This window comes from Somniosus microcephalus, chromosome 1 (assembly GCF_052327205.1).
Source record: "Somniosus microcephalus isolate GS21.2 chromosome 1, FLI_Smic_1.0, whole genome shotgun sequence".
Taxonomy (NCBI): domain Eukaryota; kingdom Metazoa; phylum Chordata; class Chondrichthyes; order Squaliformes; family Somniosidae; genus Somniosus; species Somniosus microcephalus.
The window spans coordinates 353,194,080-353,266,168 of record NC_140987.1 but is presented as its reverse complement, the minus strand read 5'-3'; the positions used below and the strand labels follow the sequence as shown (position 1 = coordinate 353,266,168).

The following is a 72,089-nucleotide window of genomic DNA, read 5'->3' as shown; positions in this document are numbered from 1 at the left end:
CTCTCAAACGTCACGTTGCATTTAGGTATGCAGTAGGCCTCAAACCGTTCCATTATTTTATCTAGCTTCATTTTGTCTCCATCAACAGCGAATGTGAAATTATTATACACCTCCAGCGCTTCATCACCCACGACATGTAAGAACAGTGACGATTTCTGTTTATTACTTTTCTCGTCAGCTCCGAGTGCTGATAAATACAACCCCACATGTTGTTTGAACCTCCTCCAATTTTCAGCCACATTACCTGTCAATTGAAGCGTCGCCGGTGGGTGTAAACCTTCCATTCTTTCACTTCGTTAGCTATTCTCTAATGGTAAGCAACGATGTTCTCTTTTGGCTTGCTAATATGTGGAGAGCTGATTTAACTTCAGTTTTTTTTTCTCTTCATCTCTTTCAGCCACTTCTGATACCATGTATCGATTTCTTTGTGGGTTCAATGATGAGACATTTATGAAAGAGAATGAGTTTTAATCTAAAGTCTGTTCAACTCTTTATACAGCATTCAGGAGACACCATTATGCTAGTGATGCATCTAGAACGAAACTGAAACTAAACTAACTGCTTGTCTCTCACATGACCTCTGCTGGTCAGGCATAATAATCAATACATGCAACTATGCTAGTAAGGCATGATAATCAAACAGGCAAATAACATCACTATTTGCTGATATCATTACAGGGGCTACACTGCTGGCATTGACCACGGTGGCTATCTGCTCCCACTGCACTTTGGTCTGTTGCCTGGAGGGCCTCCTGGCCCCCTGTGGATAGAAGACCTCTCTTTTCCTATTGACCCCCTGCAACTAGGCCTCCAGCGCTGCATCAGAGAGCCTTGGTGCATGCTCTCTCCCCTGTTCTGCCATCATTAATTGACTTTTTGCACGGTCTTCCTCAGCCAGTTGAATGATGATCTGCAGGCAGAATGCATCTCCCCTTTGAAGGTGCAGATTGCCTTTAACTAGTGCAGGCTGGCTTTAATTGGTGCTAGCCTCACACAAACTTGGCCCCCCTGCTGAGCGTTCAGCCACTCAGCAGCTCGTTCAGCGCTGGGCTGAATGCCACAATCATGCTAATGAGCAGGCAGCATGAAGTTCGCGTGCTGCCATCAACAGGTGCGGTTTGCTGGCGCATTGCGATTTCCACACCCGCTTTTGGGGGAAAACGAATTTCTAGGCGAATACCTTTTTAATGCTGGACCATAGAACGGTTTCAGGACGGGAGGGAAAGATGAAGAAAGGTCTCGGGTATATTACTTAGAATTATTGGTAGTTTACAAGCAGATTTAGAGCAACTTTTATAACTTGGGTGTAAAGGGGTTAATTTCAAAGTCTGCAGATGATAGGAAATTCTGAAATGTAGTAAGCAATGAGGAGGCAAGTAACAGACTTGAGGACGACATGGACAGACTGGTGAGCTGGGCAGGCACATGTGAAATTTAACGCAGAAAAGTGTGACGTGTTGCATTTTGGTAGGAAACATAGAAACATAGAAACATAGAAGATAGGAGCAGGAGTAGGCCATTCGGCCTCTCAAGCCTGTTCCGCCATTCAATGAGATCATGGCTGATCATCCAAAATCAGTACCCTGTCCCTGCCTTCTCCCCATATCCCTTGATTCCTTTAGCCTTAAGAAATATATCCAACTCCATCTTGAATATATTTAATGAACTGGCCTCCACCGCCCTCTGTGGCAGAGAATTCCACAGGTTCACCACTCTCTGGGTGAAGAAATTCCTCCTCATCACAGTCCTAAATGGCTTACCCCTTATCCTTAGACTATGACCCCTGGTTCTGGACTCCCCGGCCCTCGGGAACATCCTTCCTGCATCTAGTCTGTCCAGGCCTGACAGAATTTTATAGGTTTCGATAAGATCCCCTCTCAATCTTCTAAACTCCAGTGAGTATAAGCCCAATCGACACACTCTCTCCTAATACGTCATTCCTGCCATCCCAGGTATCAGCCTGTTGAATCTTCGCTGCACTCCTTCCATAGCAAGAACGTCCTTCCTCAGATAAGGCGACCAAAACTGCACACAATACTCAAGGTGCGGTCTCACCAATGCCCTGTACAACTGCAGCAAGACATCCTTGTTCCTGTAATCGAACCCTCTTGCTACAAAGGCCAACATACCATTTGCCTTCTTAGCTGCCTGCTGCACCTGCATGCTTACCTTCAGTGACTGGTGCACAAGAACACCCAGGTCTCTTTGCACTTCCCCTTCTCCCAATCTATTGCCATTCAAATAATAATCTGTCTTCCTGTTTTTGCCACCAAAGTGGATAACCTCACATTTATCCACATTATAGTGCATTTGCCATGTTTCTGCCCAATCACCCAACCTGTCCAAATCGTACTGGAGTTTCACGACATCCTCCTCACAGCATACCCTCCCACCCAGCTTTGCGTCGTCTGCAAATTTGGAGATATTACATCCAATTCCCTCGTCCAAATCATTAATATATATTGTGAACAGCTGGGGTCCTAGGACCGATCCTTGCGGTACCCCACTAGTCACTGCCTGCCACTCGGAAAACAACCCGTTTATTCCAACTCTTTGCTTTCTATCTGCCAACCAGTTCTCTATCCAAGTCAATACCTTGCCCCCAATCCCATGTGCCTTAATTTTGCATGCTAATCTCTTATGCGGAACCTTATCGAAAGCCTGCTGAAAGTCCAAATATACCACATCCACTGGTTCTCCCTTATCTATTTTACCAGTTACATCCTCAAAAAATTCCACTGGATTAGTCAAGCACGATTTACCTTTTGTAAATCCATGTTGACTTTGTCCGATCCTGTCACTGCTTTCCAAGTGCTCTGCTATTACATCTTTTATAATGGACTCTAGCATTTACCCCACTACTGATGTCAGGCTTACCGGTCTATAATTCCCCGCTTTCTCTCTACCACCTTTTTTGAATAGTGGGGTAACATTAGCTACCCTCCAATCCATGGGTACTGTTCCAGAGTCTATTGAGTTCTGGAAGATGACCAGCAATGCATCTACTATCTCCAGGGCCACTTCCTTAAGTACCCTCGGATGTAGATTATCAGGTCCTGGGGATTTATCGGCCTTCAATCCCGTCAACTTCCCCAACACCATTTCCCTAAAAATACTGATTTCTTTCAGTTCCTCCCTCTCATTAGTCCCTATGCTCCCCGACATCTCTGGGAGGTTATTTGTGTCCTCCTTTGTGAAGACAGAACCAAAATATATATTTAATTGGTCTGCCATTTCTTTGTTCCCCATTATAAATTCCCCTGGTTCTGACTGTAAGGGACCTACGCTTGACTTCACCAATCTTTTTCTCTTCACATATCTATAAAAGCTTTCACAGTCAGTTTTTATCTTCCCTGAAAGCTTACTTTCATAATCTATTTTCCCCCTCTTAATTAATCCCTTTGTCCTCCTTTGGAGAATCCTAAACTGCTCCTAATCCTCAGGTTTGCTGCTTTTTTTGGCCAATTTATATGTCCTCTCTTTGGATCTTATGTTATCCCTAATTTCCCTTGTTAGCCACGGTTGAGTCACCTTTTTTGATTTATTTTTATGCCAAACTGGAATAAACAAATTCTGTAGTTCATCCATGCGCCATGTTTGTCATTGCCAACCACCGTCAACCCTTTGAGTGACATTATCCAATCAATCCTACCCAACTTGCGTCTCATACCATCATAGTTCCCTTTATTTAAATTCAGGACCTTAGTCTCTGAGTCAACTACTTCACTCTCCATCTTAATGAAGAATTCTATCATATTATGATCGCTCCGACCCAAGGGGCCTTGCACAACAAGATTGCTAATTAATCCTTTCTCATTGCATAATACCCAGTCTAAGATGACCTGATCCCTAGTTGGTTCCTCAACATATTGGTCCAGAAAACCATCCCGTATACATTCCAGGAATTCCTCCTCCACAGTTTGTTTCTAATTTGGTTAGCCCAATCTATATTTAGATGAAAGTCCCCCATGATGACTGCTGTGCCCTTATTGCACACTTCTCTAATTTCCCTTTTAATGCCATCCCCAACCTCTGCATTACTGTTTGGGGGTCTATATACCACTCCCACTAACGTTTTCTGCCCTTTGGTATTTCTCAGTTCTACCCATACAGATTCCACATCATCAGAGCTAATATCTTTCCTTACAATTGTGTTAATCCCCTCTTTAACCAGCAATGCTACCCCACCTCCTTTTCCTTTTTGCCTATCTTTCCTGAATATTGAATACCCCGTTGATTTCCCAGCCTTGGTCCCCCTGGAGCCATGTTTCCGTAATTCCAATCATATCATATTCATTTACCTCTATTTGCGCTGCTAATTCATCCACCTTATTACGAATGCTCCTTACATTAAGACACAAAGCCTTCAGGCTTGTTTTTTTAACACTCTTAGACCTTTTAGAATTATTATTTACTGTGGCCATGTTTGTTTTAATCCCTTGATTTCTCTGATTGCCACCTTTGTTTTTCTCCTTCCTGTCTTTTGCTTCTATCCTTATTTCCCTTTCCTTTGTCTCCCTGCTCAGGTTCCCAACCCCCTGCCATTTTAGTTTAAACCCTCCCCCACAGCACTAGCAAACACTCCCCCAAGGACATCGGTCCCGGTCCCATCCAGGTGCAAACCGTCCAGTTTGTACTGGTCCCACCTCCCCCAGAACCGGTTCCAATGTCCTAGGAATTTGAATCCCTCCACCTTGCACCATTCCTCTAGCCACGTATTCATTTGAAGTATCCTTCTATTTCTACTTTGACTAGCATGTGGCACTGGTAGCAATCCTGAGATTACTACCTTTGAGGTCCTATTTTTTAATTTACCTCCTAACTCCCTATATTCAGCTTTTAGGACCACATCCCGTTCTTTACCTATATCGTTGGTACCTATATGCACCATGACAACTGGCTGTTCACCCTCCCTTTCCAAAATTTTCTGCAGCTTCTCCAAGACATCCTTGACCCTTGCACCAGGGAGGCAACACACCATCCTGGAGTCTCGTTTGCTGCTGCAGAAACAGCTATCTATTCCCCTTACAATAGAATCCCCTATCACTATAGCTCTACCCCTCTTTTTCCTCCTGTCCTGTGCAGCAGAACCACCCCTGGTGCCAGGAGGTTGGCTGCTGCTGCCTTCCCCTGTTAAGCCATCCCCCCCAACAGTATCCAAAACGGTATAACTGTTCGAGAGGGGGATGACCCCAGGGGATTCTTGCACTACCTGCCTGTGCCTACTATTCTGCCTGATGGTCACCCATTCCCTTTCTACCTGTGCAACCTTTACCTACGGTGTGACCACCTCCCTAAACGTGCTATCCACGGCTTCCTCAGCCTCGTGAATGCTCCAATATCTATCCATCCACTGCTCCAGTGCTGCAATGCGGTCTGTCAGTAGCTTCAGCTGGACACACTTCCCGCACACATGGTTGTCAGGGACACAGAAAGTGTCCCTGATTTCCCACATAGTGCAGGAGGAGCAAACTGTGGGGCTGAGCTGTCCTGACATGACTTACCCTTTACTTCCTTTAAATTAAGTTAAATTTTTGGTTACCAGCAGCCCCCACTACACCTCAGAACTTAGAAACTATAAACCACAGTGTTTAAGTTTGGAAAAAAAGGAGAAAGAGAGAAATACTCACCAACCAATCACTTACCTGCTTTCTGGTGATGTCACACTTTGATTACTTTTTTTGAGGAGAGGCAATATAAACTAAATGGTACAATTTTAAAGGGGGGAACAGGAACAGAGAGACCTGGGGGTGTATGTACACAAATCTTTTTAAAGTGGCAGGGCAAATTGAGAAGGCTGCTAAAACAAAAAACAGGATTCTTGGCTTTATTAATAAAAGAATAGAGTACAAAAGCAAGGAAGTTATGCTAAACTTTTATAAATCACTGTTTAGGCCCCAGCTGGAGTATAGTTTTCAATTCTGGAAACTTTAGGAAGGATGTCATGGCCTTGGAGAGGGAGGAGAGAAGATTTACTAGAATGGCACCAGGGATGAGGGACTTCTGTTGCGTGGAGACTAGAGAAGCTGGGATTGATCTCCTCAGAGCAGAGAAAATTTAATATTGGTGTTCAAAATCATGAAGGATTTTGATAGAGTAAATAAGGAGAAACTTTCCAGTGGCAGAAGGGTCAGTTACAGAGGACACAGATTTAAGGTGATTGTCAAAAAACCAGAGGGGAGATGAGGAGACATTTTTTCATGCAGCAAATTGTTATGATTTGGGATGAAGTGTCTGAAAGAGTGGTGGAAGCAGATTCAATAATAACTTTCAAAGGGGAAACATTTGTAGGGGGAGTGGGGCTAATTGGATAGATCTTTCAGAGAGCCAGCACAGGCATGATGGGCTGAATGTATCATTCTATGAATCTATAACTTTTGTTAAAAATCACAGAATCTTGTGATGTAAGCAGATTTTTATACCCACAAGTCGGGGTTAAAAGCCAGATACAGCAGAGAGATAAAATTATCCACTGCTGCTTTCAGGTGATATGTGCTCGCCATGGGAATCCACGGTCAAATACAGACACTTTCAGAACGTGCGTCAACATGGAGCGACTTGCTTGGAGCAGGGGAGCATGTGGCGAGGGCACCAAAAATGTTCTCCAGCACCTCTACCCTTATTCAACGCAGGGTCCTCAGAGTTTCTAGGAATCTACGCACAGTGCTTGTGTATAAGTGCAGGTTGGCCTGGTAATGAGAAGGCAGCGTGGGATACATTTTGTGGGGACAAATTGTCTGCAGCTGTACCGCCCCTGACGGGAATAGAAAGATCTAACACGACACTCTGCAACCATCTGCAAATTATTCACATGCGAGAAACTGTATCCCAAACCTCTCCTCAGTAAATTGAAAGGCTCTCTTTATACAGTAGCTATTGATCGGAGTGGAATAGCTGCAGTATCATTTGCAGTACCTCATTTATAGTGGCCCAGCTTTAATTGGGATTTGCTTGCCCAGGAGAGGCTTGTGCCACACATCCTTAGACGCATCCACACAGCACCTGTCCCAGTGCATAAGATTTAAGAGATTAGAATGTCAGTCAAAGAGCTGCATTCCCTCAATGTAAAAGGATTAAGAAATGTCCAAGGGACCTCCAGAGCACTTCTTAAACCCACTTTCATTCTGAGTAGGAGTCATACTGCAAGTAGTGTCAAACCCAGCAGGTGCGAGACTATCACTTCTGGGATATGGAGGGGTGACTGGCACTGCTTCTTTCCAGAGCGATGTCTGGTCCCTGACTCGAGAGAGAGGGGAAATTTTAACTCTTGGGTGGCAGGGAGGGGGATGGGCAAAGATACCACTGGGACGCCCCAGAGCTGCAGTGGGAGGCCAAGTCCATTTTTAACAGCCGGGCCTCATTGACATCACAGCGGCCAGCTGCCTGCCTGAAACCGGCATCCAGAGGCAGCTCGCTGGATTCAGGCCTATGAAAATCGGGTGGCCCAGAGGCAGCAGTCGGGTATGTCATGGGGGGCAGGGAGCGGGGTGGGTGAGTGGGTGGGTACGGGAGGGGGGCTCCTGGCAGCAGTGGCCAGAACTTTCTTACTGTTGTGTATGTACCTTTAAGAGAATAACTGGTCTCAGACTGCAGTACCGGCAGTGACCACCCCTGTATAAAAGGCGCTATTGAGCCTCTGTGTTTTTAGTTTCACTATTGACTTCCACCAGTAAAGACTTACTTTGTTCACTCCTGCTGTCCGTGTCTCAATTATTCATGGACGTAACACTGGCGACGAGTAAGAAACAAACTTACCTGCAACTCGGCAGCACCTCAGACGACGTTATTGAAGGTCGAAGCCAGAAGAAAGAAAAAAAAAATAAAATCCAAAGAAACTCGAGAAACGGGCGTCGACCGTGGGCAACCGCCCTCCAAATCGTTGGATTGGAAACTTGCAGGAGAGACTGTCCAGAGCCAGGCTTGGTTCCTCGGTCTGTGGTTTCCCAGCTAATCGGGCTGGTGGCAGGTAGTGCACTGATCCTTCCTGGGCTGCGGCGGGCTGAAGCTCGATCGGGTGGCTTTTCAACGGGGCCGGGCAGCGAGTCAGGAAGCAAAGAGAGAGAGAGAGGGTGGAGCACACAGGGCGCGGCCGGTGCTTCGGAGCTGGGCAGCGTTCGGACCTAAGAAGAGGGAGGGAAGTGTCCCAGAGGGTCCGCTCCATGACGGGAAAATAATAAAAGAAAAGAAAATCAATATTAAACGCGCAAGAAACCGTGGAAAGCAGCGCTAACAACAGCGGGGAAGAAGGCAAAGCACGGGAGGCGCCATTTTGTTAAATCGGGGAAGAAGGCAAAGCGCGGGAGGCGCCATTTTAGATTTGCAAGATGCCGAAGACTGGCTGTATCACTGCTTTTGATAATACAATAGAGGACTGGACCACGTATGTGGAAAGAGTCGAGGTATATTTCGAGGCAAACGAAATAGCGGAGGGGAAAAAGGCATCGATATTGCTAAACTTAATGGGTGCTAGAACATACGGCCTATTGCGGGACCTGATTACTCCAGCCAAACCGAAGGCGAAGAGTTTTAATGAAATTGTTGCTGTCCTACAGGAACACTTAAACCCTGCACCGCTGTTGATAGCAGAAAGATTTAAATTCCACAGGAGAACTCAGCACAAAGATGAGAGCAATGCTGAGTATCTTACGGAACTACGCAAGCTATCAAAGCACTGCCAGTTCGGAGCAGGACTGGCAGATACCCTACGGGACAAATTTGTCTGTGGACTCCTGAGCGAAGGAACACAGAAGAAGTTACTCTCAGAGAAAGAGCTGACGCTAGATAAGGCTTTCAGCGTGGCAGTATCGTATGAAGCAGCAGCCAGGGGAGCTGCAGAAATTCAACAAAAACCACAGGAATACGGCACCCACGGAATGTCACGGGGATTTGCAAAATGTTATCGCTGCGGCAGAGCTAACCATGACCAGAAGGACTGCTGGTCCAAAGACAAAATATGCAGGCAATGCGGGAAGATGGGACACATTGCACGAGTTTGCAGGTCTGGGAAGAAGACCAGCGACAACAAAAAGGCTACTAAGGAACCGTACAAGAAAGTACAAAAGATGACGGACAGTAGTTCCGAAGACCAGATGAGCGATAGTGAATCCGGGAACAGGAGATTAAGCTGTCTCAAACTTCACAATGTAATCGCAAAAGAGGATCACCGAACCATTTGGGTCACCCTCACGATAGCAGGGTCCCAAGTTAAAATGGAATTGGATACAGGATCAGCGCTAACCGTCATGAATCGACGAGACTATGAGCGGCTATTTTCACACATACCCTTGAGAGAGACATCCATTGTCTTGACGACGTATACGGGGCAAAAAGTATACCCCAGAGGAAAAATAAGGGTGCCTGTTGAATACAACGGCAAGAAAATACGGAAATTGTATCTCTACATACTGCCAAATGGTGGACCACCGTTATTGGGACGGGAATGGATCAGGAAGATAAACTTAGATTGGCACTCCATTCATGCAATGACAGTGGACGGTAAAAAAGATGAAGACGTCACTCCTGGATGATTGTCAACAATCTTAGCTAATGCCAAAGAGGTATTTCAACAAGAACTGGGCACGCTTAAAGGCGTAACCGCCTCGATAAAAATAGAAGAGACTGCAGTTCCCAAGTTTTTCAAAGCAAGACTGGTACCATATGCAATTCACCCAGCCGTCGAGGCAGAGCTGGAGAATCTGGAGAAGGCGGGCGTATTGTCTAAGGTCGACTGGAGCGAGTGGGCGACACCCATCATTCCTGTCATGAAGAAAACGTTAAGCAATAAGTCCGGGGAGCCAAGGAAGATTCGCATCTGTGGGGATTTCAAGGTGACGGTGAACCCGGTCCTTCACACAGTACAATATCCTCTTCCAAGGATAGAAGACATATTCGCCTCACTGTCTGGAGGGAAGCGTTTTACAAAAATTGACCTAGCACAAGCATATTTGCAGATGGAGGTTGAGGAGACCTCTAGGAAGAATCTCACGATAAACACTCACAAAGGTCTTTACCAGTATTATCGATTGGTATTCGGAGTAGCATTGGCTCCGGCGATATGGCAAAGAGCGATGGAACAAGTCCTGCAAGGGATTCCGGGGACTCAGTGTTACTTGGACGACATCCTTGTAACAGGTGAAGATGACAGTGAACACCTTAACAACCTAGAACAGGTGCTCACTAGACTACGGGAACATGGGCTGCGAGCCAACCGCCCCAAGTGCGAATTTTTTAAGAAACAGATATCGTATTGTGGCCATGTGATTGATGAAGAGGGGTTACATAAGTCCCCTGACAAAATTGAAGCGGTTGTTAAGGCCCCAGCACCTGAAAATGTGTCGCAACTGAGGTCATTCCTCAGGTTGGTGAATTACTATCATAAGATTTTGCCGAATTTGTCGACAATTCTGCACCCACTGAACGCCCTGCTACGAACGGGGGTAGCATGGAAATGGAGCGATGATTGTAAGCGTGCTTTTCAGAAGAGTAAGGACTTAATCACTTCAAGGGAAGTATTGGCTCACTACAACCCAGCACTGCCAATCAGGCTGGCGTGTGATGCGTCTCCCTACGGCATTGGGGCGGTACTGTCACATAAATTCCTTGATGGTTTAGAGAGGCCGATAGCTTTTGCGTCACGCTCGTTAACTTCTGCCGAGCGTAGCTACGCCCAGATTGACAGAGAGGCCCTCAGCCTAGTGTGGGGGGTGAAGAAGTTCAATCACTACCTGCACGGTCAAAAATTTATTCTACTAACCGATCATCAACCTCTTGTCTCCATTTTCAACCCTCAGAAGGGCGTACCGATAATGACAGCACAGCGGCTGCAGAGATGGTCGCTTTTCCTAGGGGCACACCAATATGACATCGAGTACAAAGGAACTAAACAGCATGGAAATGCTGATGGATTGTCACATCTACCGTTGCCGACGGTGGAAGAAGAAGACCTTGCAGTGGATCCAATGGAGTTATTCCACTCGACCATCGTCGAATGTCTCCCTGTGACGAATGCAAACATAGAAAAGGAAACACGGAATGACCCGACACTATCACGGGTCTATGATTTAACGGTGAAGGGATGGCCAGCACATGGCGAACCACTGCTGCCAGCATTCTCGCTGAGAAGAGAACAGCTGTCAGTGTGCAGAGGAACCTTGATGTGTGGATCCAGAGTAGTAATTCCACCTAAGTTGACGGATAGAGTGCTCAATGAGCTTCATGAGGGTCATTTGGTTGGGGTAAAAATGAAGAGCTTAGCGAGAGCATTTGTGTGGTGGCCGGGAATCGATAGAGAAATCGAAGAGATGACCAAGAGCTGTGCAGGATGCCAGAAGGTCTAAAACGGCCCACCACAAGCTCCTCTGCATCCATGGGAGTGGCCCTCATCTCCATGGCAAAGGGTGCACATTGATTTTGCTGGTCCCTTCATGGACTCGATGTTTTTAATTGCGGTGGATGCACATTCAAAGTGGCCAGAGGTAATAAAAATGTCCTCAACCACCACGGAAAAAACTATCACAGTTTTACGAACCATATTCGCCAGGCATGGGCTGCCTGAACAGATTTGCTCTGACAATGGGCCACAGTTTGTGTCTGAAGAGTTCCGGAGGTTCTTAAAGAACAATGGTGTTAAGCATTACACATCTGCCCCATATCATCCAGCCACTAATGGATTGGCCGAGAGGTTTGTCCAAACATTCAAGAAGGCTATCAAGGCAATGTGTAATGAAGATATACCCCTACAGCACAAGGTGGACAACTTCTTGTTTGCCTACCGGAATGCGACACATGCAGTTACCAACCAAACTCCAGCCATGATGTTCTTTAATCGAAGACTACGATGCCGCTTGGATTTGGTTAAGCCAAACATCCGAAGAGATGTGGAGAACAGGCAGTTTCAGAATATGAATGAAAGGCCGACCAGGAGTTTTAAGATAGGTCAACCAGTTTTGGCCCGGGACTACCGCACTGAGAAATGGCAGCCAGGAACGATTTGTACATGACAAGGACCTCTCATGTATAACGTGGACGTTGGGGAGAGCATTGTAAGACGCCATGCTGACCAGATTCTAGAGTCACGGGAAAACGTCAACTCTACACCACGATCTGATACACCTGGTAATGAAATCGACGTTCCAATTGCAGCTACCGCAGAACCGGTAATATTGGAAGCAGGTGAACCAAACAACGACATTGATCCCGACTCAACATTGCCAGAAGAACCTGATACCCCAAAGAGGCGTTATCCAGACAGAATCAGGAAGCCTCCTCAAAGACTGAACTTATAATTGCTTAAACTTAACCAATGTATCTAGCAACAGTAATTGTGATTGTAACTAGTTATCATTTAGTTGTTAAATGAATGTTATGTACTGTTTATCTAAAAGGGGAGGAATTGTTGTGTATGTACCTTTAAGAGAATAACTGGTCTCAGACTGCAGTACCGGCAGTGAGCACCCCTGTATAAAAGGCGCTATTGAGCCTCTGTGTTTTTAGTTTCACTATTGACTTCCACCAGTAAAGATAGGTGCACATTGATTTTGCTCCTGCTGTCCGTGTCTCAATTATTCACGGACGTAACACTTACTGGGGTCTGGAGGAGCACTCTACACTTCTAGGCCCCACAATGGTAAGTTTTAATCTTACCTGACAGGGCCTCCTCCGCTGGGCGCCTCGCTCAGTTGGCAGTTAAAATAGCGTCGGGGTCCTTCCCCAGATTTGCATATATCAATGACGCTCCCGCCTGAGTCAGCCGCCCAAGAAAACAGCAGTGCTAAAATAGCCACCAGGCAAAGAAAGAGCGGTATGTGTTGGATCTTAACTCCCGTTCCGCCCAGTTTCCGCCATGCGGAGCCAGTTGAAATTCCCCCTCAGATTTGTGCAGGAACTGGATACATAATTTGATGCCAATGCCATTGAATTGGCATTCTGCTGTGACCATGCACTTCCCACAGAGGGAGGGAATAGTCACAGTGAGAGTCACTCCCAGATTGTTGCTGCATATCTTCTGGCTCAGAGCACAGACGCTTCGGATCAAGTATGACTCTATGACATCCCTACAAAGCGCAAATCACTTTGCCAGGACTCGGAAGTTGTGTGCAAATAAACCATAAAACAATGATTTTTATCTTTGGCTGCACATTTGGGAAAGATAGCTCTGGCTGGTTGGGCAGTGGCTTAGAAGATTGTAAGATCCACCCCCTCCCCTTAAGTACAATAAATAAAACGCATCTGCTGTGGCGCAAACATGTCCCAGCAGTACATTTTAAATCAGGAGAACGAACTCCTCAAGGGTCCAGACAAAAGACGAAAGGCTTCATAAATGGAAACCATCTGATGGGCGGGGGGGGAATTTGTGTCTGGCCAATCATCGTGTGGTGCAGTGGAAGTGCAGTGCTTGAGTGGACGGGGATTGAGTTACAGGGAGGGAGGGAGGGAGGGGGTTGAGCTGTACACTGCCTCTCGGGGGCTGGCTGTGCAGGCATTCAAGATCTTTGCTCACAGTTCGCCGGGCGGTGCTGAAAACTTTCGCAGGTTGAGAGCCTGTTTTGAAAATGTCACAAGGCAGCACCGCGATTCCACACAAAGCGGCAAGGTGGAGCAATCGGAGCCAGGAGGAAACAAAAGGGGGAACCCTGGCAATCTGAAGCCATCCATCAACTTCGCTTATCAGTTGACATGCACTGAGAGTGGTGGCGCTGAGCTACACCAAGACAGGCTCCAATTTACCGGAGATAAACAGCACACCGAGCGCCTTGGTAAGTTCCTTTCCCCAGCTATTAACCCGTCGGAGGAAATCCCCACTCTTTTCTTTCTATTCAGGGTTTACGAAGGGAGGGTTGTCGTGTGTCTTCTCGGGCATTTCCTTAGTGCTGGGCAGTCTAAAGCCGAGGTTTTGCTGGGTTTGGAGTGAGTGGGTAGCTCTTTTGATCCACATGCTGTCCGGTTACTGATTTATACCAACAATCTGGCACTGATGTCAACGCAGCAAGGACCCAGTAGCTCGAGCTGGCTCAAAGTTCCCTCCAACTCCCTGAGCTCCCTCCACTTTTTGCACAATTGCAAACAATAGGTTGAAAAACACTGGTTTCGTTCTCCCACCAGAATACACAGCTCAGGATTTTATTCCCAGTGGGGAATAAAACTCTGTTAGGTTTGTGTGAGGATGCATTTTCATATATAACGGTATTGAGCTGAAACTCTTGTGCTCACACACTCTCTTACCGCTGTGGACAGTCACACAGTGAGATATGTACTGGAAATGCTCAGCCGGTCTGTCAGCATCTGAAAGGTGGATTCAAATCTGGGTGCAAAAACCTTCCTCAGACCCTTACTGATCCGCTGTGTATTTTCAGCATTTTCTGTTTTCGGGTCAGATTTCCAACATTTGTACAATTTTTTTTTAACCTGGGCAGCTCACTTTCTCCCTTTTTTTTGAAGTGTTACAAGTGTTTTCAGTCAGTTAGTGTTATCATCATACAGAATAATGGAGTAGAGGCTGCTTTGCAGGTTGCACAGTACATTGACAGACCGACACAACTCCACAGATCAGTACACTTGCAGTGGATTGCTATAAAATGTAATGCCATTTGATCATGTTACAGCACTACCTTCTTTCGGGTGAGATGTTAAACTGAGGCCCCGTCTGCCCTCTCAGGTGCACGTAAAAGATCCCATGGCACAATTTCGAAGTCCTCCCCGGTGTCCTGGCCAATATTTATCCCTCAATTGCCATCAGTAAAACAGATTATCTGGTCATTATCACATTATTGTTTGTGGGAGCTTGCTGTGCACAAATTGGCTGTCACATTTCCTACATTACAACAGTGACTACCCCCCACAGCTACCTGGACTTCCTCGCACCCCGTCTCCTGTAAGGACTCTATTCCATTCTCCCAGTTTCTCCGTCTCTGCCGCATCTGCTCCGACGATGCCACCTTCCATACCAGTGCTTCCGACATGTCTTCCTTTTTCCTCAACCAAGGATTCCCCTCTACCGTGGTTGACACGGCCCTTGACTGTGTCCGTTCTATCTCCCACACTTCTACCCTCACCCCTGCCCCTCTCTCCCGGAACCACGATAGGGTTCCCCTTGTCCTCACCTTTCACCGCACCAGCCTCCACATTCAACGGATCATCCTCCGCCATTTCCGCCACTTCCAATGTGATCCCACCACCAAACGCATCTTCCCCTCCCCTTTCAGCATTCCCTAGGGACCGCTCCCTCCGAGACACCCTAGTCCATTCCTCTATTACCCCAGCACAGCTTCCCCTTCGCCCGGCACCTTCCCGTGCAAGCGCAGGAGATGCAACACCTGCCCTTATACCACCCCCCTTCCCACTGTCCAGGGCCCCAAACAACCCTTCCAGGCGAAACAGCGATTTACTTGTACTTCTTGCAATTTAGTATACTGTATTCACTGCTCACGATGTGGTCTCCTCTACATTGGGGAGACCAAACGCAAATTGGGTGACCGCTTTGCGGAACACCTCCGTTCAGTCTGTAAGGGTGACCCCGAGCTTCCGGTCGCCTGTCATTTTAATTCACCGCCCCATTCCCACTCAGACCTCACTGTCCTTGGGCTCTTGCATTGTTCCACGGAAACCCAGCGTAAGCTCGAGGAACAGCACCTCATCTTCTGATTAGGCACTTTACAGCCTTCCGGACTCAATATCGAGTTCAACAATTCCAGATCATAACCTCGGCCCCTATTAAATTTTTATATATTTTTTTTATCCACACCTTTGTTTTGTGCCCTTCCCCCTTTTTTTCTCTCCCACATGGCAGCTGTCTCCCATTCTGCCAGCGTATTTCACACCTAATCTAGAGCCGTCTTTTGTCTCTTTACTAGTCCTATCACCATCTCGTCTCGTTTTGAATACCTCTTAATGCCTCTTCACTTCTCTTTTGTTCTTTCATCCCCATTTCCCAGCCCCCAAACTGGCCTTTTAATCTGTTTCATTTCCCGAAACATTGACTCTCTTTCTCTCTTCACGGATGTTGCCTGGCCTGCTGAGTATTTCCAGCATTTTCTGTTGTTACTTCAAAAGTACTTTGTTGGCTGTAAAGCGCTTTGGAATGTCCTGAGGTCGTGAAAGGCACTATATAAATGCTAGTTCTTTCATTTCATTTTACCTACTGCAATATCCCACTGGCTGCACATTATAATTGGGACTGGTAGCAAGTATTAACTGGAAGGAGAGATAATGGGATGGATTGTTGTTTACACCGCCAGAGTGATAATCTGGAGGAGCGGATCGCCCGCCTCTTTATAGAAGCCACCTGATTTTCATTCGATTGGCTCAACTTTAACCACCCCCCCGCCCCCGGTGGAAACCAAGCCGTGACATACCCACTCCTTCCGGGAGTCGGAGCCTGAGTATGGAAATGAGGCCCAGAAGTTTAAAAAACAACTTGTTTGTCGCTCGCCCTGGCCCCCACAACAACCCCCCCTCTCCCCTTCACACACGTACCGATCCCAATGGAATGAAAATGGGATGGGTTCAATAAAGGAAGGTTGATCAACTCATTTGGATTACTGCCCAGTTAGGGAAGAAGGAAATCTACCCAATGTTTTTCCAAGAGGATTTATCTCATTTATTTAAACGACCTACCTGCATTTTTAAACAAAAACTACCAAAATTTATTTTTCCAGAACAGGTCCAGCCCACTTTGCCTGCCTCTTTTAAATGAGAGCCCCCCACAATTAAATTTGCTTCGCACTGAGGCTGCAAATCAAAACATCCACGTTTTCCTTGCCCCATTTGATTAGGGTATTTTGATGTGCTCCCATTCCTGATGTCCATTTTCTACTCCAGATTAATTGTAAAGCTAGAAATCTGCAGCCAGGAGCAGCCATTTGTGGCTCGAGTGTCTGAACAGTGTGTTACTGATATCAACCCCTGCATGAAAACTGAGAAGGGAGCTCTCATTCTTTTTAGCCCAAAAACCAGAGATGAACAGTTTTTCTCAATAATGAATGACCCGCTAACAAAATCGTGGGAAGGTGCAGAATGTGCGATTTCTGCGAATGAAGCATCATCTGTAGCTTTATTCATTGCTGAAAATATTGGGTGTTCTCCATTTTGTTTAAAGAGGAATTTCACCCCGTAAATATCTTTAAAAACGAGTGCCTCAAGGAATGCAATTTTTGCACACATAAACCTAAGGATAAAGTATATGATTTTAACAGGCCTGTGTGCTAACTAAAGCAGAGTTTGTTGGACCTGGTCTGGGTTAAGTAAATTTATTTAAATTCATATCACAATAATCTATAAACAAATGGATTTATTTCTGAGTTGTACCTCGTACACAGGTTGCTACTTCACTGATTTTTGAATATGTGAACGTGCTGATAGAAAGTGTCTTTTTTTAAAAGTACTTAAAACCCACTGACCATTTCACAATATATACTTTAAATGCTTTACATCTACTACTCTGGGCTGATCTGTAAACTCACTTTCTGTGTGATCAATGCACAAATTATCACCTAAAATGGTTTGCAACAGTGGGAACCGTTCAAGAATGGATTTAAAGAACCACTTTAGTTTTTTTTATTAGTAGCAGGGCATCAAGAGGATAAACTGACCACCTCAGCAGTAAGTGATGAACAGTTCCAAGCATACTTTAAAGTATTCACAAGTTGTGGGGTTTTCATGTTTGTGAAGTAGTTCACCATCAGCCAGTGATTGACAAATTAGGCCTGAGAAAAGTGTAAAACTTGGATGCAGGTTCTGTATTTATGCTGGACTTGTGTCGGAGCAATAAATGGCCCTTTTCATCATGACTTTGGATTAGTGTAGGAGGCCTCTAATGCTAGCTGTAAGCCAAATAAAAATTGCAGGGTGTCTTGCATCTAGGAGGATCGGCAATGGGAACAGCTGCCAAGACTTCTTTCTGGACTTTAATCATTTGCTGTAAATCTTATCATCGACGGGATTTCACTCCCTCCACATTTTTCCCCTGACTGATTACTTGGCTGTGCAAGGTTTTTTGATTGAAAAATGGGAATAATCGGTGGAAATTATAAGATGATCAGGAGAAGACTACGGGGCACAACACAGGAAAGGGATCTGCGGGTGCTGCTGCTACATAAGTTATTGAAACTATCAGTGCAGTACGCAACTGCAGTAAGGAAGATCTTAGGGTGCATAGCCAGAGAGATGGAACGTAGGGCCCAAGAGATAATAAGGATCTTGTATAGGGCACTGGTTTAGCACCATCTGGGATACAGTGTACAGCTTTGGTCATTGTACTACAGTTGCTTTGAAGAGGGTATGGCTGAAGTCAACTAATGTGATGCTGGGGATTAGGCACTGCGCTGTGAGGAGAGACCTTATTGAAGGTTTTGAGATTCCAACTGAACCCAAATAAATGCTGTAGCCATGGACATAAGCTCAAAAGAAGGAAGGTGAACAGACAGCTTTATTTAGCCAATGGATGCTGTATGTACAGAACAGATTGCTCAGGGAGATTGTTGAGGTGGATAGTATCGGCAAATTTAAGAGGGTGATGGACCGGTTTTTGAGGAGAACATAGAGATAGAAGCAGCCAGATGGAACTCGGTGGTCTTTCCACCCCATTGTATTCCAACCCTCTTGAGATAAAGGCCAACATTCCATTTGCCTTTTTAATTATTTTTTGTACCTACTTGCTGGCTTTTAATGATTTCTGCACTTGGACCCCAAGATCTCTCCATTCCTCTATAGTTCCTGCCTTCATGCCATTTATAATATACTCTGATCTATCTTTCTTGGGTCCAAAGTGGATGACCTCACAATTTCCAACATTGAACTCTATCCGCCACAATTTTTCCCACCAAGATACTACACCAAACTGGGGTTCTCCACAAGATAGAAATATGGAAACATTTTACAAATGTGACTGACTGAGATTGTCCAGCCATGCTGAGATTCGGACCATTTTATTTATTATTTTGTACCCTTCTCTTGAAGGGGCACCTGCTGGGTATAGTTAGTTCCACAAGTTCTGGTAACTCTCCAGTATGTCACCCAATTGGTCATTCTTCACATTGCAGGTTTAAATAATGAACTTTGGTAAAGGACATTACAACTGAGCTCAATCCTGTCCACACTTATGTACTTCCCTGATTATAATCGCTCAACCTTTGGTGGCCGTGCCTTCTGTTGCCTAGGCCCTAAGCTCTGGAATTCCCTGCCTAAACCTCACCGCCTCGCAACCTCTCTTTCCTCCTTTAAGACGTTCCTTAAAACCTACCTCTTTGACCAAGCTTTTGGTCACCTGCCCTAATTTATCTTTATGTGGCTCGGTGTCAAATTTTTTGTCTTAAAATACTCCTGTGAAAGGCCTTGGGACATTTTGCTACGTTAAAGGCACGATATAAATACAAGTTGTTGTTGTTGCTGTTTCCAATAGGGATCACTAGACAGTGATCAGGAACGGGAACCACAGCTGGCTCCTCCTTCCCCTCACAACCCTCACTCCCCGACTGCACCACCCGAGACCAGCTAACTCCGCACGTGCGAAGGATTGAACCCGAGACCTTTTAGGTTGTGTAGCTCGGTACCACACCATGCGCTGTTTTTACACAGTAGGGCAAGGAGGAATGCTCTGAAACCTGGGCAGAGCTTTCAACTTCGGCAGATGTGTAAAACAGGTGATATCGGATCGGACGCCCATTATACGCCCCGCCTGATTTTCCTTTTCATTGAAGTCAAGGTGTAAGCCTAGATGAGCTGCTGAAGAATGGGGTTTGTACCCACAACCTTCTGCTCACAGGCAACCAGGCTCTTGAATAATCTCCATTGGTGAACATATACCCCTCTGCGAAAATGTACTCTGCTTTTTCTTACAGATATATATGAATGTCTGTGCAGTATACTCCTCTTAATTCAATGTGGCTCCATTCAATTATTGGATAATTCAATTTTGTGCACTAAATTGCTGTGTTGTTTGTATCCAAGAATTCAATTTAAGTGCAAAAATTCATTCTGAACTAAAAAGGGTAGAGTGAATACAGAAAATTTACAATGAGGTAGGGAATTTATTTATTGCACAATAAGGAGTTTTCATATTGCCACCTCTGTAAGGTCAAACAGATAATTCAAAAGAACTAATTAAACACTCCAGTGCAGTACTGAGGGAGTGCTGCATTGTCGGAGTCTTTCGGATGAGGCATTAAACCAAGGCCCCATCTGCCCTCTTAGGTGGACATAAATAATCCCATAACACTATTTGAAGAAGAGCAGGGAAGTTCTCCCCAGTGCCCTGGCCAACATTTATCCATCACCCCACATCACTAAAACAGATTATCTGGTCATTATCACATTGCTGTTTGTGGGACTTTGCTGTGCACAGGCCGGGCAATGATCCTTGCGTGTTCAGATGGGAGCTGGAGTCTGAATATGGACATTTTGGCAGGATCTGGTTTGGTACAGATATCTTTTTATAGGGGCAGTGTCACCTTGAAAAAACTGTATGGTAAACTTTTCCTTTGCCAGGGGAGAGATAATAACCAAAAGAGCGATGCATCAAGTGAGAGGATGGCAGTGCCCCTTGAATTTTACTGTGGGGTGTGCAAATTGTGTTAAGGAGGGAGATCCAATAAGTAAAGCTTTCTGTGTCCCTTTGGGCAAAAAAGTGGTTTTGTGTGACCAGCAGTACACACAGCGCCCCTGTACATGTGTACACCAGTGTTATATGTACTCCCTGTTCTAATAGTGGGTGCTGAGCAAGAAGCCACCAACTATGAGAGGAGTCATTGAACCAAAGGTATTTTTAACATTTCTTTTTAAAATAATTTGTACTTATGGTTGGTGGTAATTTAGTGGCAGAAATTCAACTCCCGATAGTCCAGCAGTGAAGGTGGTACAATCCATAGAATATAAATCGAAAGGGATAATGGTGTCGGATTCATATTTTGTATCAGATACTCAAACTTTGAATCTTTGGACTCAAATATGATCCAGAATAAAACTAACTTCTGTCCCCTGGTTATTTGCCAGCAATCCCAGGGTTAAAGGGAAGGCTGATGTTGCAACTGGCTATTTTATTTGAATAAGTGGAATGTGCCTAATTCCATGATGTTGAGTACAGAATGGCCTGTAAATCACTCAACAAATTAAAACAATACATTTCCCATATGTATTACAAGGAAAAATGGAGCAGCTTGCCATCTGTCCCTTGGAAAAAGTGGGGTTTGAGGTCGAAATTATATTGTGGGTGGTCCATCTAGGGAGCAAGATACCAATTAATATAATTGAGGTTCTATTCCTCAGTCAGTTTGCAAATAGTACTTGCTCTATGCGTTGATAATTTACTACATTAAACATTGAAATGTATAGTGCAGAGATCTGTACAGCAATTGTCGATAGGCAGTAATTGCAGAATTTCCTGCTCACTTTTTAAGTATAGACAAAATTTGGCACAGAGACTGTGTAGTGTTTCCATGGTCGGAATAAACAATATGACTTTTGAAAAGCATTTCACAGAAAGCACCCCATAACTGACAGCAATTAATGATGTGCTTTTTGTACACGTTCCCTTGGTGGATATGTTCTTGCCTGACTGACAGGTTCTGCAGACCTCTCTGCATTGAGAGACTGGGCACTTTAGGTGACCAAGGGACAGTAGGCAGCCTTTCAAACTAATTACATCATTTTGTTTTTTTGTTTGTGTTGGAGCTTTGGCACAAATTGGTGATAGGGATCTCGCAGAGGCTTGTATTCCCATGACTATTGGAGATTGAGGGGTGATCTGATCAAAGTGCTTAAAATGTTTAAAGGATCTGATGAGGTGGATACGGAGAAGCTATTTCCACAGGAAGCACTTTTTTGTTACCTCCAGACTCGTCTATTCCAATGCTCTCCTGGCCAACCTCCCATCTTCCAACCTCCATAACTTGAGTTTATCCAAAACTCTGCTGCCCGTATCTTAACTCGCACCAAGTCTCACTCACCCATTAACCTTGTGCTCACTGGCCTACATTGGCTCCTGGTCCACCAACACTTCAATTTTAAAATTCTCATCCACGTGTTCAAATCCCTCCATGGCTTTGCCCCTCCATATCTCTGTAACCTCCTCCAGCCCTACAACCCTTTCGAGAACTCTACATTCTTCCAACTCTGGCCTCTTGTCCATCGCCCACTTTCTTCACCGCCTCACATAGGCGGCTATGCCATCAGCTGTCTAGGCCCTAAGCTCTTGAATTCCTTCTTCAAACCTCTCTACCTCTCTCTCCTTTAAGACCCTCCTTTAAACCTACTTCTTTGGCCAAGCTTTTGGCCACTTGTCTTAATGTCTCCTTCTTTGGCTCATGTCAATTTTTATCTGATTAAGCTCCTGTGATGCGCCTTGGGGCATTTTATTACATTAAAGGCGCTATATGAATGCAATTTGTTGTTGTTTACAGGAATGCAGAGGAATTAAAATATGGGAGAGAGTTAAGAGGTTGCGCTACCACTTTTGAATCAATGCAATCCAATTTTGGCTGTGCGTCAACATGAAAATGATAGCATAACTCCTGAGTCAGGTCCAGTTCAGATTGTTGGATAACCCGGCCACTTGATAAACAAAACACAAAGGGTTAGGTTTTCAAATTGCAGTCTGGGTGGAAAACTTCAGTTGGAAAAAAAATTGGGTGTTTTTTATAATGAGAGGCCGATCCTCAGCACCAGTTTTACACCCGGGTGGCCGGTTGAAAATCTATCCCATAGATTTTTTTGAGTCAGGAGGTGATCACTTCGTCTGCACTCTGGAAACGTTTAACATGTGTGGCCTCGGGAGCATGTTTGCTCTCCTGGTGGGTGGTGTACAATTCGTAACCTATGGTTTAACAGGGGCCATTGCTGATTGCACTTTTTATTTAATTCATTTTGATGATGTGGCCGTTGCTGGCAAGGCCGGCCTGTTATTGGTCATCCCTAGTTGCTCTGAGAAGCTGGTGGTGGGACTTCTTCTATTTGATACAATTGGGGGGTGGGTGGGCTTGATAGGCCACTTCAGCGGGCAGTTAAGAGTCAACTATGTTGGTGTGGGATGGGAGTCACATATAGGCCGGACCGAGTAAGGACAGCAGGCCTTCCGCCCTGAAGGACATTAGCGAACCAGTTCATGCTCTTTCAGCTGCCAGTCTCAGATTCTTGTACCTCTTAACTGCGGCCCTAGAAGATTCTAATTTAATCCAATTGAGGAAGCTTCCGATTGTTTTAAATTACAGGGGTAAAACTTCACCAACTAGTGATTGTTTTACTGACAAAAATCTCTATTTATATATTCCACATATAGAATACATAGCCTGGTAATTATTGTTGGTGATAGTAGCAGGTAAATGTTTATCATTATCATTGTTCATTATTTTAGCAGAGGCTTTAACCCATTTTAAAATAGACAGGTTAATTTCTTGGCCCATATATATATTAAATAATCAGAATCCCAAATAATAGTTTTTAATCCTGTTTTTTGAAAAAAGGTTTATGAGACTGAGGTGGTATAATGTTGAACAGAGAGTGGGTTTTATTGGATGGGTACAGCATCACATGATAGGGTGGATTGTCCTCTTCCCTTTGCCTAGGGAACGTTTATTCCCTAGCAGAGAGCTGTTACCGCAAGTAACCTAGCATTTCCTGGGGCCTATCAAGCCCCCCGCACCCCACCCCCACCACCCACAGTATATCACTACGCCTGTGCCTGTAGTAAGCCCGGCTTTGCAACGGTAATGTGATGTGAGGGGGCGATCCTGGCCTTCGGCCTCGCTTTCCTCATTGGCTGACCATTAAGCACCCTGGCAGTGGGGCTTGCCCCAGGGACACCCAGGAACCAGAGAGTCTGTGGGGGTCTCAGGACAGTCTGAAGATTTAAAATAAAGACATCAGTAAAATCTTTGATGGTATTTTTCTACCTTACATTCAACAGGACGGTTTTCAGGCCTCAAAGCCGGCGATTAAGGGCGCAGCTATAGATGGGCCTCTCAGAACTGCAGCTGTACTTCTGTTTCCTGCCCTGTTTTCCAGCATAAGGCTCAGTGTTGGGAGAGTAGATGGGGGGACAGGCCTGTGCTGGGAGTGCACCTAGGCCCAGGATAGAAGTTCAAGGGCACCTCTCCTCTGACAGTTACAGCACGCCCCAGGTACGTGCTGCCTCTTGGGAGCCCACCAAAGGGCCAGAGGGATAGTTCATGCACCAATCGGCAAATATTCTAATCACATTTACTCCATTGATATAAATATTTTCATATTCATGCCTCACTATTCCATTTTCCATCATTCCATTGCACTTAATTCCATGATATTTGCAACCAGAAGAAATACAGAACCAAAGTAGCTTGTCACCTTCTCCATAGAGACTTCAAAATGTAAATAGTTCACTAAAAGAGATGGAATGTTTCTTTCCACAATATAGAATATCACACTGGTGGCAGTGTCAGCTTTATTTTGTAAGTAGTAACCTTAGATATAACAGAAGAAAATACAAACGTGCATTTATACAATGCCTTTCATATCCTCAGGGCATCCCAACGCGCTTCAGAGCCAAGCAAGTACTGTTGAAGTATAGTCACTGTTCTATTGTAGGAAACGCAGCAGCCAATTTGCGCACAGCAAGGTCCCACAAGCAGCAGTGAGATAAATGACCAGATCATGAGGGTGAATGCCTGCAGGCGATCTTCCACTCGTCTGTCGTAACTTCAACGGAAGCGACAAAGAAACACAGCGTAAAGGCTGTATACACCATTTTGCCAGGGTTTCCGCTCTCTTCCACCGCAGTTACAGTGAGAGAACCTCGCCCACAGAAATTCACCCCCAATCTGTTTAGATGATGTTGGTTGGGATCCCTGTTCTTTGAATAATGTCGTGGGATCTTTCACGTCCACTTGAGAGGGCAGACAGAGCCTCAGTTTAATGTCGAAAGACGGCATCTCCGACAGTGCAGAACTCACTTAGTACTGTACTGGAGCATCAGCCTAGCTTATGTAGTTAAGGCACAGGAATGGAGCTTGAATCCACAACCATCTCACTCAGGGGCAAAATAGCTAGCACTGAGCCACAGCTGATACTAACAAACAAAATAAACCCAGTTATGAACAGCTTCTGGAGTGATATCGTATAAATTCCTCCCTTATTAAACGTGTTGGGCACTTGAAGTCCTCTGTGTTGCTCGGGTTCACACTGACGTGAGACGCAAGCTGTAAAATTAACCTGATGTAAATAAGTGTTCAGTCGATTTTGTAATGTATATACCTTTAAGGGGGGGAACTATGTTTTACAGCTCATGTATACTGCAGTACCGGCAGTGACCACACCTGTATATAACGCTGAGTAGTAATCTGTACAGATCAGTTGCAGTGTGAGCCACGTTGAGTAAACACCTGTTGTACCGTTCTCCGCAGTCTGTGTCTTATTATACACGGACGCAACATTGGCGACGAGGATGGGATGGCCAGCATATGGCGACTCACTGTTGCAACATTCTCGACAAGGAGAGAACAGCTGTCAGTGTGCCGGGGGACCTTGATATTTGGATCCCGAGTGGTAATTCCACCCAAGTTAAGGGATAGAGTGCTCAATGAGCTTCATGAGGGTCATCTGGGAGGGGTAAAAATGAAAAGCCTAGCCAGGGCTTATGTGTGGTGGCCAGGAATCGATAAACAAATCGAGGACCTGACCAAGAGCTGCTCAGGATGCCAGAAAGTCCAAAATGCACCACCACAGGCCCCTCTACACCCATGGGAGTGGCCCCTCATCTCCATGGCAACGGGTGCATATTGATTTTGCTGGTCCATTCATGGACTCAATGTTTTTAATAGCTGTGGATGCGCACTCGAAATGGCCTGAGGTCATCAAAATATCCTCCACCACCACGGAGAAAACTATTGCAGTCCTATGGACCATTTTTGCCAGGAATGGCTTGCCAGAACAGATTTGCTCCGACAACGGACCACAGTTTGTGTCCGAAGAGTTCCGGAGGTTCTTGAAAAAGAATGGGGTAAGGCATTACACATCCGCCCCGTATCATCCAGCCACAAATGGATTGGCTGAGAGGTTCGTACAAACCTTTAAGAAGGCAATGAAGGCTATGTACAATGACAACATTCCGCTGCAGCACAAGGTGGACAATTTCCTGTTCACCTATCGGAATGCGACACATGCAGTCACCAACCAGGCCCCAGCCATGATGTTCTTTAACCGAAGGTTAAGATCTCACCTGGATTTGCTCAGACCAAACATACGAAGAGATGTTGAGAGTAAGCAATTCCAGCACATCCATGAGAAGCCAACAAGGAGCTTCAATGTAGGGCAACCAGTCTTGGCCCGCGACTACCGAACAGAAAAATGGCAACCAGGAACGATATGCACACGACAGGGGCCACTAATGTACACAGTGGACGTTGGGGAGACCATCGTGAGATGCCATGCTGACCAGATCCTAGAGTCACAGGAACAAGTCAACCCCATGCCTCGCCCATACGTACCTGGTGATGAACCCGACGTACAGGTTGCATCTACCCTAGAAACAGTAGCATCGGAAGCTGATGAACCAACCGACGACAGGGGGCCAGAATCGCCTCTGCACCAAGAGCAAGACACTCGGGAAAGGCGCTATCCAGATAGGATCAGGAAGCCTCCCCAAAGACTGAATATATAAATAGACTATTTTCAGCTAATGTTGCATGTTAAAAGTGTTAATTGTAATTAGTTTGATATTTAATTGTTAAATGAGTGTTATGGTACTGTTAATCTAAAAGGGGAGGAATTGTAATGTACATACCTTTAAGGGGGGGGAACTATGTTTTACAGCTCATGTATACTGCAGTACCGGCAGTGACCACACCTGTATATAACACTGAGTAGTAATCTGTACAGATCAGTTGCATTGTGAGCCACGTTGAGTAAACACCTGTTGTACCGTTCTCCGCAGTCTGTGTCTTATTATACACGGACGCAACAGATTTTACTGCAAGTTTTATTTAAACCTGAAGCATGTACTAATTTTGCAAATTGAATGACGTAGAAAAATAAGCCTGTACGTTCTAGAATATAATTGTTGTGCTTCCAAGAAATCCATGCCTGAAACTACACCAGCACCACCAAAAATAGAAACCTAAAATAATTTTTGACTCTTCCTCATCTGACTTCCATGTATTGACTGCAAAGAAGTGGTATTTTCATGCAGTATCTGAAAGAAGACTGCAACAATCTGTTGAGGTTTTGCTGATTCTCATAAGGAACATTCGTGGCTGCTTCATTTTGTGGCTGTTTGCTCTGGAAACTGGCTTTCTTTTATGTCTAGTCTTCGTTAATCCTCATTATGCTACAACTCTTGGCCAATTGGGAATGACGCAAAGGCGGCGGGATTAAAGTGTGGATAGTGCAGGAAACTGGTATCCAAGCAGAAGTCATCTGGTAACTATGGCAACATGGAATGTTGGGTGTGATATCGATTTGAAAATAAATTACCAGGACTCCCCCTTTCAATTACCTTTCACCAATCAGGAGCACAATAGAGGCCATTAAGTGGGGCCGGTTAACAGTGCAACTGAAATGTTTGACAAAGAGCCTCCTTACTTGGGGGAAGGGGGCAAGAAAGGGAAGAGAGAGAGGAAACAGCAACGTTCTACCTGAACACAGCCTCAGAGCAAAGCCTTTAACAACAACTTGCATTTATATAGCACCTTGACCTTAGTAAAATGTGCCAAGTCGCTTCACAGGAGCATTATCAAACAAAGATTTGATACCGAACCACAAAAGGAGGTTTCAGGATGGGTGACCAAAAGCATGGTCAAAGAGGTAGGTTTTAAGGAACGTCTCAAAGGAGGAAAGAGAGGTAGAGAGGTTTAGGGAGGGCATTCCTGAGCTTAGGGCCTTGGCACCTGAAAGCATGGCCAACAATGGCTGAACAAAGAAAACCGAGGATGCGCAAGAGGCCAGAATTGGAGGAGCGCAGAGATCTGTGAGGGTTGTGGGGCTGGTTGAGGTTACAGAGATAGGGAGGGGCGTGGCCATGGAGTGATTTGAAAACAAGGATGAAAATTTTAAAATTGAGGTGTTGCTGGACCGGGAGCCAATGTAGGTCAGCGAGCACAGGGGTGATGGGTGAACGGCACTCGGTGCGAGTTCGGATACAGGCAGCAAATTAATTTTTTATAAATGTTAAAAGAATGTAACCTTTTGATTTTGGTGTGAACTCTTCCATTGACATCATCAATTTTCATTGACATCATCAGTTTCCATGCTAACAGGGTTTCCCAGCCTCCGCAGTGTATTTCCATCGGCGGCTCATTTCCAAATGAGTACGTAAATAAAAGGGGCAGAGACGTACTTAAACAGTGGGGACGACTTGAAAACAAATTTGCATTTGCGTCGTTGACTTGTATTTTCTTTTAAATATTTAAAAGAATATACAACACCAAGCTGGAGGAACAAAGCTGGGTATGGCAGCGTCATGGTTATCTCACTGGACCAATAATCCAGAGATTAGAAAGCTCAAATCTCACCATGGTAGTTTGAAAATTTGAATTCAGTTTTAATTTTTTATAAATCTGGAAATAAAAAGCTGGGGCTGAAACTTAAAAACAACAACAACTTGTATTTATATATCACCTTTAACATAGTAAAACATCCCCAAGGCGCTACACAGGAGCATTATCAAACAAAATTTGACACCGAGCCACATAAGGAGATGTTAGGGCAGATGACTAAAAGCTTGTTCAAAGAGGTAGGTTTTAAGGAGCGTTTTAAAGGAGGATAGAGAGGGAGAGAGGCTTAGAGAGGTTTAGGGAGGGAATTTCAGAGCTTAGGACCTTGGCAGCTGAAGGCACGGCCACCAATGGTGGCGCGATTAAAATCGGGGATGCTCAAGTGGCCAGAATTGGAGGAGCGTAGACCTCGGGGGGGAGGGGTTTGTGGGGCTGAAGGAGGTTACAGAGATAGGGAGCGCCGAGGCCATGGAGGGATTTGACAACAAGGATGAAAATTTTAAAATCGAGGTATTGCTTAACCGGGAGCCAATGTAGGTCAGTGAGCACAGGGGTGATGGGTGAACGGGATTAGTTGCGAGTTAGCACACGGGCAGCCGAGTTTTGGATGACCTCAAGTTTACAGAGGGTAGAATGTGGGGGGCCAGCCAGGAGTGCATTGGAATAGTCAAGTCTAGAGGTAACAAAGGCATGGATGAGGGTTTCAGCAGCAGATGAGCTGAGGCAAGGGCGGAGTTGGGTGATGTCACAGAGGTGGAAATAGGCGGTCTCAGTGATAGCGCGGATGTGTGGTTGGAAGCTCATCTAAAAATGGGTGGGCTGGGGGGCGGATGACATATTAAAACTTTAACTCCTAGGAGGCTGGGAGCCTCAGATTTAAACTGCTTTGCTGGTTTAACCCTGGCCAGCAGGGTTTACTTGGCCTCAGGAAACCCAGCAGCTGAAGGAAGGCGAGGACAGCTTTGGGGGATGGGTAAGTGCCCTTACAACGCTGCTTGTGAACCATGAGAAGCAGTAGTGGTTTCCCCCCCACCCCCGCACACCGTCTCCCCAAGCACCCCCTCCATCAGACCCATCCCCATACAAAGACCCACGGGGCCTGGGATCGGAATCCCCCCCAACCCTCGGGTCGGGGACTGGACCCCACACACTTCAAGTAGCAGCTGCAGGCTCCTTACCTGGGGCTGTGCCTAGGGCTGCAGCCTTCTCCAGAGTGTTCCCCGCCTGACTGGAAGTCAAGCCTGTCAATCAGGCCGACTTCCAGACGGAGAACCTACAGAAAAAAAAACTTTGCATGCCGTGGAGACAAAACTCCACCACATGCGGGGAAACCGCTGGGTTTCCCGACCGATACTCCACCCCTCCCCACCTATGCACCTACCTGTCAAGATCGGGGCCTAGGTATCAGTAATAGTGACCATGAAGCTGTTGGGTTGTAATAAAAGCCTAACTGGTTCACTAATCACCTTTAGTGAAGGAAACCTGCCGTCCTTACCAGGTCCGGCCTGTATGTGACTCCAATCCCACACCAATGTGGTGGACTCATAACTGTCCTTTGAAGTGGCCCAGCAAACCATTCGGTTCTCTCAAACCGCTACATGCAGCGGTTCAAGAAGGCGGCCCATCAGCAACTTCTCAGCGCAACTAGGGGTTAGCACGCTGCATACAAATGCTAAATGTTATTTCCAACTCCGATTTTGTGCCCTATCTTCTGCACTATTATCTTGTATTAAACAGAAGGCAAACACATGCCTGGTGTATGTGCAATGACAAATTAGCACTGAAGGGTTGAGAGTACGGTGATATCATGGATTTTACATTAATGGCTCTCTTCCTGACAGCTGTTTCTATTTTCAGCAGCTTACAGCCAAGCTACAACTTCCTAAACGTGCTGCTATTAAAATTAATTAATTGAGCAACATACTTCCCCTTGATCAGACTGTGCAATGTATTTTCCTCTGAGCTTGTAACCGGCTTTCCTGACTGAAGGTTTGAGAAAGCAAAACAAAATAACAAACAATGGTGCTGACTAACCAGAAAGATCCAGTTTAGGGGACTGCACAGGTCATTCAACTGAGAATAACAAGCCCCCACCCAACAACTCAGCTGCCCTATGGAAAGCATTTCCTATTGAGAACTCCACAGGTTCCCAAAGCCTTTAGATCTCGGAAGGCAGGGTCCAGTTCTCTTCCTGCAACCCTCTGACCTGTTATAATACTCAGTGCCTGGCTTCCTGCTTTAAAGGAGTTTGACAGCAGTGATGCTGGAGTACTGGATGTTGATGCAAGGTGAATTGCTGTGCGCTACCACATACTGTCACCGCTTATTTGTGGAGGCATCGAAAGAAACTGGAAAATGCACCTTGCAGTGTGTGGAGGGAGGTGCTGGATTGTTGCTGGTTCAGTGTGAGTAAAGATGCTCTGTGTGATTACCATCCAATGAGTACGACCTAGATTTTCAGTGTGCCGTGAGGCGGGCTTTTAGGCGTGCGGGGGGCAAAAATCCCAAATTCGGGGGTCCCGACACCATCCCGCCCAAAACCCACCTCCACTTAAGTTTCAAAGGAGGTGGGTACCCGCCCCGCACTGGGACCCGCTGACCCGAGGCGGGAAGGGATTAGTGCCAATTAACTGCCTGTTAACAGGTAGTTAACAGGCAGTTTTTAGCCTAATCCCTATTTTGAAGGGTGTTGTGTGGGATTCCCGATGGCGCCAAACCACGCCAGGTTAGAGGAGTCGGGCCGTCGGGTTGAAGGACTTGGAGGGGTCGAGATGTCAGTGTACAGGTGAGTGATGGGTGCATGAGTGCAAAGGTAAGTGTGTTTGGTGTGTCTAAAGTGTGTAAAGAAGTTTAAATTACCTGTACTTACCTTAACAGCCTTTCTTCCTCTAGGTGTCGGGAGTCCATCATTCAGCCGGCACTGAAAGCAGAATGGCTGCGATCTGTCAAAAGTGACAGCCTGCAGCTTTCAGTGCCGGTGAGAGTTCTAACTGAGTCTGCGTAGAAGGACTCAAGTTAGAAGTCAGACTGTCAGTGTTTGACAGCTTCAAACAGCTGTGAAACACTGATATTTCATCTGTCAGCACGTCTTGACAGATGAAATTTCAGTCTGTGACGTCACCTGTTGCCGGGTGGCCCTTAATTGGCCCGCTGAGGCCGCTGGGCGGGCTCAACAAGGTCAATCAAGGGAAAATCGCAGGGATTGGCCGGACGTCGATGGAGGCGGGACTAAAACCCGAAAGTTGTAGTCCCGCCTCCTTCCCGACTGCTGAATGAAAATCCAGCCCTACATCTTTATACTTTTTATCTGGTAGAGAGTTAGGGGGAGAAATTCGGTATCGCCCCGTTTGGGGCGCAATTGTTGGCCGGGCGCAAAGTTTAGCGCCTAGGGCTAATTATCACCTCCGACTGCAAACTTGGCTTCTATAGCCCCTGGAGCTGATTGGAGCACTAAATCAGGCGTTACACACCTCTCTTAAGGCGCTAACACCGAGGAGTGAGGCGTTACTTCAGAGCGCTGGCGAAGCTCATGTGATGTCCGTCAGCAATGGAACACAGACACACTGGCACTGGCCAGTTCTTAAAGGGGAGCGTCGATCTTGCTCTCCATCCACACCCTGCTCATTGCAGCCTTGAATCTCGGCCTGGAGAGACCTGTACATCAAATCTATTGGGAAGAACAATGAAGAGGCCCAGGGAAAGAGCTCAGAGTGCAGCCCCCACAGTCTCTTCTAAATCGATGCAAGGAAGGTCAAATCAAAATGAACCTGCAAAGTGCTGTTCAGTACCCAAAACTCCTTCACACAGCGTTGAATCTCTCCAGAAATCTCTCTCTCTCAGAATGCGTGGTGCAAAAATGTCGCTGACAAAAAAAGGCAGGAATGGTCACCTTTAAATACCCCCAGTCCCTTCCTGACTGCAAAACGCTCCCATCAACCTGTCATTGCTAGCGGCAGGCGGTAAGGCAGGGGGGCGCCACTCAATATCCGGTCTGGTGCGCAACCAGGGTGTTGTACACTCGACTAATGTCGTGATCTGCGGGCACAGGAGATCAGGGCGGTAGTGTTTAGCGCCGCCGCAAAATGTCTTGTCAATTTCGCGAGTGGCGCAAGCATCGCCTCGACTGGGCGCTAGTTGCTTTGTGCCCGATTAGCGCCCTCTTAGGGCTAACGGGAGGCGCAAAGCAACCAAATTTTTCCCCCTTAAGGTTTTCTTTCTGTAAACTAAAAGCTATAAAAAGGGCCGTGCTCAGGTTCACGTGTCCTTTAACACATTCAATTGCATTACCATTGCCAAATCCCCCACCATCAAGATCCTGGGGTCGCCATTGACCAGACACTCAACTGGACCAGTCACATAGATGCTGTGGCTACTAGAGCAGGTCAGAGGCTGGGTATTCTGCGGTGAGTGGCTCACCTCCTGACGTGAGATGGAATACTCACCACTTGCCCGAATGGTTGCAGCTGCAACAGCACTCAAGATGCTCGACACCATCCAGGACAAAGCAATCCTTGATCGGCACCCCATCCACCACCTTAAGCATCTACTCCCTCCATCACCGGCACACCTTGGCTGCAGTGTGTACCATGTACAAGATGCACTGCAGCAACTCGCCAAGGCTTACTCGACAGCACCTCTCAAACCCTCAACCTCCACCACCTAGAAGGACAAGGGCTGCAGGTGCATGGGAACACCAACGCCTCCAAGTTCTGTTTCAAATCACACACCATCCTGACTTGGACATATATCACCATTCTATCATGGTCACTGTAACATTTGCATATTGAATTATCATTGGCCCACAGGCATCTGTAAGGAATACCTATTATATACACGTGATCACATGCTGATTTGTCATTGGCCTGCAGGCATCTGTAAGGACTGCTATTGTTTGGAAGACCCAGGCTAGGGGTCCCAATGCCATCTTGTCCCCACTGCTGTATGATTGAGATCACAGACCTGATGCTTTGTAAAAGAGTTAAACTGTAATACTCTGTTGTCCTGCAATTTATTATTTTTGTACAAAGTCTGCAAAACAAGACATGGTGTCAGAACAGGGATTTAAAATGGACATCGTTGGAGCTCCCTTACCTCGAATGAATTGGGAATCTTTGAACTTACATAGAGAATGGCGCAAGTTCAAGCAACACGTGCAGTTGATGTTTTTGGGTCTGCTGAAAAGCGAAAGGGAGGAAGAAAGATGCAGCTACCTACTCCTGTGGATCGGAGAAAAAGGGAGAGACATTTTTAACACATGGTCTCTCACTGCGGATGAAGCAAAGTTACTGAAAAGTTATTTTGACCATTTTGAATCATATGCGATGCCCAAGACAAATACAATATTCGCTAGGTACAAGTTTCAGGAGAAAGTACAAGGAGCTAGTGAGTCGTTTGAACAGTTCGTGACTGAGTTAAAACTGCTGGTAAAAGACTGTGAATATGCCGATAAAGATGAGATGGTCAGAGACCGCATCGTGTTTGGAATACATTCAGCTAAAGTGAGAGAGAAACTTTTGAATGTTGGGTCCGTGCTAATGCTGGACAAATCTATGGATATAGCTAGATCGCACGAGATAGCCCAAGCACATTTGAAAACCATAACTGGTGTCACGAGCAGCTCGTGTGAACAGACAGTGCACGAAGTTAATAGACACACACCAAAGAACACCGCCCAGAGAGCGTGTTTCAGAACAGAAAGAACAGAGAGAGTTCTAAAAATGGGCAACACAGACATAAAACTCTTCAAAAACTGTGGATATTGTGGAAACAACTGGCATGGAGAAAAGGAGTACTGCCCTGCCAAAGGAAGGCAATGTGCTAAATGTGGTAAACGGAACCACTTTGCTAAAGTTTGCAGGACTGTTTTTGGAGCAACAGTACACACAGTGAGTGACAGCCAAACGCCAGATAGAGAGCCAAATGCAGAGGAACTGTTTATTGATTCTGTGTCACAAAAAAAACAGATTTCAGAGACTGAGCAAGCCTTTGCCGATATTGAGATAGGAAAACAGGGCACAGAGCTTAGGTTTAAACTAGACACTGGAGCTCAGGTTAATGTAATTCCTCTGAGTGAGTATCACAGCTTGAAGGATGAGTGTGAGCTACAGCCCACCTCACGCAGACTGACCAGCTATGGGGGTGAGCAGCTCATTGTAAAAGGCACATGCGTGATGAAATGCAAGTACAAAGAAAGCAACATGATGTTGGACTTTTACATTGTTGACACTCGAGCACCTTCAGTGCTAGGTCTAATGGCATGTTTAGACATGGACCTCATCAAGCTAGTGCTATCATTGACAGCACCAGTTGACAAGCAGACAGTCATGGAGGAGTTTGCTGATGTTTTCAAAGGAATCAGACTATTCCCAGGTGAATGCACTATTCACCTTGACCCAGCAGCAACCCCTGTGGTTTGCCCACCGAGAAGGATACCCCTTGCTCTACGTAGTCACCTGAAGGAGGAGCTGCAGAGCATGGAGAATACAGAAATCATCGTCCAGGAAACAGAACCAACAGAGTGGGTCAACGTGTTAGTAGTGGTTGAGAAACCACGTACAAGCAAGCTCAGAGTCTGTCTCGACCCCAGAGATTTGAACAAGGCTATCAAACGCCCTCACTACCCTCTACCAACGCTAGATGATATCACACCCAAGCTAGTGGGAGCACGTTACTTCAGTGTAATGGACGCACAATCAGGATACTGGAATATCAAGCTCACGGAAGAGTCATCTAAGCTAACAACGTTCAACACACCATTTGGACACTACCAATTTCTGCGTTTACCATTTGGTCTTATCTCAGCTCAGGATGAATTCCAGTGGAAGATCGACAAAAACTATGAAGGCCTCGACGGAGTAGTCGCAATCGTAGACAACATCCTCATCTATGGCAGGAATAGAAAGGAACATGACAGGAACCTTTGTGCGATGCTACAAAGATCACAGGAGAAAGGTATCCGGCTCAACCCCGAGAAAAGCATAATCGGATCCACCAAGATGAGTTATTTCGGGCATCGCCTCTTAACTGATGGCATTAAGCCGGATCCAGAGAAAATCTCTGCCATCAAGAAGATGGAGCTGCCGAAGAACCGCGCAGAGCTAGAGACAGTACTAGGCATGGTTAACTACTTAGCCGAGTTTGCCCCGAGCCTCTCCGAAATCAACGCACCCATGCGTCAGTTGCTCAAACAATCCAATGAGTTCCTGTGGGACAAACAACATGACACAGCATTTCAGAAAATGAAAGACCTAATCACCAGAGAACCAGGACCAGTTCTTGCCTACTTCGACCCCAACAAAGAGCTCAGACTACAAGTGGACGCGTCAAAGTACGGACTAGGTGCAGTATTACTGCAAGAAGGAAAGCCCATCGGCTACGCTTCCAGATCTCTCTCAGACAGTGAAATCAAATATGCTCAAATCGAGAAAGAGCTATATGCAATTCTGTTTGGATGTAAGCGTTTCTACCAGTATGTCTATGGCCAACAAGTCACTGTGGAATCCGACCACAAGCCCCTCGAGTCAATCATGAGGAAACCACTAGCCGCAGCCCCACCAAGGCTACAGAGAATGATCCTTCAGCTACAGAGGTATGACTTCACAATCATTCACCGTCCAGGCAAAGACATTCCTGTCGCAGACACGCTCTCCAGAAAGTCTCTTAGCTACCAGGTCAGCAGCCTCAGTGAAGGCATGGATGTGCAGGTGCACATGGTATACAACAGCTTACCTGTGAGTGAGTCAAAACTGAAGGAGATCCGAGCAGAAGCAGAGAAAGATGCACAACTCACACTGCTGAGCAAAGTCATACATGAAGGATGGCCTGAGGAAAGGAGGAAATGCCCTCAGAGCATATCTGAATTCTGGAACTACAGAGACGAACTGTCACAAATCAATGGAATCATCTTCAAAGGGGAGAAAATCATCATTCCAGAGAAGAGATGTTGACAAAAATTCATGCTGGACATATGGGCATGGAAAAATGCAAACAAAGAGCACGTGACATTATGTTTTGGCCTGGAATGTGCAAACACATTGAGGACATTGTCGGAAAATGTTCCATTTGTCTAGAACGCCGCCCATCAAATGTCAAAGAGCCCATGATACCTCACCGTATCCCAGACAGGCTCTGGGAGGTCGCGGCAACAGACCTGTTCACATGGAACAACGAGGACTACATCATGACTGTTGATTACTACAGCAGATTTTTTGAACTGGACAAGCTTCACAGCACCACATCTGCAGCTGTGATCCACAAGCTAAAGGCAGCCTTTGCCAGGCATGGCATGGTAGAGACTTTAGTCTCAGACAATGGGCCCCAATACAAATCAAAAGAGTTCAAGTCGTTTGCCAAGGCATGGGATTTCACACTTGTCACATCAAGCCCACATTACCCTCAAAGTAATGGCCTTGCTGAAAACTGTCCAGATTGCAAAAACACTCATGGACAAAGCCAAAGCGGACAAAAGAGACCCCTACATCAGTCTCCTTGAGTACCGCAACACTCCGGTTGACAACTTCAAGTCACCAGCACAGCTGTTGATGAGCCGCAGACTTCGCTCAATCCTTCCAAGCACTAACCAGCAGCTGCAGCCAGAGGTCGTCAGCTGCAAGCAAGTGCATGCAAAACGTGTACAGAGACAGCAACACCAAAAGAGATACTATGACAGGTCAGCTAGACGACTGCCGCCGCTGCACAATGGAAAATCCATCAGAATCCAGGAGCATGACTACTGGAAGCCAGCAGTCATCATCCAGCCAGCTGACACTGAGTGATCGTATCACGTCCACACCCCAGAAGGACAGGTGTACCGCCACAATCGCAGGCACCTTCTGAACACCAAGGAACAACACCGTCATTCCAACGAGAGGATCAGTTCAACAGAGTGTGATGAACAGAGCAATACACAAAACACATCATACTTACCTGAACCTAAACCTGAAGCTGATTTGTTGACCGATTCAGGAGCATGCCCAGTTCCATACCACACAAGGTCGGGACTGTTGTGTATGTACCTTTAAGGGCATAACTGGTCTCAGACTGCAGTACCGGCAGTGACCACCCCTGTATAAAAGGCCCTAGCAGGCTTCTGTAGTTTCAGTTTCCAGGTTGTCTCCATTCAGTAAAGATTTGTTATACTCAACTCCTGCAGTCCGTGTCTCAATTATACACAGACATAATACTGGCGACGAGTAAGAAACGAACTTACCTGCAACTCAGCAGCACCTCAGACGACGTTATTGAAGGTCGAAGCCAGAGGAAAGAAAAAAAAAATAATCCAAAGAAACTCGAGAAACGGGCGTCGACGGTGGGCAACCGCCCTCCAAATCATCGAATTGAAAAGTGCAGAAGAGACTGTCGAGAGCCAGGCTTGGTTCTCCAGTCTGTGGTTTCCCAGCTAATCGGGCTGGTGGCAGGTAGTGCACTGATCCTTCCTGGGCTGCGGCGGGCTAGAGCTCGATCAGGTGGCTCTGCAACGGGGCCGGGCAGCGAGTCGGGAAGCAGAGAGAGAGGGTGGAGCACACAGGGCGCGGCCGGTGCTTCGAAGCCGGGCAGCGTTCGGACCTAAGAAGAGGGAGGGAAGTGTCCCAGAGGGTCTGCTCCACGACGGGAATGGTTCTTCAATTAACGGAGCAAATATTGAAGCGTGATAGAAAAATAAAAATACCGCGGAGAGCGGCGTTGGCAGCAGTGATCGGGGAGGCGCGAAGACCATAGGGTGTCGCCATTGCAGGATAGTAAAATAAACATAATCACCAGCAACAGCATTGGCAGCAGCGGCAGCAGCGAGAAAGCGCGGGAGGCGCCATCTTAACTCGGCGGGGAAGAAGGAAAAGCGCGGGAGGCGCCATTTTGATCCATCGGGGACAAAGGTAAAGCGCGGGAGGCGCCATCTTAGATTTTCAAGATGCCAAAGACTGGCGATATCACTGCCTTCGCTAATGCAATAGAAGACTGGACCACGTATGTGGAAAGAGTCGAGGTATATTGCGAGGCAAACAAAATAGCCGATGAGAAAAAGGCATCGGTACTACTAAATTTAATGGGCGCAAGAATGTACGGCCCATTGCGGGACCTGATTACTCCAGCCAAACCAAAGGCGAAGAGTTTTAACAAAATTGTTGCTATCCTACAGGAACACCTAAATCCTACACCGCTGCTGATAGCAGAAAGATTTAAATTCCACAGGAGAAATCAGCATAAAATGAGAGCAATGCTGATTACCTTACGGAAATATGCAAGCTATCAAAGCACTGCCAGTTCGGAGCAGGACTGGCAGATACCTTACGGGACAAATTTGTCTGTGGACTCCTGAGTGAAGGAACCCAGAAGAGGTTACCCTCAGAGAAAGAGCTGACGCTAGATAAGGCTTTCAGTGTGGCAGTATCGTACGAAACAGCAGCAAGGGGAGCTGCGGAAATACAACAAAAGCCACAGGAATACGGCACCCACGAAATGACATGGGGATTTGCAAAATGTTATCGCTGCGGCAGAACAAACCATGACCAGAAGGACTGCTGGTCCAAGGACAAAATATGCAGGCAATGCGGAAAGATGGGACACATTGCACGAGTTTGCAGGTCTGGAAAGAAGACCAAAGACAACAAAAAGGCTACGAAGGAACCGTACAGGAAAGTACAAAAGTTGATGGACAGTAGTTCCGAAGATCAGATGAGCGATAGTGAATCCGGGAACAAGAGACTAAACTGTCTCAAACTTCACAACGTAATCGCAAAAGAGGATCACCGAACCATTTGGGTCACCCTCACGATAGCAGGGTCCCAAGTCAAAATGGAATTGGATACAGGATCAGCGCTAACCATCATGAATCGACGAGACTACGAGCGGCTATTCTCACACATACCCTTCAGAGAGACATCCATTGTCTTGAGGACGTATACGGGGCAAAAAGTATACCCCAGAGGAAAAATAAGGGTGCCTGTCGAATACAACGGCAAGAAAATACGGAAATTGTATCTCTACATTCTGCAAGATGGTGGACCACTGTTATTGGGACGTGAATGGATCAGAAAGATAAGTTTAGACTGGCACTCCATTCAGGCACTGACGGTGGCTGGTAAAAAGGATGATGACATCACTCCTGGACGATTGTCAACAATCTTAGCTGACGCCAAAGAGGTATTTCAACAAGAACTGGGCACTCTTAAAGGCGTAACTGCCTCGATAAAAATAGAGGAGAATGCAATTCCCAAGTTTTTCAAAGCAAGACTGGTACCGTATGCAATCCGCCCAGCCGTCGAGGCAGAGCTGGAGTATCTGGAGAATGCAGGCGTGTTATCTAAGGTAGACTGGAGCGAGTGGGCGACACCCATTGTTCCTGTCATGAAGAAAACGTTAAACAATAAGTCTGAGGAGCCAAGGAAGGTTCGCATCTGTGGGGACTTCAACGTGACGGTGAACCCAGTCCTTCACACAGTACAATATCCTCTTCCAAGGATAGAAGATATCTTCGCCTCACTGTCTGGAGGGAAGCATTTTACAAAAATTGACCTAGCACAAGCATATTTGCAGATGGAGGTTGAAGAATCCTCTAGGAAGTATCTCACGATAAACACTCACAAAGGTCTTTACCAGTATAATCGACTGGTATTCGGGGTAGCATCAGCTCCGGCGATATGGCATAGAGCGATGGAACAAGTCCTGCAAGGGATTCCGGGGACTCAGTGTTACTTGGACGACATCCTAGTGACAGGTGAAGATGACAGTGAACACCTTGCCAACCTAGAGCAGGTGCTCACTAGACTACGTGAACATGGGCTACGAGCCAATCGCCCCAAGTGCGAATTTTTTAAGAAACAGATATCGTATTGTGGCCACGTGATTGATGAAGAGGGGTTGCTTAAGTCCCCTGACAAAATTGAAGCGGTAGTTAAGGCTCCAGCGCCTGAAAATGTGTCACAACTGAGGTCATTCCTCGGATTGGTGAATTGCTACCATAAGTTTTTGCCGAATTTGTTCACAATTCTGCATCCACTGAACGCCCTACTACGATCGGGAGTAGCATGGAAATGGAGCAATGAATGGAAGCGGGCCTTTCAGAAGAGTAAGGACCTAATCACTTCAAGAGAAGTATTGGCTCACTACAACCCATCACTACTGATAAGACTGGCGTGTGATGCATCTCCCTACGGCATTGGGGCGGTACTGTCACATAAATTCCTTGATGGTTCAGAGAGGCCGATAGCTTTTGCGTCACGCTCGTTAACTTCAGCCGAGCGTAACTACGCCCAGATTGACAGAGAGGCCCTCAGCCTGGTGTGGGGGGTGAAGAAGTTCAATCACTACCTGCACGGTCAGAAATTTACTCTACTAACTGATCATCAACCTCTCGTCTCCATTTTCAACCCTCAGAAGGGCGTACCGATAATGACGGCACAACGGCTACAGAGGTGGTCCCTTTTCCTAGGGGCACACCAATATGGCCACGAGTACAAAGGAACTAAACAGCATGGGAATGCTGATGGATTGTCACGCCTACCGTTGCCGACGGTGGAAGAAGAACTGGCATTGGATCCAGTGGAGTTATTCCACTCGACTAAAGTCGAATGTCTCCCTGTGACGAATGCAAACATAGAAAAGGAAACACAAAATGACCCGACACTCTCCTGGGTCTATGATTTAACGGTGAAGGGATGGCCAGCACATGGCGAACCACTGCTGCCAGCATTCTCGCCGAGAAGGGAACAGCTGTCAGTGTGCAGAGGAACCTTGATGTGTGGATCCAGAGTAGTAATTCCACCCAAATTGAAGGATAGAGTGCTCAATGAGCTTCATGATGGTCATCTGGGAGGGGTAAAAATGAAGAACTTAGCCAGAGCGTTTGTGTGGTGGCCGGGAATCGATAGAGAAATCGAAGAGATGACCAAGAGCTGTACAGGGTGCCAGAAGGTCCAAAACGCTCCACCACAAGCCCCTCTACATCCATGGGAGTGGCCCTCATCTCCATGGCAAAGGGTGCACCTTGATTTTGCTGGTCCCTTTATGGACTCGATGTTTTTAATTGCGGTGGATGCACATTCAAAGTGGCCAGAGGTAATAAAAATGTCCTCAATCACCACAGAAAAAACTATCACAGTCTTACGAACCATATTCGCCAGGAATGGGCTGCCTGAACCGATTTGCTCTGACAATGGACCACAGTTTGTGTCTGAAGAATTCCGGAGGTTCTTAAAGAACAATGGTGTTAAGCATTACACATCCGCCCCATATCATCCAGCCACTAATGGATTGGCCGAGAGGTTTGTTCAAACATTCAAGAAGGCTATCAAGGCAATGTGTAATGAAGATATACCCCTACAACACAAGGTGGATAACTTCTTATTTGCCTACCGGAATGCGACACATGTGGTTACCAACCAAACTCCAGCCATGATGTTCTTCAATCGAAGACTACGATGCCGCTTGGATTTGGTTAAGCCAAACGTCAGAAGAGATGTGGAGAACAGGCAGTTTCAGAATATGAATGAAAGGCCGACCAGGAGTTTTAAGATAGGTCAACCAGTTTTGGCCCGGGACTACCGCACAGAAAAATGGCAGCCAGGAACGATCTGTACAAGGCAAGGACCTCTAATGTATACCGTGGACGTTGGAGAGAGCATTGTAAGACGCCATGCTGACCAGGTTCTAGAGTCACTGGAAAACGTCAACTCCACACCACGATCTGATACACCTGGCGATGAAACCGAAGTACCAATTGCATCTACCGCAGAATCAGTGATATTGGAAGCAGACAAACCAAACAACGACATTGATCCCAACGCAACCTTGCCAGAAGAACCTGATATCCCAAAGATGCGTTATCCAGACAGAATCAGGAAGCCTCCTCAAAGACTGAACTTATAATTGCTAAACTTCAACCAATGTATCTAGCAACCATAATTGTAATTAGTTATTATTTAGTGGTTAAATGAATGTTATGTACTGTTTATCTAAAAGGGGAGGAATTGTTGTGTATGTACCTTTAAGGGAATAACTGGTCTCAGACTGCAGTACCGGCAGTGACCACCCCTGTATAAAAGGCCCTAGCAGGCTTCTGTAGTTTCAGTTTCCAGGTTGTCTCCATTCAGTAAAGACTTGTTATAATCAACTCCTGCAGTCCATGTCTCAATTATACACGGACATAATAGGGACGAGAGGTCAAGCCTAGAGTTATCCTTGACTTGTGAACTGTCAAAGGGTGTAGGCGGATCGCTGCCCTAAAAAAAAAACTGTACATCGTTATTGAAATGTTGAGATGTTTTCAGCGCTAGTTAAATGCTGAGTTTACTTATATGTTTATGCTACCGAGAACATTAGGTAGAAGAAAGGTTTAAAAGTAATGCATAACATTATTCTTTTAAAAGAAAGGGGATGTAACATTTGCATATTGAAATATCATTGGCCCGCAGGCATCTGTAAGGAATACCTATTATATTCACATGCAATCACATGCTGAGTTGTCATTGGCCTGCAGGCATCTGTAAGGACTGTTATTGTTTAGAAGACCCAGGCTAGGGGTCCTAACGCCATCTTGTCCCCACTGTGCTGTATGATTGAGATCACAGACCTGATGCTTCATAAAAGAGTTTAAACTGTAATACTCCGTTGTCCTTCAATTTATTATTTTTGTACAAAGTTTGCAAAACAAGACAGTCACTGGGTCAAAATCATGGATCTCCTTAACTAACACGGACTGCAGCGCTTCAAGAAGGCGGCTCACCACCACTTTCTGAAGCCCAACTAGGGATGGTCAATAAATGCTGGCATTGCCAGCGATGCCCTTATTTCCAGATTGAATTTAAAAAAACCTGTACTCAAACGAGGTTCTCAGAGGAGATTCCAGGGGTCCACGAGGCCATCCCAGCACATTATTTCTGTTGCTTTACATGAACAAAGTAACATTTTCTGCAGCTATAGCACTGTTTTCCTTCAGTTAGCAGTTAGTCTCTTTGGAAGTTGGGGGGGGTGGGGGATCTGTGGGAGTGTGTTAATATTCACAGGGGTTCCCCAGTTTGCATAGTACTGCTTTGAAGTTTTGCTGAATTTCAACTGAACAGTTTGAAGCAAGTAGAACTGTGATGTGATACAAAAATTGACATTGAAATTCTGTATCTATATCCTAGGTACGTACAGGTTCCGTCATGTTCTACAATATTAGATTTTACATGAGATGAGGAGAATTTTACTTTACTCAGCAAGTTGTTATGATCTGGAAGGCACTGCCTGAAAGGATGGTGGAAGTAAATTCAATGGTAACTTTCAAAAGGGAATTGGATAAATATTTAAAAAGGAAAAAAAATGCAAGACTATGGGGAAAAGAGCAGGGGTGTGGGACTAATTGGACAGCTCTTTCAGCACAGGCACGATGGGCTGAATGGCCTCCTGTGCTATATGATTCTATTTTTTTGAGAAAGCTTGATTCTTGAAACATTGAAAACCAGATCCCAATTGAATGCTTTGTGCTCGCAGTTTTAGTGTGACTGGGCCACGTGTATTAGTGATGCCCTCCTCTAGCGGGGGGCACTTGTTGGTGGCTTGTGCCCGGTGCCACTCTAGTCCCATTCTAGTCGTTCCTCTTCACTGAATGCCTTCAGCTGATGGTTCCTGGGTATTTTTTCCCCAAGGTGCCAACTTTGGCCTGTATGAAACACTGGAATCCTGTTATATGCAGTAGGTTAACCTGGACGAAAAGCTGTATTTAAAACAGACTTTGAGCGAAAAAGGCTTGGACTACGTTTTTACTGAATGCAATTCAGACACCCTCTTCGAGTTGCTAAAAATGTCCTTTTCTCTGAACCATTTCGCTGACTTTGTCTCCACCAGATACAAATGCACATGCCATTTAGCTGTGACTCAATTTCCTTTTACTTGGGCTTGTTTTGCAGGAAAATCATTTACTATGTGTCAGCTTGGTTCAGTTGGTCCCATTCTTACCTCTGAGTCAGAAGGTTGTGGTTTCAAGCCCTGCTCCAAGATGTTGGCAGCTGATCTAATCATTGAAAGTTCTGAGTGCTGCACCATTGGAGGTGCTATCTTTTAGATGAGATGTTAAACCGAAGCGCCAAATGTCTGTTCAGGTGGATGCAAAAGAACCCATAGCACTATTCGATAAAGCACAGAGGGGGAGAAATTCGGTATTGCCCAGTTTTGGGCACAATTATCGGCCGGGCGCAAAGTTTAGTGCCTGGGGCTAATTATCACCTCCGACTGCAAACATGGCATCTATCGCCCCTGAAGCTGATTGGAGCACTAAATCAGGTGCTACACACCTCTCTTAAGGCGCTAACGCCGAGGACTGAGGCGTTACCTCAGAGCGCTGGCGAAGCTCATGTGATGTCCGTCAGCAATGGAACACAGACACACTGGCACTGGCCAGTTCTTAAAGGGGAGGGTCGATCTTGCTCTCCATCCACACCTTGCTCATTGCAGCCTTGAATCTCGGCCTGGAGAGACCTGTACATCAAATCTGTTGGAAAGAGCAATGGAGAGGCCCAGGGAAAGAGCTCAGAGTGCAGCCCCCATAGTCTCTTCTAAATCAATGCAAGGAAGGTCAAATCAAAATGAAAATGCAAAGTGCTGCTCAGTACCCAAAACTCCTTCACACAGCGTTGAATCCCTCCAGAAGTCTCTCTCTCTCAGAATGCGTGGTGCAAAAATGTCGCTGACAAAAAAAGGCAGGAAGCAGTCGCCTTTAAATAGCGCTCCCTCAGTCCCTTCCTGACTGCAAAATGCTCCCCTCAACCTGTTGTTGCTAGCGGCAGGCGGTAAGGCAGGGGGGCGCCACTCAATATCTGGTCCGGGGCGCAACCGGGGTGTTGCACGCTCGACTGACATCACGATCTGCGGGCGCAGGAGATCGTGGCAGTCGTGTTTAGCGCTGCCGCAAAATGTCTGGTCAATTTTGCGAGCGGCACAAACATTGCCGTGCCCGGGCGCTGGTTGCTTTGCGACCCATTGGCGCTAATGGGAGGCGCAAAGCAACCGAATTTTTCCTCCAGAGAGTTCTCCCAGTGTCCTGGCCAATATTCATCCTTCAATCAACATCATCAGAAACAGATGAATTAGTCCTTCCTCTCAATTGCCGTTAGTGGGACCTTGTTGTGTGCAATTTGCTGCTGTGTTTGCCGTATAACAACAGGGAGTACAGTAATGAATTTAATATGAAGTGTTTTGAGATGTCCTGAGGATGTGAGAAGGCATTATATAAGTACAAGTTTCTTTCCATTCAAATATATTAACCTGACTACTGTGCTACAACAAAAAATGCTTAATAATGTCCGTAGACTCAGTAAAGCTAAATTGAAATAAGGAGCATGGTTCACTGAAGAATATTGCAGCATAAACATCTTTTCCATTTATCTCTACAAGCTGCATCGTCTTAATCTTAATGTTGGTAGTCTGCAGAAGCCCATTTTAAAAACTAGCTCAACACATCAAAGTATCTCAGGCCGATGGTGTCTATAGATTGTCAGTTCCTGTTTTTTTTTGCTTTTTTATTTTCACATTGAATGATCTCAAAGCACTTCACTTGGTAAATTACTTTAGAAGTGCAGTGAATGTTACTATGTTGGAAAATCTGAAATTAAAATACTTACAATTTGTTCAAAATTAATACATTAAACAAAATGGGGCAAGGGAAGGAAATTGGGCTAGCACCAGAAATCGATGAGAAGTGCGGGGCGTGCCTGGAACATGCGCTTGAAGATGTCGGCCCGCGATTCACTGCAAATTGGGCCTCACCTCCATTAACACTGGCAAGCCACGGACTCCAATCGGGGCCCTGATAAATTCAGACGGCCATGATTTGGAACCGTAAGTCCTGGGAGGGGTTTTGAGGTGAACGGGAGTGAGTGCGAGTCTGGGCATGTAGCAGCCTGCTGTATTGCTGGTACTCCTGCTCCTCCTGGCTCCACAGTAACGTAAGTAAAAAAAAAAAGATTTACCTTTCTGTTGGTGACCTCAAGCGATCCCTTTAAAAGCCGCTGGTTAGGCCGCTGTAGACCCTGAAAAACTAAGCGGAGCGTGTATGGCGCATGCTCCACCCACTTTATGCTGAATTTGGCAGCGGTGTCCTAAAGCAGGAATTAGGCTCATGATTAGCATATTCAGGCGGCCTAGTGCTTCTTTTAGGTGGGTGCCCTGGACACTTGAAACTCGCTGGCTGCCAATTCCATGGGGAGATTGGGCGTGACTAACCATGCCTGGAAATTCGTCGCCTCCCCCTCCCCAACTCTAATTTTCTTGCCCAGTAAACGGAGTGACTGGGACCAATTCTTCCCCATGGTCTCTGAAGAGTTTAGCATGTTGATTTCATCTTCAAAAGTTCTTTTTTCAAATAACGCACAAAGAAAAGAATAAAAAAGATGAATGTTGGAAATCTGAAATAAAAGCAGAGAATGCAAGAGAGCAAAATAGGTTATAATTTCAGGTGTAATCCTTCGTGCAATGAAGAGAGCCTGCCCCTTTAAGAAGGATGTAATCCATTCCATGACGGTGGACAATGTTAGTGTCTTACTAATGCCTAGGATATGACTATTCTTGCTGCACCGCACTCCAGCAATAGGGTTGCCAACTGTGGTTGGCCGTATGCCTGGAGGTTTCTTCACATGACCTCCTGTCTCCAACCGCCCAGTCAAACATCCTTTCTTCCCCACCTCCAATATTTTTATAAATAATAAATGAAAGTGTTGAAAGAAAATTAAAACAAGCCCCATGATTTTTCTCCCTGGTTGCTCAGGAGATGAATCTTTAATTCCAGGAGACTCCAGGCCACTCCAGGCTAAACTCTTCAGAGACCATGGGGAAGAATTGGTCCCAGTCACTCCGTTTACTGGGCAAGAAAATTAGAGTTGGGGAGGGGGAGGCGACGAATTTCCAGGCACGGTTAGTCACGCCCGATCTCCCCTGGGAATTGGCAGCCAGCGAGTTTCAAGTGTCCAGGGCACCCACCTAAAAGAAGCACTAGGCCGCCTGACTATGTTAATCATGAGCCTAGCCTCTATCCAGTGATGAATTAATAATAGAGAAGGGCAAAACATACCCATGGCTGAAGTCACCATTCTTTGCTGCTCAGTGGAACATATGGTTGTGCATTTGATAGCTTAGGAAGAGATTTAGGACTGTAATAGTCAGTAGTGTACTCACTAAGACCATTGTCTGTCAAGTGTTGTGAATCATATGTTGCCTGAAAATCCAGCCTGTGGGGAGGAGAGTGCACCAAACGTGCTATAGCTTCTTGGGCTGCAGTTAAGTACCTGCACCTGGTCTGTAACTTTAATATGCAACTTTCCACAGTGCTGCGATTATTAAGTTTTTTTCTAAATGAGGCAAATATTTGGTATTGGAATTAATCCAATTTTCAACATAATTGCTAACGCTGTTGAATGAATACAAACCAAATATTGGATTTCCCCCCCCCTTTTGGGCCCTCTAAATGCTCCCCTCTTGTATTCGAATCCAGTTCATGTTTATAGGCACTTTTGATAGATTCCTTGGCATTTTTGCTCTTGCTACAGAAGAAGCTTTTCTCATTGCTGGTTGCATTCTTCCAATAGGAAGGGTTTCTTAAGTTACCTTCCTGATAGTTTGGTGGGTAAATGCCAGGGCGGAGGTGGTACTGAGCTATATGGGTCAGCAAGGTTGCAAGTTTGATCACTAGCCTGGACTGAGTTGGCTGATCTCAATATGGATGACATTGGCACTACAATAGTCTTCACTACCACTGGGCTGGAAAGGGCTAAATCTACCAGGATTCTCTTACCCGCTTAAATGAGCCCTGTTGGAAAGTGTATACCTGTGGACATTAGGTGAGGTCAAATTCATACTTGGCTGCAACACTCGTCATAGATGAATGGCCAACTGACAATCCCTGTCTAGATTCATATATAGAGAATAACCATCTGGGCAGAGTATTGGAGGTTCATTCAGCACCTGTGGAAATATACCTTAGCAAAATGTCAATCCCCCTTCAAGAGAGGAGAGAGACAACTGGGGACAAGAGTCATAGGGCTCGATTTTGTCAATGAGGAGCTTTTTGGGTTGTAGTCTCGCCTCCATCGACTTGTGGCCAACCCACGCTATTTTCCCTTGATTGACCTTGTTAAGCCCGCCCAGCGGGCTCAGCAGGCCAATTAATGGACACCTGGTTACTGGTGATGTCAGCGATTGACATTTCATCTGTCAAGAGCTTTTGATAGATGAAAAATCAGCGTTTGACAGCTCTGTGAAGCTGTCAAACACTGACAATCTGTCTTCTAACTTGAGTCCTTCCACTCAAACTCAGTTAGAGAGCTCTCCAGACCAGAGGGACTCCCGAGACCTGAAGGAAGGAAGCCTGCAGGAGAAAGCAAAGGTAAGTAAAATTTATTAAAACACTTTACACTTACCTCACACACTTACCTCTGCACACATGCACCCATCACTCACCTGCACAATGGACATCTTGACCCCTCCAACCCCTGCAGACCGACGGTCCGCCTTGCTAACTTGGCGTGGTTCGGAGCCATCGGACTAAAAATAGGGATTAGGCAAAAAACTGCCTGTAACTACCTGTTAACAGGCAGTTAATTGGCACTAATCCCCTTCCCGCCTCGGGGAGGCGGCTCCCAACACAGGTCGGGTACCCGCCTCCTGGGACATTGGCACGGAGGCGGGTTGGGGGCGGGATGTGTTCCTACCCTCCGATTCTGCAATTGTCCCACCATTCCCGCCTCCAAACCCACCTCCTCGGGGCTTGGAAAATCGAGCCCATAGAGTCATAACGGCACAGAAGGAGGCCATTCAGCCCATTGAGTCAGTGATGGCTGTCTGTAGAGCAATCCAGTCAGTCCCATTCCCCCGCACTATTCCCGTAGCCCTGCAAGTTCATTTCCCTCAAGTGCCTATCCAGTCTCCCCTTGAAAACATTGAATGTCTCCGCTTCCACCACTTCAGTCGGCAGCAAGTTCCAGGTCCTCACCACTCGCTGTGTAAAAAATATTTTCCTCACATCCCCCCTGTATCGCTGTGGACTATTCCTAAAATGCACTGGCTGAAGGAGAGGCACTGACACACAGCACAGTGTTCAGAAATCTAGGCAGTGTTTGTTAAGTAAACTACCGACACCAGCCAACTTCCAACTAGGGCCGAGTTCCCTTCAAGTGCAGCGTAACAACGGATCCTAGTGCAGTGACTGTTAGAATCATAGCATTCCAGCACAGAAGGAAGCCAGTTGGCCCATCGTGCCTGTGCCGGTTTTTTGAAAGAACTGTCCAATTAGTCCCACTCGCCTGCTCTTTCCCCATAGCCCTGCAAATGTTTTTGTTTCAAGTATTTATCCAATTCCCTTTTGAAATCTACTATCGGATCTGCTTCCACCACCCTTTCAGGCAGTGCCTCCCAGACCATAACAACTCACAGCATTTCTCCTCATCTTAATTCTTTCTTTTGCCAATTATCTTAAATCTGTGCCCTTTGGTTATCAATTCTCTGTATGTTTCAAATATCTATCTATAAATAGTTAATATTTTTGTGTATACTATACATAGCAGATATATATGTTCACTGTACATAGCAGTTCTACTAAGCATATTTCTATTAAAACTGATGATGCTAATGATGAAGTTGCCTGTCTCAGGTCTATTATCTCTTCAGTATAACCCTAGTGAGCTTTCTCTTTCTGTGGATTCTTCACTTGACTACATTTTTATTTTTTAGAGTGACAGTTTTCACTGGCGCTCTCGGCTTCTCTCAATGTATTGAAGTTCAATCAATTTTCCTCCCATTCGCCACAAGCTGATGGATTGAAATATGGGCGAGGTTATTATTGATTACTGCCTCAGTTACGATTAGGGCTGTAAGATTGTAATTACAAGCATTAACCTTGCTCTGTGCAAGACTCCAACTCAGATTGGACATCAACTATCCATCCTGCCATGAGAACCCCCTCAGGATATGGTAACCTTTGCCCTTGAGATTGGATGTGCTCTATAATACAGCATTATTGTAGTCAGGGTCAGAGGGGGAAAAAGCCAACGGCGGCACACACATTTACTCTTGTGTTTGAACTCAAGGTTTGTAACCATGAATCAAATTATCCATGAATCATCTACTCTAACATTCTGAAATCCATGAGCACATCCTAAAGAATGAATTATATCCCTATATACATGGTAGAGATGGAAAAATGCACCATTGCTGTCTGTTTTGAATTTGTTTCAATGTATGATGCAAAAATTGGTCTGAATATTTCATTGCTCGGATCTGGGTTCAAGTCCAGCCTTAACTGACAGGATGAAAGTTTTCTCTGTCTGTTGGCTGTAAGGGTCTCATGTGAAGTATGTCTGGGCCTATGTTTCAATCTATTTCCCAGTGGGCCTGGATCTGCAGCACAAATCTGCCCCTAATTTAGTATTAAATGGCAGTCTCACTCAGGGAGGCCACAGGTGGGTAGTGTGTGAACTGGAAGGATGCCAAGTCAGTGCAGTAGGCCGTGCCCCTCCGAGAAGCTGGTTTGAGGCACGTTGCTGGGCAGAGTGTACAACGCTTTTACTGTGCATGTAACAGTGCTAAACCTGACCTGGGAGCGCCTGATGCTGACACAGGATGCCGAGAAAGAAAGCATCCATTTCCTCAGCACCAACATCCCTCTACTTGATAAGCACAAAATTGACAAAAGAAAAAGCGACAACAAAGTTTCAGTCAATGAAATACCCACTGCAGCTTCAAACTAATCTACCACCTTTTTAAAAATGCAAAGTTTATTTTTTGGAAGTTTTATTGATGTACTTATCGAGCTAGAAAAGTGCAGGGAAGCATAAAATTGATTCTTTTTCAGTCAGTTTTGACTGGATTAAGACACTATGGTTATATTTTTAACAAAAAAATTGCTGCTGTTAGAGTTAATAAGAAATCTGTGTTCAAAGCCATCCTCTGCCTTTCTCGCCGTGCTCATGATGCAACCTTAATGGATTTTAAATGGCACAATATCGCTATCCCAGGAGATGTTGGTCCAGATGGTCTGTAAATGCAACAGGAAGTACCAGAACATGGTAGATTAGAAGATAGTCATGTCCACTTGAATATTTAGTAGGAATTTGATACTCCAAAATGATACAGAGTTTATTCATTGGTACTCTGTAACTAGTCAGTAATGGTCTGAACTCAGTTATTTGTTTGCTGTTCTAGATATTATTGTCAAGAAATTTGGGCTGTGCCATGGAGGAACAAGGCAACTTTAAACTGCCTCTTTCATATTCTCCTAAAAAAAAATTAAAAGGAACAAATAATTTATTAATTTTTTTAGGGCTAAAATGGAAAAGAATTTACAAACCGTAAACAAATCAAACACATTATGTTGGTTGAGTGCAGCAATAAAGTTGTATTTTTAGCTGAAGATGTAGTTATAGGATGAAACCGCCCAAGCTGTCATCTCTGATCAATCAATACTTATTAAACTTGCCTGACCCTGGTGTGAACACACTTCCTGTCAACCATACGATGGGTTTTACTCTTGTCTCTTGTCTTTGTTTAGATTTCGCCCCCTCCCCCACCCCACCCATTGATTGAAGGAGATGTTGCAGAAATTAGATTTTTTTGGGAGAACAAAAATTAAAATGGGAAAGATCATTGGGGAAAAATGAGTCGACTCACTCAAGATTTGCAGTGCAAAGCCATGGAAAATGAAAGGAATAAATAAATTTTATTTTAAAATCAGTGTTTTAAAAAGAGCCAGATTTGTTCAGATTGATGGACAGGCCCAGCTATATGCCAGAAACGCTCGTTAAGCTGTTATTTTGTTTCAGCACATATTTTGTTTCAGGATGAGTGAAACTTGAGGTGCAGTCAAACTGGGTTTGAACCCAATGTCATTAATTTGAGAGTCTGCAGCATGCTTCATGTATACTCAGACAAGAATCCTTTTCCATGGAGAAATCTTTAAAATAATGATTTCATCCTCCCTTCCCCCTCATTATTACCTCCCGCTCATGACAGGAAATACTTAAAAGGTAAAGGGTATTGGCTCCATCTTTCGTAAATGGATGCTGCTCTCTTAATGGACTTTGTTTTAAAGAATTAATTGCATGGCTTTCTAATGAGTGGAACAGAAGCAGCACTCTACAGCGATCAAACAGGTGGCCCATTTATACCATCTGGCTCTCTGAGAGCTGGACAGAATAACGCAGAATGAATTTTGTTCAGTGTGATTTTAAAAAGAAAAAAAACCATACCCAAGTGCACCTCATACTATCTATATCTATATACATACGTGTGTGCGAGTGTACAGGACTAGAAAAGATTCTGTGGAGCATACAGGACTAGAAAAGATTCTGTAAGGCATCTGGCTGGGCCCAAAAATTAATAGCCCACCCTCTCAAGTTTCCACCCAATTCTTTCTTAAATGTTTCCACACGATCTGTCTCCCCTAAAAATGTGTGCAAATTTAAGTATGATGTGAATTGAACTTTGTAAATTTGTTCCTATGCTATTTTTAAGAATGCAAATTCTTGCAGAAGTATTCCATTAAAATAAATGCATAATTGTGTGGATAGCCACAAGTTATCCCATTCCCACTCCCACCAGGGAATACGGAAATATCAGCAGTTCCAAAATGGTGGGGGTAATGCTACTTCAGATCAGATCAGCTCTGCATATGGCTACTTAAAACACCCACACAGAGCTCTGCTCGCATTCTGATCCTGGAAAACAACCCATTTTCCTAGCTGCCCTTTTCAACATTAGAAGCCTTGAAGAAGCTATACCGCCTGAGCTCTTTAGAATTAAAACTTAAACAGCTAGCTTCACATCATTTATATTGGAAACTGCAAGTAGGCTTCACATTTGGTATTGTTGTGGAACCAAAGGTGCAGTGATGCAAACTGCATTTTATAACTGCGGCAAGAGACAAAATTGACCATCTTGGAAAATTAACTTTTTAAAAACATTTTACAGTGTAAACTAGACATGGCATTGAAGAGCCATATCATTTAAAGAAATTGAGCAAAGCCTTAACAGTTAGCATAAGAAATTGCTGTTTGGAACTGTCACGTCACACATTTTTCTCTGAACCATACCCTGACGGCTGCAACAATACGTTTTGTGCCCCACACTTGAAAATAGCTGACAACGGCAAGAATTTCACCAGGATATAGCTGACAACGGCAAGAATTTCACCAGAGTAGAGCTGACAACGGCAAGAATTTCACCAGAGTAGAGCTGACAACGGCAAGAATTTCACCAGAGTAGAGCTGACAATGGCAAGAATTTCACCAGAATATAGCTGACAACGGCAAGAATTTCACCAGAGTAGAGCTGACAACGGCAAGAATTTCACCAGAGTAGAGCTGACAACAGCAAGAATTTCACCAGAGTAGAGCTGACAACGGCAAGAATTTCACCAGAATATAGCTGACAACGGCAAGAATTTCACCAGAGTAGAGCTGACAACAGCAAGAATTTCACCAGGATATAGCTGACAACGGCAAGAATTTCACCAGAGTAGAGCTGACAACGGCAAGAATTTCACCAGAGTAGAACTGACAACAGCAAGAATTTCACCAGAGTAGAGCTGACAACGGCAAGAATTTCACCAGAGTAGAGATGACAACAGCAAGAATTTCACCAGAGTAGAGCTGACAACGGCAAGAATTTCACCAGAGTAGAGCTGACAACGGCAAGAATTTCACCAGAGTAGAGCTGACAACAGCAAGAATTTCACCAGGATATAGCTGACAACAGCAAGAATTTCACCAGAGTAGAGCTGACAATGGCAAGAATTTCACCAGAGTAGAGCTGACAATGGCAAGAATTTCACCAGAGTAGAGCTGACAATGGCAAGAATTTCACCAGGATATAGCTGACAACGGCAAGAATTTCACCAGAATATAGCTGACAACGGCAAGAATTTCACCAGAGTAGAGCTGACAACAGCAAGAATTTCACCAGGATATAGCTGACAACAGCAAGAATTTCACCAGAGTAGAGCTGACAATGGCAAGAATTTCACCAGAGTAGAGCTGACAACAGCAAGAATTTCACCAGGATATAGCTGACAACGGCAAGAATTTCACCAGAATATAGCTGACAACGGCAAGAATTTCACCAGAATATAGCTGACAACGGCAAGAATTTCACCAGAATATAGCTGACAACGGCAAGAATTTCACCAGAATATAGCTGACAACGGCAAGAATTTCACCAGAATATAGCTGACAACGGCAAGAATTTCACCAGAGTAGAGCTGACAATGGCAAGAATTTCACCAGGATATAGCTGACAATGGCAAGAATTTCACCAGAGTAGAGCTGACAATGGCAAGAATTTCACCAGGATATAGCTGACAACGGCAAGAATTTCACCAGAATATAGCTGACAACGGCAAGAATTTCACCAGAGTAGAGCTGACAACGGCAAGAATTTCACCAGAATATAGCTGACAATGGCAAGAATTTCACCAGAATATAGCTGTCAACGGCAAGAATTTCACCAGAGTAGAGCTGACAACGGCAAGAATTTCACCAGAGTAGAGCTGACAACGGCAAGAATTTCACCAGAGTAGAGCTGACAACGGCAAGAATTTCACCAGGATATAGCTGACAACGGCAAGAATTTCACCAGGATATAGCTGACAACGGCAAGAATTTCACCAGAATATAGCTGACAACGGCAAGAATTTCACCAGAGTAGAGCTGACAACGGCAAGAATTTCACCAGAGTAGAGCTGACAACGGCAAGAATTTCACCAGAGTAGAGCTGACAACGGCAAGAATTTCACCAGGATATAGCTGACAATGGCAAGAATTTCACCAGGATATAGCTGACAACGGCAAGAATTTCACCAGAATATAGCTGACAACGGCAAGAATTTCACCAGAATATAGCTGACAACGGCAAGAATTTCACCAGAGTAGAGCTGACAACGGTAAGAATTTCACCAGAATATAGCTGACAACGGCAAGAATTTCACCAGAGTAGAGCTGACAATGGCAAGAATTTCACCAGAATATAGCTGACAACAGCAAGAATTTCACCAGAATATAGCTGACAACGGCAAGAATTTCACCAGAGTAGAGCTGACAACGGTAAGAATTTCACCAGAATATAGCTGACAATGGCAAGAATTTCACCAGAATATAGCTGTCAACGGCAAGAATTTCACCAGAGTAGAGCTGACAACGGCAAGAATTTCACCAGAATATAGCTGACAACGGCAAGAATTTCACCAGAATATAGCTGACAACGGCAAGAATTTCACCAGAATATAGCTGACAATGGCAAGAATTTCACCAGAGTAGAGCTGACAACAGCAAGAATTTCACCAGAATATAGCTGACAACAGCAAGAATTTCACCAGAGTAGAGCTGACAACGGCAAGAATTTCACCAGAGTAGAGCTGACAACGGCAAGAATTTCACCAGAGTAGAGCTGACAATGGCAAGAATTTCACCAGAATATAGCTGACAACGGCAAGAATTTCACCAGAGTAGAGCTGACAACGGCAAGAATTTCACCAGAGTAGAGCTGTCAACGGCAAGAATTTCACCAGAGTACAGCTGACAACGGCAAGAATTTCACCAGGATATAGCTGACAACGGCAAGAATTTCACCAGAATATAGCTGACAACGGCAAGAATTTCACCAGAGTAGAGCTGTCAACGGCAAGAATTTCACCAGAGTACAGCTGACAACGGCAAGAATTTCACCAGAGTACAGCTGTCAACGGCAAGAATTTCACCAGAGTACAGCTGTCAACGGCAAGAATTTCACCAGAGTAGAGCTGACAACGGCAAGAATTTCACCAGGATATAGCTGACAACGGCAAGAATTTCACCAGAATATAGCTGACAACGGCAAGAATTTCACTAGAAAATATGCACATTTGAAAATATATATATATTTTAACTGTTTAAATTGGACAGACCATTTCCCATGTGAAAGCGAATCCCTTTCATGTCAGACTCTGGGATGGTGCATCAGCAGATGTGTAATATTTCTTTAATAAAATTGGCTGCATGGAACATATTAAATGTTACAATTTTATATCCAAATCTCTTAATTGTATCCCAACTAGTTTTGCTCCATTACAACAGTGACTGGACTTCAAAAGTACTTTATTTGTTGCACTTTGGGACGTCCTGAAGTGGTGAAAGGTGCTATATAAATGCAATTAATTAATTAATTACTTTTTCATTTTGTAGAAAAGCAGATCCCGAAGCTACTGGGCTATTCAGCATTATTAAATGTAGCATGTGAATCATCTATAGGTTAAATCAAGTTCTTCTCTTCTTCTAGTATGTAAGTACAGTAAATTACACCGGGAATTTCCTTCGGGTTTCCACTGATGCACTGTTGTAACTTCTGCCAAAGTTATAGTGATGGTGAGGGTGAGTCCCACCCCCAACCCCCTCCCTCCCCCCAGGAACCTCCTGGCACTAGTCTACTCCATTAATTCCGTCAGCTCTGCACTTAAAAAAAATTCCAACTGTCGAATAATTCAAATTAAATAACGTTAGCAGCAAAGCAAAATGGGAATTAAGTCTTCCAAAAAATACCCCCAGATAATTCAAATCAAGTGATTTTGGATTAAGAGGAGCCAGCTGTCTTAATGAGCAATAGCCACACTGAAAGCTGACTTAAAACATTTAAGCATCTGACAAAAATAGCCAACTGTAGAATAAATCATCCTAAATTCTATGAGGCAACATTATCTGGATTTCCTGAGGAAGCACTGTGCAGCTTTAATTCTTTTAATATGACACAACATAAGGACTTTATGGGGCAGGAAAGCAAAGGTTAATATTCGGGGCATTTCCTTTGGCTATTGTGTATTGCTTTTTTTGAACTGGGGCTTAGCAGAAACTAATGCTGCACTTTTTCAAGCAAGAACAGAAACTATGCTGTTTAACGTTGAGGAATACAAATTAAAAAAAAAAACTATTTACTATTTACAATCTACATTAATAACTTGGATGAAAGGATCGAGTGTAATGTAGCCAAGTTTGCGGGTAATACAAAGATGGGTAGGAAAGCAAGTTGTGCAGAGGACTCAAAGAATCTGCAAAGGGATATAGACAGGCTAAGTGAGTGGGCAAACATTTGGCAGATGGAGTATAATGTGGGAAAGTGCGAGGTTAGGCAGGAAAAATAAAAAAGCAAACTATTATTTAAATGGAGAGAGATTACAAAATGCTACAGTTCAGAGGGACCTGGGGGTCCTTGTGCATGAAACACAAAAAGTTACCATGCAGGTACAGCAAGTAATCAAAAAGGCAAATGGAATGTTGGCCTTTATTTCAAGGGGGTTGGAGTATAAAAGCAGGGAAGTCCTGCTACAACTGTACAGGGTATTGGTGAGACCACACCTTGAGTACTGCGTACAGTTTTGGTCTCCTTGTTTAAGGAAGGTTATACTTGCATTGGAGGCAGTTCAGAGACGATTCACTAGATTAATTCCAGAGATGAGGGGTTTGACTTATGAGGAAAGGTTGAGCAGGCTGGGCCTATACTCATTGGAATTTAGAAGAATGAGAGGTGATCTTATTGAAACATATAAAATACTAAGGGGGCTCGACAAGGTAGATGCGGAGAGGATGTTTCCCCTCATGGGGAAATCTAGAACTCAGGGGCACAGTCTCAGAATAAAGGGGCGCCCTTTTAGAAGTGAGATGAGGAGGAACTTCTTCTCTCAGAGGGTCGTAAATTTGTGGAATTCTCTGCCCCAGAGAGCTGTGGAGGCTGGGTCATTAAATACATTTAAAGTGGAGATAGACAAATTTTTGCAAGATTGGGGAGTGAAGGGTTATGGGGAGCGGGCTGGGAAGTGGCTTTGAGCCAAAGATCAGACATGATCTTATTGAATGGCGGAACAGGCTCAAGGGGCCAAGTGGCCTATTCCTGCTCCTATTTTTTATGTTCTTATGTTATGTAAGATGGCAACTAGCTGAGGCGGTCTCCATTTTCTAATGCTGTTTATGCTTTTTTTCTCTGCAGGCAGTAAGTCAGCCGTACAGACAGTAAACTATGGTGCAAAGGCAAAACCTTATCAGGAAACCTTGGACGTGACTCCTGCCACAATTCATTGTGTGCTGAAAACTGCTGTGGATGCTGCTCAACTCACAACGTACTTGCTGCTCCTGTACAAAACACACGCGGCTTGGAATGGGGAACGATAGCCAGAACCCCACCTGTCTCACCAACGATTCATTCAAGTACACCCTGTACGGCTCCGTGTACAGCGTTGTCTTTATTCTCGGGTTGCTGACAAACTGTACCTCGCTGTACTTCTTCAGTTGCAAAATGAAGATGCGAAACGAAACTACAATATTTATGACAAATCTCGCCGTCTCGGACCTCCTCTTTGTCTTTACGCTACCCTTCAAAATTTTTTACAACATCAATAGGCACTGGCCGTTTGGTGACGGGCTGTGCAAGGTTTCTGGGACAGCATTCCTCACGAACATATACGGGAGCATGCTGTTTCTCACCTGCATCAGCGCTGACCGATTCCTGGCCATAGTTTACCCCTTCAGGTCTCGGACCATCAGGACGAGGAGAAACACCAGCATAATCTGCGCAGGGGTGTGGCTCCTGGTGCTCAGTGGGGGGATCTCTGCATCTCTATTCTCCACCACTAACAACAGGGGGAATAACTCCAGTACGACGTGCTTTGAAGGTTTCTCCAAAGACACCTGGAAGACCTACCTGTCCAAGATCACCATATTCATTGAAATAGTTGGATTTCTTATTCCCTTGCTACTGAACCTGACCTGCTCTTCATTGGTTCTGAGGACTCTGAGAAAGCCAGAGACATTGTCTCCCATTGGAGCCAACAAAGAAAGGGTGCTCAAGATGATCATTGTACATTTGTCCATTTTCGTAATATGTTTTGTGCCCTACAATTCAATCCTATTTATCTATGCTCTTGTACGTTCGCAGGCAATTGCAAACTGCTCTGTGGAGAGGTTTGCTAGGACCATGTATCCAATTACTTTGTGCCTGGCCACCACAAATTGCTGCCTCGACCCATTCGTTTATTACTTTACATCGGAGTATTTTCAGAAGTACTTCAACATAAGGCCCCGCAACAAGCTTGATTCCATTTTTAAAAGCGAAACACCGTTAACGGTCAAGGGGGAGGTGGTGGCAGAGGGAGCTGCACATCCTGTAAATAGAAACGGAGCCAATATTCAGTTAGAATCTCAGTTTTAAGCTTGTGTACCTGTATGATATCAGATTGGCTTCAGGACTTTAAGACTACACCTGCTCTATAACACATCATCTGTGGGATGATGCTCCAGGATTTTGAAAGGAAACTGCAGGCAATGACATTTGTTACCATGCACTGAATAGAATGCAGTATCTTTGCAGAGCCGATACAGCCATGGCAATGATTCTCCAGCAGCCGAGTTTTACATTCCTGCACTTCGAGCAGACACGTATGTCACTAGTTTGGTTCGCAAGCTTTCATTGGCCATGACGAATAGGAGTTCCCTTTTTTAATTCTCAAACTTCAATTAAAACTGATAACGTGTAATCCCTCACCATTTACGGCACCGCTATGTTTTATATTTCCATCAACCAGGCATCTATTCTGTTTATTTAGTTAAAAAGAAGGATGGTAAATTGAATACTTTACCAAACTCTGCCACTTCTGGTCTTTGCAGTTTAGACATCTAGCTTCCAACTCAAATACCTTGCCAAGCCTTTCAATTAAATCCTGCTTTAAAATTAGCTGTGGTGATATAGAATCTCTGCCTATATTGATGGGTCCTTATCATGAACCATGTTAAGAATATCTCCGCACCATTCAAACTCGCACAAAGTAAGGACTTATAAGCTCTGGTGACCACCACACTTTTGATATAATGTCTTGCCTGGCGAACACTAGAAATGTAATGAAATGAGAGAAATTAGAACCTTGAGGAGAAAACATAGCAGAAATTCAAAAGGAGTTTCCTAACCCTGAAGCCTCAGCTATTTTGATGGGATTTGGAAGACCAGGCGACAAATGAATTATGTATAGAACCTAAAGCTTGAATGAGCCACCATGCCAGTAATAAGTCATTCTGTTCAGAAATAGGGCTGCTGTACTGATAAAATAAAAATGTCGCTTGTTTGAAAATCATTTTGCATTTAAGTGATTTTAGCCTGACTGAGATAAGCGAATTTGCAAATTACATTTTGAAGCTAAAGGAAGAAAAAAAATTACTTGGTGCAGCCCTGCAAAAGAAAATACTTAAGGCCAGAAATTATTGTCGGTGATAATAGCCAACGAATGCTTAACTGGATGGCATGTCCTTCCTCAACTCACTGCTTTTTTGCAGATGTGTTAACCTATTTACCCTGTACTCTATAATGGCTCTCCAACCACCCCCCCCCCCAGTGTATTGTATTGTAAATCCTTGGCTTTCTCTACAAATTCCTCCATGACTTTTCCCCACCCTATCTCTGCATTTCATCCAGCCCTATATCCCCTCCTGAGCATACTGTTCCACTGACTTGAACCTCTGGTGCACCTCCCCTCTCCCTTCGTCTCACTACTGGAGCAGAACCTTCAGCTGGTTTGACCCTACTCTGGAACTCCCTCCCTGTACCTTGCCACCTCTCTCTCTCTTTCTTTAAAAGCATCCTCGAAAGCCATTTCTTCGACTAAACTTTGGGCTGTCCCTGCTAGCCAATGCAAATTGTTGTTAAAATAGCAAGAAAAGGAATATCACACAAATTGGTTAAGCGTTTGTACTCAAATATCACCAGCAGTAATTTCTAGCCTTTAAGATCTGGAAACTTAATCTGCATGCAGTGCTTTGTTCTTGGGTAAATTGCTTCCAATCGTATCACTGCACATATACATAGAGCAGTTATCAAAACAGCCTCAAGTTTGCTGCCTGAACTGCTCCTGAATGCTCCCATTTTCTTACACTTCTTAATGGGCCTTTTCAGTGCTTGGTTTGCATAATGGGTTTTACTGATGAAAAAACAGTCTTGCTTTTAAAAGAAATTGATTGACAAAATATGCCTGCATGTGATTGGATGACATCCAGATCATAGATACACAGCACTGACTGTAATCGGAGTATAATGACAAGCTGAGACTGAGGACGGAGGCCAAGACACACACTGTTAAACTTGTAGGCTGACTGGGCAGTGAGGAGGTGGGTGCAGTTCCTGCATTAGATTCTCTGTGGTCAAGGAACATTAGACAGATGACTAAATGAATGAATTATTTCGTAATTTAATACATTTGCTAGCTTTCGCTACATTCAACACAAGATTGCTATCAATGTACATTTTTACTGTCCCAACTCTATAAACTCACAAGCATAAAAATGAAGCTAAGCACTCATGGGAGAAATGGGATATCACCAGACACCATTAATCCAGTTCTCTGACACCAGTATCAGTAGGGCAAGAATGGACAGATGGGAGATTGTTTCGGTGTCTAGTTGAGCAAGAGCAGCTGTCGTCTACAAGAACAGTTTGTGCTTATTTAGACCCAGATTTAACGATTGATATAATCGAGCTGCTAATGTAATGCTGCACTGCAGCTGGGCCGCACTGTAATGGCAATTCCCCTCAGTCTCGACGCAGAACAGAAAATCAGATTGTTCTGATAAAAGTCGGCAACTTCCTCTGCTTGGAATGCACCTGTGTCATGCATCAAGCCACGAGCAGGCCTCAACCCACCGGGCCACTACTTCCCAGGAGGATCTTCTTCAAATGCAGCTGCTGCTGCCAATAACAATATTTAGGAACATAGCAACAGGAGGAGGCCACTCAGACCCTCGAGCCTGTTCCGCCATTCAATTAAATCATGACTGATCTGTATCCACCTGCCCGCCTTGGTTCCGTAACCCTTGATACAATTGTCTAACAAATTATCTATCAATCTCAGTTTTGAAATTTGCAACGGGCCCAGCCTCAACAGCATTTTTTTTTTTGGGGGGGGGGGGGAATAGTGGGAGGGAAGAGTTGAAAATGTGCCGTGTTTTCCAGGACAGATTTTCTGTAGTCCCCAAGACCAAAGATAAAAAGAGAGAGAGAGAGAGACACACACATATATACAACATATGGCTGCAAGTTCATGTTGGAAGGAATTCTGCAGACTACAGATGTGAGGTGCAGATCAGCCATGATCTAATTGAATGGTGGAGCATGCCCAAGGGGCTGAATGGCCTGCTCCTGTTCCTAATGTTGCTATGGTATGAGCAGGGTGTGGAATCTAGTCAGTTGTAGGTGTTTGGTTGTGAACCTTTCACACTCAAATCAGGCTTCAGGGAGAAGTTGCTACTGGTGCAACCCATCCATTTTACCCATTTGTTAATTAAAATGTCACCGTGAAAAAAATTCAGCTGGAACAGTAAACCTTATCAACAGAAGATTCGATTGGACGTAGCTCAGGTAAGTAGTGCTGTTGGATACGTGGGGCTGGATTTTACCTGCCGAGACGAGTTGGGGGCGGGACTGCTACCTTCCGGGTTCTAATCCCGCCCCCAGCGACGCCCAATGCACAGACGCTATTTTCCCCTGATTGGCCTTGCTAAGCCCGCCCTTCGGGCTTGCTGGCCAATTAAGGGAAAGCCAGTGTCAGATGACGTCAGTTGATAATGCTTCATCTGCCGGCTTTCTTAAAGGGACATGAACCATTTATTTTTGACAGATGATTTGACAGCATTGAGGTGCTGTCAAACACTGACAATCACTGTACAAAGGTGAGCCCTTGTACCCAGGCTCTCCAATGACTCCTTAGGATAAAACAGATGGCAGCTGCAGGTGAGGGAACAAAAGTGATCTGTCACTTCTCCCAATGAGGTGAGGCCACACAAACACTTCAAAGCTTGTCACCTACAGAAAAATCTAAACACATTAAAAATGACTTTCCCAACATTTCCTTACCATACTCACCAGTGTCCCATTGCATCCTTCACACCACTTCTGCAGCTGTCATCTATACAGAAAAATTACAACAGAGCCACAGCATGCCTCACTTACCCTGGCAGGGTTCCCCGATGTCGGGAAGCCCACAGCAGAAGTCTCAAAATTGATAAAAGTATCTTACCTGCCTGTTAACTAACAGGCAGTTAAGTGGCTGTAATCCGCTTCCCGCCGCTAGGAGTCGGGTCCCTGCGCAAATTGGGGACCCGACTCCCGAGAAGATTGATTGGAGGCAGGTTGGGAGCGGGTTCGGGACCCACTCCCATTCTTTTTGATTTTCCCAGCAGTCCCGCCTCCAGACCCCCCTCCTCAGGGCTGGTAAAATCCAGACTGTGGTGTCACACTGCAGTCCCTCTGTACAGCAGTTGATTACAATTGAAGCCACGCTAAAGAATATTGTAGAACAAACCACAATGGGAAATTTACCGTGAAGTCCATGTTAAATTGAAATAAAGTAGCGGGAGGATGTAAATCTGTGTTCAGCAGCGACAGTGAAACTGCAACAGCTGTGAATTCCTTGAACAAATTGGAGCCAGCAGCTGGAAAGACACTTCAGGGATTATTCCCAGTGTAAACATCCTATTCAGTCTGCTGTAAACACAAGTTCATTTACTGTCTCCAAAGCTTCTACTTTATTTGATCTGGACATCGGAGCTATTTTTCAGTTTAAAAAAAAGTAATACCTTGAAGGTCACCGAAACTGTCTGAACTCAGGCCTTCCATAAATCACAGTGATGTTGGCCAAGTGTGATTGAGGCCACCAGACGGGCAGTTTGTGAGGAATCTTGTGCTCCGGGGCCAATCACCATGGGGTTAATTTTAACTTTGGGCGATGGTGTAAAGCAGGCGATATTGAAATGGCAGCCATTATACATCAAGCCTGATCGTCCCTTCCATTGACTGCAATGGAACGGAGAATCAGGCGTGGCTTTAAAGCAGGTCTGCTGTCAATCCATGAAACACACCCATTTTATAACTCCTGTAGATGCCTCTGATCAAACGTGAGGTAAGTCTTACTGGAAAAAAACACTGATCCTGCAACATCAGAAGCAGTGGGCTGAAGCCCTTTATAAAAAGCATAATTTTTCCAGCCAACTGTACAAAATATTAATGTCCATAGATTAAAAAAAATAACGTGACCAGGTAGTTGAAAAATGTGATCACAAACAAGTAAAATTGTGAACTAGAAGAAAGAAATAAAAAGAAGGAAGAAGGCAAAGAATGAACAACTAAAGAACTAATACTTATGATGTGTATTTCACATCCTCCGGACATCATAGTGCATCATATCCAATGAGTTACTTTTGAAGTGTGGTCAATTATCGTATAATAGCGCTGCAGGTTAAAAGTAGCAACGTACGTTTATAAGGCCATAAAAAAGCAAACAAAGCACTGGGCAAAAGCAAAATACTGCGAATGCTGGAAACTTGAATAAAAACAGAAAATGCTGGAAATACTCAGCAGGTCAGACAACATCTGTGAAGAGAGAAACAGAGTTAATGTTTCAGGTCGATGATCTTTCATCAGAACTGGAAAAATTTAGGGATGTAACAGATTTTAAGCAAGTACAGAGCCAGGGAAAGGTGGGAGGGGAGGGAAGAACAAGAGGAAAGGTCTGTGATAGGGTGGAAGTCAGGAGTGATTAAATGACAAAGGTATGATTGTACAAAGCAAAAGGAGATGGTAATGGGACAAGTAAAGAAACAAAAGATGGGTCTAGAAGAGGTGTAAATGGGAATGGCAAAATCATCAACAGCTGCCATATGAAAAAAATAGGGGCAGAGGTTATGGTCTGAAATTGTTGAACTCGATGTTGAGTCCAGAAGGCTATAAAAACATAGAACATAGAAGATAGGAGCAGGAGTAGGCCATTCGGCCCCTCGAGCCTACTCCGCTATTCAATGAGATCATGGCTGATCATCCAAATTCAGTACCCTGTCCCTGCCTTCTCCCCATATCCCTTGATCCCTTTAGCATTAAGAAATATATCTAACTCCTTCTTGAATATATTTAATGAATTGGCCTCCACTGCCTTCTGTGGTAGAGAATTCCACAGGTTCACCACTCTCTGGGTGAAGAAATTCCTCCTCATCTCTTTCCTAAATGGCTTACCCCTTATCCTTAGACTGTGACCCCTGGTTCTGGACTCCCCGGCCATCGGGAACATCCTTCCTGCATCTAGCCTGTCCAGTCCTGTCAGAATTTTATAAGTTTCAATGAGATCCCCTCTCATTCTTCTAAACTCCAGCGAGTATAAGCCCAATCGACCCAATCTCTCCTCATACGTCATTCCTGCCATCCCAGGTATCAGTCTGGTGAATCTTTGCTGCACTCCCTCCATGGCAAGAACATCCTCAGGTAAGGCGACCAAAACTGCACATAATACTCAAGGTGTGGTCTCACCAAGGCCCTGTACAACTGCAGCAAGACATCCTTGTTCCTGTACTCGAACCCTCTCGCTACGAAGGCCACAAACCATTTGCCTTCTTAACCACCTGCTGCACCTGCATGCTTACCTTCAGCGACTGGTGCACAAGGACACCCAGGTCTCATTCCACTTCGCCTTCTCCCAATCTATTGCCGCACAGATAATAATCTGCCTTCCTGTTTTTGCCACCAAAGTGGATAACCTCGCATTTATCCACATTATACTGCATCTGCCATGCTTTTGCCCAATCACCCAACCTGTCCAAATCATACTGGAGTTTCTCGGCATCCTCCTCACAGCACACACGCCCACCCAGCTTTGTGTTGTCTGCAAACTTGGAGATATTACATCTAGTTCCCTCGTCTAGATCATTTATATATATTGTGAATAGCTGGGTTCCTAGGACTGATCCCTGCGGTACCCCACTAGTCATTGCCTGCCACTCGGAAAAAGAGCCGTTTATTCCAACTCTTTGCTTCCTGTCTGCCAACCAGTTCTCTATCCAAGTCAGTACCTTGCCCACAATCCCATGTGCCTTAACTTTACACGCTAATCTCTTATGCGGGACCATATCAAAAGCCTTCTGAAAGTCCAAATACACCACATCCACTGGTTCTCCCTTATCTATTCTACCAGTTACATCCTCAAAAAATCCCAGTAGATTAGTCAAGCACAGTTTACCTTTTGTAAATCCATGTTGACTTTGTCCGATCCTGTCACTGTTTTCCAAGTGCTCTGCTATTACATCTTTTATAATGGACTCCAGCATTTTCCCCACTACCGATGTCAGGCTTACTATAAAGTGCCTAATAGAAAGATGAGGTGCTGTTCCTCGAGCTTACGTTGAGCTTTGTTGGAACAGTGTAAGAGGCCAAGGTCAGAGTGGGAGTGATTCATAGAATCATACAGCACGGAGGGGGCCATTTGGCCCATCGTATCTGTGTCGGCTCTTTGAAAGAGCTATACAATTAGTCCCACCCCCCTGCTCATTCCATATAGCCCTGCAAATTTTTCCCTTTCAAGTATTTATCCAATTCCCTTTTGAAAGTTTAATCTGCTTCCACCACCCTTTCAGGCAGTACATCCCAGATCATAACAACGCAGTGCGTAAAAATATTGCTCCTCATCTCCCCTCTGGTTCTTTTGCCAATTATTTTTAATCTGTGTTTTCTGGTTACCGACCCTCCTACCAGTGGAAATAGTTTCTCCTTTATTTACTCAGTTTACTTTAATTATGTCCATTTTTTATCGAGAGCAGATTTACCTACTCCATCAAACCCAGTTCCCAAAAGTGAAAAGACAGTTTGACTCCCTGCATCAACCTGCTCCAACATCATTGTTACCATATATCATGGTTAATGAGGTGCCAAGGCTAGTTCATTAGATTGGTGGCATTGCTTGGATCCAGCTGGGCTGATGGAGAACATTGGGCTGGATTTTGTGAATGGAGACGTGCTGGAGGCGGGACTGCTGCTTGTCGGGTCTCAGTCCCCCCTCCATCAGCCTCTAGCCAACCAGCGGGAATTTCCCCTGATTGACCTTGTTAAGCCCGCCCTGCAGGCTCAGCAGGCCAATTAGGGGGAAGTCACTGACAGAGCACGTCAACGTCTGACGTGCCATCCGTCAAGACTTCTTGAAAGAAAAAATGGCAGCATTTGACAGCTCTGTGAAACTGTCAAACACTGACTTTCTGTGTAGTTTGATGAGCCCTTGTGTTCAGAACTCATCATACCATTCTAGTTTGTAGAAATCAGATGACTGTTGGTTCGGAGGATCCAACAGCTAGTCTGTGAAATCTACAATGAAGATGTCGGGACTCCGGAACCACCACGGCTGAAGGCTGTAGGCAGAAACAAAGGTAAGTGAACATTTTTTAACACTTAACACGCACCTCACATACTTACCACTCCACACTTGCATCCATCACTCACCTCTACATCTCACTTTCAGACCCCTCCAACCCCCGCAGACCTCCTTCTCAACTCCTCCAACCCAGCGGGGTTCTCTGAGGTCAGAAAGCCTGCACTTGAAAAGGTAAAATGGGACTAATCCTTTTTTCTGCCTGTTAACTACCTGTTAACATGCAGTTAAAAGGATTTAATCCCTTTCCCGCCTCGAGGAGATGGGACCCGGGGCAGGACGGCTTCCGCCTCCTGGCAAAAGGGCACGGGAGACGGGATGGAGGCGGGTTTGCCATCCGCCCCCACTTTCTGCAACTTTACCGCCTCCATACCCGCCTCCTCGGGGCTGACAAAATCCAACCCATTGTCTCACTGCACCCAGAGAAATCTAAAGGTTAGACAAGTTTTGAGAGTCTTAATGTGGGGTTGACCGTTAATGGTGCAGAGGGAAAGAATATCCTTAAAGAAAAATACATTTTTAGAATCATAGAATGGTTTCAGCACAGAAGGAGGCCATTTGGCCCGTGTCGGCTTTCTGCAAGAGCACTTCAGCTAGTTCCACTCCCGTGTCCTTTCCTCGTAACCCTGCAAATTTTTTTCTTCAGGTACTTATCCAATTCCCTTTTGAAAGCCACGATTGTGTCTGCCTCCACCACCTTTTCAGGCAGTGCATTCCAGATCCTAACCACTCGCTGCATAAAAAAGTTTTTCCTCATATCACCTTTGGTTCTTTTGTCAATCACATTAAATCTGTGTCCTCTGGTTCTCAACCCTTCTGCCAATGGGAGCAGTTTCTCTCTTAACTACTCTGCCTCGACCCCTCATGATTTTGAACACCTCTATCAAATCTCCTCTCAACCTTCTCTGCTCTAAGGAGAACAACCACAGCTTCTCTAGTTTATCCATGTAACTGAAGTCCCTCATCCCTGGAACCATTCTCGTAAATCTTTTCTGCACCCTCTCATTCTTCCTAAAATGTGGTGCCCAGAATTGGACACAATACTCCAGTTGAGGCCAAACCGGTGTCTTATAAAGGTTATAGAAAAACAAAATATTTTTTAAATGGTGAGAAACTTTCAAATGTTGGTGTTCAGTGAGATTTGGGTGTCCTCATGCAAGAAACACAGAAAGCTAGCATGCAGGTACAGCAACCAATAAGGAAGGCAAATGGCATGTGTTATGTCCGTGTATCTTAATGTTGTGTCCTTCAATAATTAGACAACAGACTGCAGGGAACGATTCAACAGGTGTTTACTGAATGAGGGTTACTCTAGAACTAACTGTACAGATCACTACTCAGGGTTTATATACAGGTGTGGTCACTGCCGGTACTACAGTATACAGGAGCTGTAAAAATTAGTTCTCTCCCTTAAGGTATATATACATTACATACATTACAATTCCTCCCCTTTTAGATTAACAGTACCATAATACTCATTTAACAATTAACATGTTTAATATACAATGTTATACGAAAATAGTCCATTCATATATTCAGTCTCTGGGGAGGCTTCCTGATTCTTTCTGGATAACGCCTTTCCCGAGTGTCTCGCTCTTGGTGCGGAGGCGATTCTAGCACCCTGTCGTCAGTTGATTCATCAGCTTCCAATGCTATTGTTTCTGAGGTAGATGCAACCTGTACGTCGGGTTCCTCACCAGGTACTTATGGCCGAGACATGGGGTTGACCCATTCCTGTGACTCTAGGATCTGGTCAGCATGGCGTCTCACTATGTTCTCCCCAACATCCACTGTGTACATTAGTGGCCCCTGCCGTGTGCATATCGTTCCTGGTTGCCATTTCTCTGTTCGGTAGTCGCGGGTCAAGACTGGTTGCCCTACATTAAAGCTCCTTGTTGGCTTTTCATTCATGTGCTGGAATTGCTTACTCTCAACATCTCTTCGTACATTTGGTCTGAGCAAATCCAGACGAGATCTCAACCTTTGGTTAAAGAACATCATGGCCGGGGCCTGGTTGGTGACTGCATGTGTCGCATTTCTGTAGGCTAACAGGAAATTGTCCACCTTATGCTGCAGTGGAATGTCATCATCGCACATGGCCTTCACTGCTTTTTTAAAGGTTTGTACGAACCTCTCAGCCAATTCATTTGTGGCTGGGTGATACGGGGCGGATGTGTAATGCCTTACCCCATTCCTTTTCATAAATCTTCGAAACTCTTCGGACACAAACTGTGGCCCGTTATCAGAGCAAATCTGCTCTGGCAAGCCGTTCCTGGCAAAAATGGTCCGTAGGACTGCAATAGTTTTCTCCGTGGTGGTGGAGGACATTTTGATCACCTCAGGCCATTTCGCGTGCGCATCCACGGCTATTAAAAACATTGGCCTAGAAATTCACTGGCCTTAGCGCCGCTTTTGAGGCGCTAGAGGGCCTAGCGCCGAAGTTATGGCCAGTTTAGAAATTGACAGGGGCCCTAAATCGGCGTTAGGCCGGTAACGCTGCGCCGGCACCGATGACGTCATCGGTGTGCGCAGCGTCCCGGTTGCCATGGTAACCCGCCCGAACTCAGAAATTGAGTTGCGGCCGCCTCGCCCGTGGCAGCCGCAAGCAACGTTCTGGCAGAGGTGCCTTACAGAACTTTGCGCCGGCGCATTAAAGGCCCCGCGGCGGCCGGCCGCTTTCCCGCCGGCCGCCTGGCCGCAGCTCCCTCCCCGGACTTCCCCCCCCCCGCCGGAACAGAAGCAAGCCCGGCACTTGTCCGAGGTGCCGGGCTCATTTTTAAAAAGATTATCGCGGGCCGCGGCCGGGTGCAGGCAGCTCCTCCTTAACGGAAGGAGGAGGCCTGCACTTCCCGAGCCTGCCGCACCGCAGCGGGCGCCGCAGCGCCGGAATAGCGCTGCAATGCGGCGCGTGGCGCCAGTTTTGAGGCGCTGAGACCCCTCAGTAGCGCCGGCAGCCGTTTGGGCGCGGCGCTACTGAATTTTTGGCGCGCGCAGGGGGACTTAGCGCCGGCACTAACTTCCGGCGCTAAAGCCCTCGCTGCGCCAAAACCGAATTTCTAGGCCATTGCGTCCATGAATGGACCAGCAAAATCAATATGCACCCGTTGCCATGGAGATGAGGGCCACTCCCATGGCTTGTAGAGGGGCATGTGGTGGTGCATTTTGGACCTTCTGGCATCCTGAGCAGCTCCTTGTCAGGTCCTCGATTTGCTGATCGATCCTCGGCCACTACACATAAGCCGTAGCAAGGCTTTTCATTTTCACCCCTCCCAGATGACCTTCATGAAGTTCATTGAGCAATCTCTCCCTTAACTTGGGTGGAATTACCACTCGGGATCCACACATACTGTGGCATACTGACAGCTGTTCTCTTCTGGATGAGAATGCTGGCAACAGTGAGTCGCCATGTGCTGGCCATCCCTTCACCGTCAAATCATATACCCGAGACAGTGTCGGGTCATTTCGGGTCTCCTTCTCTATACTAGCGTTAGTTACTGGCAAGTATTCAATTGTAGTCGAATGAAATATTTCGACAGGATCCACTGCTGGTGCTTCCTCTGCAGCAGGCAGTGGCAGGCGTGATAGCCCATCAGCGTTTCCATGCTGTTTCGTGCCCTTATACTCGATTTCATATTGGTGCGCCCCTAGAAAAAGGGACCATCTTTGTAGTCGTTGCGCAGTCATCACCGGAACGCCCTTCTTTGGATTAAAGATGGAGACAAGTGGTTGGTGGTCAGTCAGCAAGGTGAACTTCTGCCCGTGCAGATAATGATTGAACTTTTTCACTCCCCACACTAGGCTGAGGGCCTCCCTGTCAATCTGGGCGTAGTTACACTCGGCTGAGGTTAGTGACCGAGACGCAAAGGCTACTGGCCTCTCCGAGCCGTCTGGGAATTTGTGCGACAACACCGCTCCAATGCCATAGGGTGATGCATCACACGCCAACCGAATTGGTAGTGCTGGGTTGAAATGAGCCAACACCTCTTTTGATGTGATCAACGCTTTGCTCTTCTGGAAAGCTCTTTTACATTCGTCACTCCACTTCCATGGCACCCCCGTTTGCAGTAGGGTGTTCAGTGGGTGTAGCACTGTCGACAAATTCGGCAAAAACTTATGGTAGCAGTTCACCAGCCCGAGGAATGACCTCAGTTGTGACACAATTTCCAGTGCTAGAGCCTTGACTACTGCCTCAATCTTTTCAGGGGACTTATGTAACCCCTCTTTATCAATAACGTGGCCACAATACGAGATCTGCTTCTGGAAAAACTCGCATTTGTGGCGATTAGCTCGGAGCCCATATTCCTTCAATCTAGTGAGCACCTGCTCCAGGTTGGCGAGGTGATCACTGTCATTTTTGCCCGTGACCAGGATGTCATCCAAATAACACTGGGTCCCTGGAATCCCTTGCAGGACTTGTTCCATTGCCCTTTGCCAAATAGCCGGAGCTG

The 72,089-nt window shown here is 45.4% G+C and overlaps 1 protein-coding gene across 2 annotated transcripts; it reads left to right on the top strand.

Moving 5' to 3' along the window:
• Positions 1-13,438: 13,438 nt before the first annotated feature.
• Positions 13,439-60,565, top strand: lpar4 (lysophosphatidic acid receptor 4). 2 transcript variants are annotated; one of them, XM_085995517.1, is made up of 3 exons: positions 13,439-13,754; positions 56,621-56,717; positions 58,413-60,565. In XM_085995517.1, the coding sequence occupies exon 3, from the start codon at positions 58,524-58,526 to the stop codon at positions 59,628-59,630; it is 1,107 nt and encodes a 368-aa protein (XP_085851643.1). In that variant the 5' UTR covers positions 13,439-13,754; positions 56,621-56,717; positions 58,413-58,523; the 3' UTR covers positions 59,631-60,565. The 2 variants fall into 2 exon arrangements, with proteins under 2 accessions (XP_085851643.1, XP_085851633.1); XM_085995507.1 differs by lacking the exon at positions 56,621-56,717.
• Positions 60,566-72,089: the final 11,524 nt, after the last annotated feature.

Excerpts from the sequence above, each read along its gene's own strand:
- lpar4 (XM_085995507.1), top strand. The coding sequence starts at position 58,524 with ATGCTGCTCAACTCACAACGTACTTGCTGCTCCTGTACAAAACACACG.